A 72,089-nucleotide genomic window follows, 5' to 3' on the forward strand; every position below is an offset into this window, starting at 1 on the left:
AACTGAGCCCCCGTTTGCTCTCTCAGGTAATAAAAGATCCCTTGGTACTATTTCAAAGACGAGCTGGGGAGTTCTCCTTGATGTCCTGGCCAATACTTACCCACAAACAAAATCATTAAAACAAATGATCTGGTCATTTTTTTCATTGCCTTTTGTGAGACCTTGTTATCTAACAGTGTACGTATGTTACAATCATGACTAACTTTAAATGTACTGCAATGGCTGTAAAATTCTTTCTAACATTCTGAAGTCATGAAAGGCACTATGTAATTGCAAATTCCTTCCTTAACTGATCAGTTTTAGCCTACACACATTGACCTATCAGGATAATAAATTCTTCCTTTTGCAAAAGATACCAGAATGTGGTAGGTATTTCAGGTGATCTCTGGAGAAAACTAGGCACTTTAACCCACACACACCACACATTAAGGTGCATGATTTGGTGCAAAGAAGACTCAGTCTGTTTATGAAGACCCTTTTTTTCCACCATGACCACAACTCAAAAGTAATACGAAAGAGCCCTAACTGTAAAGATAATCCAAGAAATACTTGCTGGAGACAATGAACTTAAGTTGTTAATAATAACAGGGTTACTGCAGAGAAATTTATTTTTCATTAAAAAAATGCCTTGGTCTGTAGTCATTGTAGCTTTAACGAGATCAACTTCTCTTCATCCAAGTTCCCCTTCTTCACATTTACTGTTGGTAGTGTGACGGAAACTACACCTGCCAAATGGAAACATATTAATTTCGTCATATGGGACACTACTGAAACTTTTTTTTACTGGACATTGTACATAACTTGTTTAAAAAAGACCACATGGTTGCACATTTGCATTCTGAGAGACAGTTGAATAGACACAATGGGAGTGCTCACTGATTCAATTAACAAGATTGGTCTGGGCAATCATGATAATCAACATTCTTTGTCTGTGTAAAAGCCAAAACTCCACATCCCACCAAATGTGACTGGAGAGCTTTGAGAATCAACAACCCTCCCAGAAGATGCTGTCTCAAAGAGATGGTCACATGACTTACCTGCTGGCCAGACTGAGGACTGTTTGAATTGTGCCTCACAGAAAGCTTTTTGGAGATGGCAACTGAACTCAAAGGAGAAAGCACCTCTCTTTCTGTCTCTCTCTCCAGCAAAGTCCCAGGAAAGCCACGAAGGCAGTGCGAGCCTCAACACAGAGCACCTCTTCAGCCTTCTGGTATCAGAGAAGCAAGTTTGAAAGTGTGCAGTGGGCCCCAGCAAGAACTCGAAGACCTCAACTTCAACCAAGGACTTTACAGCAAAAACATAAGACAGTTTATTGCCAATCCTACTTCAATCCCCCGCAATTCTTTCTCCCCCTCTGTATCTATTTGTGTGTATCTCGTATGCGTCACGTATTTTAGTAATTTTAACTGAGTTAGAGTGATAAGGCTAATAAATTTACATCCTTCTTGTTTAAACCTAAGAAGACCTGTTTGATTCATTTTCAATTAGCAGCAAGCAGGGGCTCATTGAGGTGGTAAGCTAAAAAAACACCATGTTTTAAAAGATAAACCCTGTTACAGCCAAACCAGGAAAGGTGCAAGAGGAGAGCCTAAGACCCCTTCCTCACCCAGTCATAACAGTAGAAAAACAGTTGGGTAGATGCTCACTACAGCTCTGTTCAAACAAAATTATGACTATAGCCTGATTTCTTCCTGAGGCACCAATGCAGTCTCAACAGTAACATCATTCTGCAATTAAATCATAGACTAACCTCAACATTTTCAGATCTATACTAACTCCACAGACTTATTGCAGTTTTAGTGTCCATTATTTCACTAATTGGACTGGTTACAAGTTTTCCTTTGAACATTGCAGGCATTTCCCTCAAACAGTCCAGTTCTACCCAGTACATTCTTTAGCGACAAACAGATTTATTTCTGGCACAAATCAGACAAAAGAAAATTGCTCCCAGGTTGCAGTGCACAAGGAGCCAGGTTCAGTGTCAGCCAGTGCACTAGACACAGCTGTGTGCTGGGCCTGCATTCTACAGGCTGTTTAATAACAGGCCTCACCACATGCCAAAATCAGCTGTTTGGAATGCCAGGAGTCTAAATAGATCATTCTAACTGCTTTCCCAGTGACCAAAAAAGGCTGCTATAAGCATCCTTGAAGAGGAAAACAATGAATACAAAAAGAATAACTTCATCTGATGTGCTGATATTTTATCACTGCAATGTTCAATCTTTTAACAGCTCTAACAATTGAATCCATTAGGTTTAGTGAGTCTCCCCTGCCACCCAGTGGAGATAGGTGATTCTGCCAGTCAATGGAACAAAACTAATTTTATTATGGAAAATTTCATTGACTTTATTTCCATTTTCCACCTTTCTCACCTTCACATGGTCCATCTCCAATTCCTTTCTTCCCTTCCTCAACTTCCCTGTCTCCATTTCTGAGGATAGGCTATCTACAAATATTTACTGTACGCCCATGGACTCACAGAGCTACCTGGACTACATTTCCTCACATCCCACTTCCTGTAAGGACTCAATACCATTCTCCCAGTTGCTCTGTATGCTTCATATCTGTTCAGACAATATAACCTTCCATACAAGCGCTTCCAATATGTCTTCCTTTTTCCTCAACTGAGGATAACCCCCCACCATGGTTGACAGGGCCCTCAACTGTGTCCGATCTATTTCTCGCACTTCTGCTCTCACAACTTCCCCTCCCTCCCAGAACCACTATAGGATTCCCTTTGTCCTCACTTTCCACCTACCAGCCTCCGTATTCAACAGATCATCCTCCACCACTACCGCCCACCTCTATCTGCCACCACCAAACACATCTTCCCCTCCCCTCCCCTTTTAGCATTCCGAAGGGACCGTTCCCTCCGCAACACCCTGGTCCAGTCCTCAATCACCCCAACACCTCCCTCCTTTCCTGTGGCACCTTTCCTTGCAAGCGCAGGAGATGCAATATCTGCCCTTTTACCTCCTCCCTTCTCACCATCCAGGACCCCAAACACTCTGTCCAAGTGAAACAGCATTTACGTGTACTTCTTTCAAATTAGCATACCGTATTCACTGCTCACAATGTGGTCTCCTCTGTACTGGGTGACTAAACACAGACTGTGTGACCGCTTTGCGGAACACCTCCATTCAGTTCGCAAGCGCGACCCCAAGCTTCCTGTCACTTGTCATTTCAATTCTCCACCTTGCTCCCACTCTGACTTTTCTGTCGTTGGCCTGCTAGTGTTCCAATGATGTTCAACATTAGCTTGAGGAACTGGCACTTTACAGCCTTCCAGGCTCAACAGTAAGTTCAATAGTTTTAAGTGATAACCTCGGCCCCCCTTTTTAGTTTTTTTATGCTGGTTCTTTTCTTCCCCACCCCTTGTTTCTTTCTTAATCCCTTTACTTTGTGTTGGACAGCTGCTATTCTGTCATTTACACCTCATCACGACACATTCTTTGTTTCTTCACTTGTGTCATTACTACCCACTTTGGCTTTGTACCAAGAAACCTTTTGTCATTTAATCTCTCCGGCCCTCCACCCTATCACAGACTTTCACTTTTATACTTCTTCCCCCCTCCCCCCTTTAACTTGCTCAAAACGTATTCATCCTAGGGTCGTAAAAGGGGTGGCTAATGAAGTAGTAGATGCGTTGGTGTTAATTTTTCAACACTCACTAGATTCTGGAAAGGTTCCATCAGACTGGAAAGTATCAAATATGACCCATCTATTCAAGAAGTGGGGGAGACAGAAAACAGGTAACTACAGGCCAGTTTGCTTGACGTCTGCCGTGGGGAAGGTGTTAGAATTGATCATTAAGGAGGCTATAGCTGGGCATTTCGAAAAACTCAAGGTAATTTTGAATAGTCAGCATAGTTTTGTGAAAGGGAAATCATGTTTAAGCAATTTATTGGAGTTCTTTGAAGGAGTAACATGCGCTGTGAATAAAGGGGAGCTCGTTGACGCACTGTACTTGGATTTCCAGAAGGCATTTGACAAGGTGCCACATAAAAAGTTATTGTGCCAAGTAGGGGCTCATGGTGGAGGGGGTAACATATTAGCATGGATAGAAGATTGGCTGGCTGGCAGAAAACACAAATGGGTCCTTTTCTGATTGGCAGGATGTGACGAGTGTAGTCCCACAGGGGTCTGTGCTGAGGCCTCAACTTTTTACAATTTATATCAATGACTTAGATGAGGGAGCGATGGCACGGTAGCTAAATTTGCAGATGACTCAAAGATAGGTAGGAAAGTATATTGTGATGAGAACATAAGGAGTTTGCAGACCGATATAGATAGGTTGAGTGAGTGGGCAAAAATCTGGCAGATGGAGTATAATGTGGGAAAATGTCAAGTTGATCACTTTGGCAGGAAGATAGAAAAGCAGAGTATTACTTAAACAGAGAATGACTGCAGAATTCCGAGGTGCAGAGGGATCTAGGTGTTCTAGTGCATGAGTCATAAAAAGTTAGTATGCAGGTACAGCAGGTCATAAAGAAAGCTAATGGAATGCAATCCTTTATCCGGAGAGGAATTGAAAAAAGAAGTAAGGATGTTATGGTTCAGTTATACAGGGCACTGGTGAGACCATGTCTCGAATAGTGTGTGCAGTTTTGGTCTCCATATTTAAGGAAGGATGTAAATGCGCTGGAAGCGGTTCTAAGGAGATCTACGAGATTGATACCTGGAATGAGCGGGTTGTCTTATGAGGGAAGGTTGGACAAACTGGGCTTATTTTCACTGGAGTTTAGAAGAGTGAGGGGAGACTTGATTGAAGTATATAAGATCTTGAACGGTCTTGACAAGGTGGATGTGAAAAGGATGTTTTTCCTCTTGTGGGTGAGTCCAGAACTAGGGGGGCACTGTTTTAAAATTAGGGATCACCCTGTTAGGACAGAGATGAGGAGAATTTTTTTCTCTGAGGGTTGTGCGGCTTGGAACTCTCTGCCTCAGGTGGTAGAGGCGGGGTCATTGAAAATTTTTAAGGCGGAAGTATATAGATTCTTGTTAGGCAAGGGAATCAAAGGGGTAGATGGGAGTGTGGAATTCGAGACACAAACAGATCAGCCATGAACTTACTGAATGACGGAACAGGCTCAAGGGGCCAAATGGCCTACTTCTGCTCCTAATTCGTAAGTTTGTATTACATTTCTAACATTAACTCTGTTTTTCTCTCCATAGATGCTGCCTGACCTGCTGAGTATTCCAGAATTTTCTGTTTTTGTTTCAGTATTTTGCTTTTGTAATTTTATTAAGATTGTCTTACTTGACAAGAGTACATTAGTGGAGAAAATCTCTCCTGAAAGCATTGCCTGTTGCTGGGGTAAGTTTCATGAACATCTCGGCTCTCAAAAGCCTGAACTAAGCGACTAATGTGTGAGCCCAAACAGTATCAGCAGGCTATTTTCCCACATTAGGCATGAGAGACAAATCCATTCCTGTCCCTGCCTGACATCTACAAATGCACATTTTCTAGCACAAGCAACCAAATGGCAATGATAAATGATTTGTTTTTCTCTCTTTACCTAAGGATGTTGAGGTCAGTTACAATACAATCTTCTGGTTTGTGTGGCTTTGTGCTACACCAGGCAGTGCCTAAGCCAGTAGGCAATTCAATTCTAAATACTAATAGACTACAGCACAACTTTGGGAACTTTTATCAATAAATTATTCCCTTTTCTGAACTTACATTTATTATAGTTATTACATTGTATTAATACGTAAATGTGAATGCTATACAGATACACTTCACCAGGGTCTCTCAGCACCCCTTCCTGGTTTTGCTTTTTAAAATGCCTGTACCATTGCATGTTACCACCCTATTGTGGCTGTGAGCCTGTTCCCACCTGGGTACAGCAATTTTGTATGGCTTAATCTACTGCTCGATTTTGTGGTTGCACTAAAACTCAATGTTTTCACTTAATCACTGTTCATATTGTGATTCAGTTTGTGTATCAACTTAAAAGTAAACAAAGCCTGTCATGGTGGCAGCACCTGAATGTTTTACACCAGTCATCAAAGGAAACTGGTGAGTTTACGTGGCACATACACAGATATTGACCTCTACTTGATCCACAGTATTACAGTACATAAACAACAGAAACTATGGCAGCCACACATCAGCCACCAAAGCAGTGGTGCTTAGGGAAGTTCGAGACAGTCAATTCATTTGATCATTGGCGTCAGAACCTAAACTACAGTTTGACACTTGATTATACTTTGCCCCCTTCCTCGTTGACAGTTTCACCTGGGAGAAGAGAACCAACACTAAGCCTTTTCATGGACTTATAGAGACACAGAAAGTGATGGGACTTCTCCAGGACTCACCATTCAACAAAAGGTGAATTTATTGGACCTGATGCTAAAGTATATAGTGAATTACTGCCCTGCTATATCACGCAACTCTCTAGTTAAAGCATCAACATCACTTAACGTCAATATGGCAGACCATCCCCCTACATTATGGCCATGGGTGCCCACCTCTTAGACCTGGCTGATTTTAGAATGCAGTCAAATGAAAGAAATGAGGATCTGTATCAACGTCTGAGGCTTTCTTTGAGGATAACCTCTTGCTGAAAGGTGGGCTCAGTCATCACAGTCTACCTTTTGATGACGAGGAAGAAATATCACCCTCACCGGAGAACATTGGCTACAATCATTCATCCTAGCCTACCACGTCTGGTAATGCAGAATTATGGCACTGAGCTCAGGTCACACAACCTGGTATCCATCAAGCCAGGGATTTCCCAAGCCTTGGAATTGCTGTTGGATCAAATTCACACATCTGCTGATGCCAAGGCTCTTTGCGCTACCATTTCTTTTTTCTGGAAGCACCAGTTTTGCGTAACAAGACCAGAACCCGTAACTCCCTTCCTTCGCGCAAACAGGTGTCATGCCCATTATGTAAGCAAGCAGAATGACCAGATAAACATTTCCTCAGCAAGTGTAATTTTCTGCTAGATCAAGACTGCCTATATATGGCTAAAGGTTAAGATAGCTGCCATCCTGGATGATGATGATGTCATTGCAGACGCTCGTTTAGATGAGGAGAATGTAGAACCTACTGATGTTTTGTTGGAATCAGCTGCACTCCGTGTACAGATTTGTCAGTCATCCTATTTACACACATTCTTCGAGCACCACGCTATTCAAGTGACCATTGACAGGGAAGCCACTGGCAACATGATCCACGCTTCCACAGCTATACGACTCTGTGGCCCTGTCAAGAGTTCATACTAATCTGCTCACCAGGCTGATGATTCATCGCCTTTACATGTTGTTGGTGAAACATACTTCTCTCTGTTCAAAGACCATCACAACCTTTCCTTCGAAGGCCTGGTCGTGGAGAACCATGATGCTGAGGTACTTGCAGGCACTCTGTTCTTGAAACCAATGATGTGTCAATTTGACCAGCCAAACACCTTGTGCTAGTTTGTGACTCCACTACCTATGTGAATGGATCTCAACCCCATGCTTCCTCCAACCCATGCAGAGTGAGACAAGCCCATGTAATTCATGCACCCTCAAGGTCAATGCCAATCTAGCCAGGGGATTTCATCAAGATGATCCTTCTGGATGATCTTGCAGAACATAGAACATAGAACATAGAAAATACAGCACAGAACAGGCCCTTCGGCCCACGATGTTGTGCCGATCCTTTGTCCTCTGTCAAGGACAATTTAATCTATACCCCATCATTCTCCTTTATCCATATACCTATCTAAAAGCCGTTTGAAAGTCCCTAAAGTTTCTGACTCAACAACTTCCCCAGGCAAGGCATTCCATGCCCCGACCACTCTCTGGGTAAAGAACCTTCCCCTGACATCCCCCTTATATCTCCCACCCTTCACCTTAAATTTATGACCCCTTGTAACGCTTTGCTCCACCCGGGGAAAAAGTTTCTGACTGTCTACCCTATCTATTCCCCTGATCATCTTATAAACCTCTATCATGTCACCCCTCATCCTTCTCCGTTCTAATGAGAAGAGGCCTAGAATGTTCAGCCTTTCCTCGTAAGACTTATTCTCCATTCCAGGCAACATCCTGGTAAATCTCCTCTGCACCCTCTCCAAGGCTTCCACATCCTTCCTAAAATGAGGCGACCAGAACTGCACACAGTACTCCAAATGAGGCCTTACCAAGGTCCTGTACAGCTGCATCATCACCTCACGGCTCTTAAATTCAATCCCTCTGCTAATGAACGCTAACACCCCATATGCCTTCTTCACAGCCCTATCCACTTGAGTTGCAACTTTCAACGATCTATGCACATAGACCCCAAGGTCTCTCTGCTCCTCCACATGCCCAAGAACCCTACCGTTAACCCAGTATTTTGCATTCGTGTTAGTCCTTCCAAAATGGACGACCTCACACTTTTCAGGGTTAAACTCCATCTGCCACTTTTCAGCCCAGCACTGCAACCTATCCAAGTCCCTTTGCAGACGACAATAGCCCTCCTCGGTATCCACAACTCCACCAACCTTTGTATCATCTGCAAATTTACTGACCCACCCTTCGACTTCCTCATCCAAGTCGTTAATAAAAATCACAAACAGGAGAGGACCCAGAACTGATCCCTGTGGCACGCCACTGGTAACTGGGCTCCAGGCTGAGTATTTACCATCTAAGACCACTCTCTGCCTTCTATCAGTTAGCCAATTCTTAATCCAACTGGCCACATTCCCCACTATCCCATGCCTCCTGACTTTCTCCATAAGTCTACCATGGGGGACCTTATCAAATGCCTTACTAAAATCCATGTACACCACATCCACTGGTTTACCCTCATCCACTTGCTTGGTCACCTGCTCAAAGAATTCAATCAGGCTTGTGAGGCAAGACCTACCCCTCACAAAACCGTGCTGACTGTCCCGAATCAAGCAGTGTCTTTCCAGATGCTCAGAAATCCTATCCCTCAGCACCTTTTCCATCAACTTGCCTACCACCGAAGTAAGACTAACTGGCCTGTAATTCCCAGGGTTGTTCCTATTCCCTTTCTTGAACAGGGGCACAACATTTGCCACCCTCCAATCACCTGGTACCACCCCCGTCAACAGAGAAGATGAAAAGATCATTGCCAGCGGCTCTGCAATTTCATCCCTTGCTTCCCATAACATCCTTGGATATACCCCGTCAGGCCCGGGAGACTTGTCTATCTTCAAGTTATTCAAAAACCCCAACATATCTTCCCTCCTAACGAGCACTTCCTCGAGCTTACCAGTCTGTTTCACACCGTCCTCTTCAGTAATACACCCCTTCTCATTCGTAAATACCGAAGAGAAGTACTCATTCAAAACCTCACTTATCTCTTCCGGCTCAACACACAGTCTCCCGCTATTGTCCTTGACCGGACCTACGGTCCCCCTAGTCATCCTCATATTTCTGACATACGCGTAAAAGGCCTTGGGGTTTTCTTTTATCCTACCCGCCAAGCATTTTTCATGCCCTCTCTTAGCTCTCCTAATCCCTTTCTTCAGATCCTTCCTGGCCATCTTGTATCCCTCCAGAGCTATGCCTGTGCCCTTTTTCCTCAACCTTATATACGCATCCTTCTTCTTCCTAACAAGACTCTCAACCTCTCTTGTCAACCACGGTTCCCTCACATGACCATCCCTTCCCTGTCTGACAGGGACATGCTTATCAATGGCCCCTACTATCTGCTCCTTGAAAAAGTTCCACATTTCGACCGTGCCCTTCCCTGCCAGCATATGCTCCCAACTTATGCTCCTCAGTTCCTGCCTGACAGCATCATATCTACCCTTCCCCCAATTGTAAACCTTGCCCTGTTGCACATACCTATCCCTCTCCATTACCACAGTGAATGCTACAGAATTGTGATCACTATCTCCAAAGTGCTCGCCCACCAACAGCTCTATCACTTGCCCTGGTTCATTACCTAGTACCAAATCCAATATTGCCTCCCCTCTGGTCGGGCAGTCTACATACTGAGTCAGAAAAGCTTCCTGGACATACTGCACAAACACTACCCCATCCAAACTATTCGATCTAAAGAGTTGCCAATCAATATTTGGGAAGTTGAAATCCCCCATAATTACTACCCTGTGACTTCTGCTCCTTTCCAAAATCTGTTTCCCAATCTGCTCTTCCACCTCCCTGCTGCTATTGGGGGGCCGATAGAAAACTCCCATCAAGGTGACTGCTCCTTTCCTGTTCCTGACCTCAACCCACAGTGCCTCAGTCGGCAGATCCTCCTCGAAAATTCTTTCAGCAGTTGTTACACTATTTCTAACTAACAATGCCACCCCCCCACCTCTTTTACCACCATTCCTAATCTTATGAAAACATCTATAACCAGGTACCTCCAAGAACCATTCCTCCCCCTCACCTATCCACGTTTCAGTGATGGCCACAACATCGTAGTCCCAAGTGCCCATCCACGCCTTCAATTCACTCACCTTATTCCTGATGCTTCTTGCGTTGAAGTATACGCACTTTAACCCTTCTCCGTGCCCATCTGTCCTCTGCGACAGTGCTACCTTCCCCAATACCTCACTACACTCTTTGTCTTTCTGAGTGGACCCACTGGTCCCTGGACTACAAGTCCGGTTCCCATCCCCCTCCCAAACTAGTTTAAACCCTCCCGAACAGTACTAGCAAACCTCCCTCCCAGGATATTGGTGCCCCTCTGGTTCAGATGCAGCCCGTCCTGTTTGAACAGGTCCCATCTTCCCCAGAATGCAGTCCAATTATCCAAGAACTGGAAGCCCTCCCTCCTACACCATTCCTGCAGCCACGTGTTCAGCTGTGCTCTCTCCCTATTCCTAGCCTCACTATCACGTGGCGCCGGCAACAAACCAGAGATAACAACTCTGTCCGTCCGAGCTTTCAGCTTCCAGCCTATCTCCCTAAACTCACTTCTAACATCTGTGCCACCCTTCCTTCCTACGTCGTTGGTGCCAATGTGCACCACGACCTCTGGCTGCTCCCCCTCCCCTTTAAGGATCCTGAAGACGCGATCACAAACATCACGGACCCTGGCACCAGGGAGGCAACAAACCATCCGTGCGTCTCGCTTGCGCCCACAGAACCGCCTGTCGGTACTCCTCACCATCGAGTCCCCGATGACTAGTGCTCTCCCGTTCTCCCTCCTTCCCTTCTGAGCCACAGTGCAGGACCCCGTGCCAGAGGCCCGTTCACTGCAGCCTGCCCCCGATAGGCCGTCCCCCCCAACAGTATCTAAAACTGTATACTTGTTGCTGAGGGGAACGACCACAGGAGATCCCTGCACTGACCTCTTCCCACCTCTAACTGTTACCCAGCTGCCTTTGTTTTGTGGAGTAACGACATCCCTGTAGCTTCTATCTATCACCCCCTCAGCTTCCCGAATGATCCTCAGTTCATCCAGCTCCAGCTCCAGTTCCCTAACACGGTCTGATAGGAGCTGGAGACGGATGCACTTCCAGCAGGTGAAGTCGGCAGGGTCACCGGAGGTTCCCCTCACCTCGAACATACTGCAGGAGGAGCACTGCACTCCCCTGGCTGCCATTTCTTTTACTCAATTACCCCTTAATTAAGTACAAATATAGATATTAACAAAAACAGTGAAATAGCTTACCTGTTCAGTCCTTTTTGGTTAGAGGAGGAGGGTAAAAAGGGTCTTATTATTAGGTTACAGGAGGAGGATGGGTGGGAGACACTACATGTGTAGTGTCTCGGGTTAACTCTGCTCCGCACCTTTAAAGAAAATACCTACCCAGGAGTCCTTGCTGCCGTCCAGCTTCCGGTTCCTCCCGCGCCAAAAGTAACTTGAACACAAGGAAAACAGTAAGTACAACTTTCAAAACACAGCTCCTGGTGCCTTCACTTACCCACCGAAGAGTCGCTACCTTCTCCTGCTGCTCCGCCGGGAAATGAGGCCGAGTCCACGGAGCTCCGCACCTTTAAAGAAAATACCTACCCAGGAGTCCTTGCTGCCATCCAGCTTCCGGTTCCTCATAATATTCGTGGTTGAACCATCCTATCTTCCTTCAGGACCAAAGTGTACCAAGATTCCCAACACTTGGCTTCCACCACATATTTTGACTAGTGTTGCTGACAAGATTCACATCACGAACCTCTCCCATGAACCATAAGTCCTGTGTCACAATGAGCATTTTGCTTCGATACGACCTGTCTTCACCCCCAGCAACCGAGATTCTCAGCTTTCTCAGGATGACATGACACAGCCGCTTACCAAGCTCACAGATGGAACAGCGATGAAATATGAAATTAACTAGAGAAATTATGAAATAAAAGTAAACTGTTGAATTAAGCTACAAGAAAATGGACACTTTGCTACCCGAAGAGGTCATGTGCTCCTCTCCTGTAGTGCCAATCAACATGTTTGTCTGTTGAAGACGGGACCATTATTAATGTCTGGAATTGCCTTGAGGAGGCACATTGATATGTACAACAGCCCATTTCATGCTAACGGCTACTATAATCAAAAATTGGGCTAGCAAAGGCTTTTGCAGACAGGCTGACTCTGAAGCCAAGGCCAAATAATAGGTGTGAAATAACACCTATTTATCAAAATGGACTACATTCAGACGCCATTATAGAACGGTCCCCACATCCTGGGACATTGAATGAACATCCCAGGGGACAGCCTCTTGAGCCACCTGACTAAAACCAAATCATAATAAGTTTTTACCTTAAAAGAAGTCACTGCTCCAAAAGAGTCAGAAAACCATTCCAGCCAGAGAAGCTGTGAGTTTGATCCAGCTAAGCAATAAGCCCTGCCAGCACCAGCTTTAATCAAAAGGCAGAGACCACAAAGGTAACTTGAAAATCTACCTATCTGCAAAATTGAACCAGGACTTCTATCGCCAACTCCGGACTGAGTTTTAACTAAAGGAGTCTGCGATGCTTCATCAATTCATTAAGGGCGGCACAGTGGCGCAGTGGTTAGCACCGCAGCCTCACAGCTCCAGGGACCCGGGTTCGCTTCCGGGTACTGCCTGTGTGGAGTTTGCAAGTTCTCCCTGTGTCTGCGTGGGTTTTCTCCGGGTGCTCCGGTTTCCTCCCACAAGCCAAAAGACTTGCAGGTTGATAGGTAAATTGGCCATTATAAATTGTCACCAGTATAGGTAGGTGGTAGGGTAATATAGGGACAGGTGGGGATGTTTGTTGGGAATATGGGATTAGTGTAAGATTAGTATAAATGGGTGGTTGATGTTCGGCACAGACTCGGTGGGCCGAAGGGCCTGTTTCAGTGCTGTATCTCTAATCCTAATCCAATCTAATCCAATTGCAAGGCAAGGAACACCAGGCCTGCAACAACATTATAGAATTTCCTCCTGGAAAAACTCTGCGGGTTTTAAACAACAAACACTTTTACAGCAATTGCACTCTAATTGCATGCTAGCCTCTACTTGCTATCTTTTGTGTATGTATGTGTGTGAATGCGTGAGTGGGTGAGGTTGCGAACATATTCGGGCATTGTTTTGTCACGCACACCAGAAGTGAAATAATACAACAATCATGGACTAATTCTGAAGAGTTATGAAAAACAGACTTTGCCTTTTAAAAAAAGAACCTTTATTTTTAAAAAGTGAACAATGGTCCAAAATGCTACCAAAGAAAGGAAGAATTGGCTTTTTGTGTACTCAAACTGTCTGACAAAGACAAAGGACAAATCTTCAAAGCTAAAAGGTGTTAATGGAACCCATCCTACATCTATCGTAAAAAAATTCCAGAACTGAATGTCTTCTTCTGAAACATAGGAGGTGTGAAGTAGCCACATCCTGGATTATTGTGTGATCAACATGGGGAAGAAACCAAAGTGTCGCCTAATAAGAGGTTAGAGATAACAGCTTTTTCCTAAAAAAAAAGACAGCCAGAGAGAGACAGCGAGAGACTCACCCAGAAGAGAATCAACATCTAACAGCTGGCATTCCAGCAAGCCAGAAAGCACATGACCTGCTGAAAAAAAACCAACATCTACATTATACAGCAGTGAGAGCTCAGAAGTAACCCACCGTCTTCAACAGAACCTTCAATCAAGAGAGAAATCTGCAATAATTTCAGGCCTGCAGCCATCTAGAACTTTATTTCCAAGAAAATTCAATAGGTTTACGCAATCTTTCCACCCAATAAAAGCCACCTTCCTTTCTCCCTTCTCTACCTGTCTTTTCTTGTGTGTGTGTGTGTGTGCATACGTGCGTGAATGCAGTTGTGACAATTTTCGGGATAAGGCGTATTGATCAATAAATAATTGACTTTCTGTTTTTAAAACCTTCAAGAAAACCTGTCGTGTCTGTTTATTTGAACAATAAAACGCCAAGGGGCTAAAGTCTAATATAAATACACTAGTTGTGGTCAGGCGGGGAGTTGAAAAGTGGGAACCACCCATGTCACACTATGTGGTCATAACAGTTTAAATAGTTATTTTTCTTTTTAAACTTACGAGAAAACCTGTCATTTGTCTTGTTTGTTTGGCCCTTAAACATTCAGGGACTAAAACAAAAGTTTTTTTAAAAAATACTATCTGCAGTCAGTTGAGATTAAAAAGTGGAAACCACCCACACTATTTCCCACCTGACTGTAACACGACCGTAACACAACCATAAGCACCATTAGCTGTTTTCAGAGTCTGTCCTTGTGGATCCGGATCACACCCTGTCTCAGCACACACATACTCAGTTCCACACACTCCTTCAGGAATATGATGACGTCTTCGATCCAACAATCCCAGATTACAATGTCAAAGCCGGATCTTCAAGGCTAATGTCAACATGGGACCTGTACAACCTCCACAACGCAAAGGTCGCTTTTCCCACTATGCCATGGATAAACTTGTTGAGTTGCAACAAAAAATTGATGACCTTGAAGGTTTAGGAGTCTTTGCTCGACCTGAAGACGCGGGGAATCACTGTGGAGTACCCATCATTTCTCATGAATAAGTCAAATGGGGGTTTTCGACTTGTCACAGCATTTGCCGAATTTGAGTGCTGCAGTAAGCAGATGTTGAGTCAACCTTACGCAAGATTGCCCAGTGGAAACACATCATTGCAACAGGTCTGACTAACGCCTTTTACCAAATTCCATTTGCGCGATCTTCAATTAAATACTGTGGAGTGGTCACCCCCTACAAAGGTGTTCGTGTATACACTTGATCTGCCATGGGCATGCCGGGATCTGAAACTGCCCTTGAAGAAATGACATGTCGTGTCCTAGGTGAACTTCTAGAGGAGGGCATAGTCATCAAGCTTGCAGCCGACCTCTACTGTGGTGGTAAAAGTCCTAAAGAACCTCTTCATAACTGGCAACAGGTACTACATGCTCTGTCACAATGTGATTTGTGTCTATCTGCCTCTAAGACGGTCATCTGCTCTAAGACTACAACTATTCTGGGATGCATTTGGTCTCAGGGCACCTTACAAGTTAGCCCACACCTTGTGGCCAACCTCTCTACCTGCTCTCCGCCAAAGATGGTTTCTGACATGAGATCTTTCATCAAAGCTTACAAGACGCTTTCGACAGTCCTTCCTCAGTGTGCCTCATACACAACATCCTTGGACACTGTTCGCAGACAACACAAAAATTGGTGGTGTCATAAATAGTGAGGAGGAAAGCCTTAGACTACAGGACGATATAGATGGGCTGGTAAGATGGGCAGAGCAATGGCAAATGGAGTTTAACCCTGAGAAGTGTGCGGTGATGCACTTTGGGAGGACTAACAAGGCAAGGAAATAGATGGTAAGACCCTAGGGAGTACAGAGGGTCAGAGGGACCTTGGGGTGCTTGTCCATAGATCACTGAAGGCAGCAGCACAGGTAGATAAGGTGGTTAGGAAGACATACGGGATACTTGCCTCTATTAGCCGAGGCATAGAATATAACTGCAGGGAGGTTATGATGGAGCTGTATAAACCGCTGGTTAGGCCACAGCTGGAGTACTGTGTACAGTTCTGGTCACCACACTATAGGAAGGATGTGATTGCAATGGAGAGGGTGAAGAGGAGATTCACCAGATGTTGCCTGGCTGGAGCATTTCAGTTATGAAGACTGGATAGGCTGGGGTTGTTTTCCTTGGAGCGGGGAAGGCTGAGGGGGGATCTGATTAAGGTATACAAAATTATGAGGGGCATTGATAGGAAGAAACTTTTTCCCTTAGCAGACAGGTCAATAACTAGGGGGCATAGATTTAAGGTAAGGGGCAGAAGGTTTAGAGGGGAGTTGAGGAAATTTTTTTTCACCCAGAGGGTGATTGATGGGTGGTTGATGGTCGGCACAGACTCGGTGGGCCGAAGGGCCTGATTCAGTGCTGTATCTCTAAACTAAACTAAAAAAGGGTGTTTGGAATCTGGAACACACTGCCTGAAGAGGTGGTAGAGGCAGAAACACTCACAACATTCAAGAAGTATTTAGATGAACACCTGAAACGCCATAAAATACAAGGCTACGGGCCAAGTGCGGGGAAATGGGATTAGTTAGGACGGGTGATTGATGGTCGGCGCAGGCGTGTTGGGCCGAAGGGCCTGTTTCTGTGCTGTAAAACTCCATGACTGTTACTGCCGGACGTCAGTAAAATGAAAGGATAGAGTGGACAGATGATCGACGTACAAGCTTCCAAATGGCACAAACTGCTCTTTCAACCACTTAAACCATTACCCTTCCCTATCCAGCCAATCAACTCTGGGTTGTCACAATGGTGGTGGTAAGAAACATGGCATCGCATCCCCCCTGTATGTGACTCGCGGCAACAAACACAAACTTACTGTTTTTTCAGTGTCAAACTGCGTGGCCATCAAATCACCTGGTTGCGTCGTGAAATTGAAGCTCTGTCCATCACAGCATCTATCAAGCACTTCAGCCCACATATTGTGCGTCCAAACACTGTCCTTGTATCCTTAAAAACAGCAAACCTTGTGTGCAGGCTCTGAGAAACTGTACAGGAAAGAATTTTCTGCCTGTCCACATTCTACCTTGTTCTACCTTCCTTTCTATGGTCAGTCGCGACCATGCCTCTGTCAGACATCGAGCTGCATCTGTGAATATACTATCGGATTTTGCAAGCCGCAATGCACTTGACTGTGAGGACTCCATGTGCCAAGTCTGTCCTTCAGACACCAGACCTCAGATTCCACTGTTCACTGGGTATCCATTGATGACATTGTGTCAGACTCAACAAAACTCCTTTTCACCAGCAGGCCAGCATGGCTAGCTATCCAGTCTGAATGTTCCCTCCTTCGTTGCATGCATGCTCACCTGTTGCAAGGCACCTGCCCTTCAAGGAAGCTTAGCAACATTTGCAATGTCAAAGGGCTACCTCTGGGTTGCTATCATTGTGCAGGATGGTTTACTCGTTGTTCAGCGCAATGAGCCCCTTGCCCCCTCCAGAGAATGCCACGTAATGTCCTGGAAGGACTTAACACTACTCTCCACCTACATCTTGGTCACCAATCATGTCGTCAACTCAAATCGGTCATCCATCTATATTTCTATGTGCTTGACATGGATGCCTCCATTGAATGGGTCAGTTAGCTACCATACTTGCGCTGCTCTCCATAGCATCCCGCATACTGTCGTTCCCCAGTCTTCAAGTGACCCTCCAGAGCTGGGTGGCATCTCATTTGCTGCTGAAGTTATCAAGCATAAATGACAACTCGTTTTAGTTATTTCATTTCTTATACAGCTACTTACACCATTGCCAATGAATGCCATGACACCTTAAGAGATGCTCTCCTCTACTTGTGCATTGGATTTTGTCCACTAGATGGTCCCCAGGCTGTCATACAGGCTGATTCTGCCCCTGGGTTTTCTGCCCTGTCAGGAGACAAGCTGCATCAGGAACACCACACAGCCATTAAGCTCAGTTGATCAAAGAATCCCAACAAGAACCCAACAGCAGAAAAAGCAGTATGGGAACTGGAGGGCGAGCTTCTACGCCAATCATCTTATTAAGGCCATATCACACCTTTGGCCCTATTGCCACTGCCTGACTCAACACCCGCCTTTGCTCCCAAGGCCTTTCTGTGAGAAAATTATGGACACAGACAGACCAGGTCACCAATGTGCAGATTCTCTCTTTGGCCTCCTTGTCTCGAGAGACAATGGGTAAGTGCCTGGAGGTGGTCAGTGGTTTGTGGAGCAGCGCCTGTAGTGGCTATAAAGGCCAATTCTAGAGTGACAGACTCTTCCACAGGTGCTGCAGATGAAATTGGTTGTCAGGGCTGTTACACAGTTGGCTCTCTCCTTGCGCGTCTGTCTTTTTTCCTGCCAACTTCTAAGTCTCTTCGACTCGCCATGCTTTAGCCTCGCCTTTATGGTTGCCCGCCAGCTCTGGCGATCGCTGGCAACTGACTCCCACGACTTGTGATCAATGTCACAGAACTTCATGTCACGTTTGCAGATGTCTTTAAAGCGGAGCCATGGACGGCCGGTGGGTCTGGTACCAGTGATGAGCTCGCTGTACAATGTGTCCTTGGGGATCCTGCCATCTTCCATGCGGCTCACATGGCCAAGTCATCTCAGGCGCCGCTGGGTTCATAGGGTGTATATGCTGGGGATGTTGGCCGCCTCGAGGACTTCTGTGTTGGAGAACATGCAAATTCCCCTGTTTGATAAAACTCAACATTGGTTCCGCCAGGTCAATCAGCCGTACAGTCAGAAATCCAAGGTCCCCCCTAAGAGTGCAACCAACCTCAGTTTATACTGGTGATCTGGTCTACCTACTCAACAAATCACAGTTCTGCCAACGCTACTTGGTTGCCTCTGTTGATGAAGGCTGGTGCAATATTCACAAGTTCATCGGTTCCCAGCTAGGTAGCACAACTTACCAAGTCAAGAGATATGAATGCTACAAGGCCCCTTCCTTCTACACTGGCTCTGCGATCTGCTCCACTTCTGGCTTTGGTTCTACCAGCCACGGCTAACGTTCCCCACCCATCTGGCCTGTTTCTACAAACCCTAACATACTGGCTGAGCTTTCTGCAAATTCCACAGTTCCAGTGCTGTCAATTACGGGGTTAACCACCCAAATTCCACCGCCTACGTTGGGTCCCCCAGATCTGACCCAATCAATGACTTCAAGACAGATCCCCTGAGCTGCCAATGCCAGCACAGGCCCCCCATCTGATGCAGCCATCTGATCCAGTCTTGCAGCCTTCAGCTCAAGCCCTTGACCTGTAGCACCAGCCTTTAGCACATCTATCCAGTAGTTTACATGTACCACTATCTAAAGGCCTGCTCAGGTCGGGGGAAAGAACCCGACCGATCCACAGCGGACCCGACCCCGCCCGAGTCTCCCCAATTTCGCCCGAGCCCGATTCGACCCGAGCCCGACCATTTACCGTCCGACTGGGAAGCTCCACCGCGTGCGTGATGACGTCTAGTGACGTCACTCGCTCACCGTGCGTGATGACACCATAATTACGTCACTCGCTCACTGCGCAAACTTAATTTCCTTCTGGAGTGTCAGCTCAGGTGAGTTTTTTTTATTTTTACTGCTGACTGGCCGAGTCTGTGTCGGGTATCAGACCTTTACTACTATCCCTGTTCCGTCGGTTCAACTCGGCAGAGACGCCTCCCGAAACATCGAGCAGATTTTATACTTCAGGTTTAATGCTAATATTTGGGGGCAGAATAAACCCCAGCGGATGGAGGATAGTCCACCCTGTGAAATGTGTTTGTATGCCCAGTATGCATACTGTTTGTTGTCATTCCTCTGCATATGTTTAGATTGCCTTTCACAAAGACATTTTTATTTCTTATGTTTATGATGCTGCATTCTTTGAAAACCTACATTCACTTGAGATTTCATTTTGATGTGAAGAAGCTGATTGCATATATTCAGCTTGGTTAGTTTTTATTTTTTGCCATTGTTAATGAATGCAAGAAGGAAATTTGATGTGAAGAGGAAAAGAATAAAGGTCACGCCATTACATTTCATTGTCCTGCTGTGGCCGCGAGTCCATTGGGTGCAACCATTTAGTATTGCGAACTCTACTGTTCGATTTTGAGGGTGTATTAAAACTCGACGTTTTCACTTCATGATTCAGTTCATCTGTCAGCTTAAAGGTAAACACAGCCTACTGGCTCTGGGAACAGGCATTTTGGGTAATGTCTTCTTTCAATATCTAGTTAACTTACAACATAACCCAGAGATCATAACAATACACAAAGGGTTAATGCTATGATCCCCAGATCATACTGCTGTTTAATTAAATAGTGAGAAATAAAGGTGTACTGCTGCTCATGGAGAATTCAGTGTCTCCTTATAGGAGTAAAGAGTAATACTGAGCTACTTACACCCTTGAAATTAGTAACACCTGCCTTCATCTTTCTACCCTATATCATATAACTAAACAAAGGATTTCAGATAACATGTACACAGTGGAACTCATGGCCATGTCTAGTTGTCGGCCTTTTCCTGACCACGTAAACAGAATTATCAGACATGTCAGTGGGTGTCACAAAAACTTTGTGCGAGCGACCTTAATTGGGATCATACTCAGTACAGGCGGCACAGTGGCGCAGTGGTTAGCACCGCAGCCTCACCGCTCCAGGGACCCGGGTTCGATTCTGGGTACTGCCTGTGCGGAGTTTGCAAGTTCTCCCTGTGACCGCGTGGGTTTTCCCCGGGTGCTCCGGTTTCCTCCCACCGCCAAAGACTCGCAGGTTGATAGGTAAATTGGCCGTTGTAAATTGCCCATAGTGTTGGTAGGTGATAGGGAATATGGGATTCCTGTAGGGTTAGTATAAATGGGTGGTTGATGGTCGGCACAGACTCGGTGGGCCGAAGGGCCTGTTTCAGTGCTGTATCTCTTAATAAATACTTCCCAATATTTCCGTTCCAAGGTGGCATCTTGAGTCCCCACCACTTGAAGTTTTTACACACAACTTCGAGACGCTTTTTTGGAAATAAAGCAATATCATGTCACATTGCTTTCCTAAGGCCACTCACCATGTCGCTTCCTACAATAAAACAAAGTTGGACAGACAAGCCCTCTAAGAATCTATGTTGGCTGTTCACTTGATCATTATTAAACAGGTAATCAAGTTTACACCTGATAATCAATTGCATTAACTGAAGACTCGGACAACCAAAGGTTCTGGAGCTGGCACTAGCTCTAATTCTCGGGGTTTTTTTAAAAACCTCTCACCTTAAAGATTTGGCCGAACCTTGAGTGTAACAGCCTTTCTCTCCTGTGGTTAGCAGTCCAGTCTATCCTCTGGCACATTCTTCAGCAAAAGATGGCGGCTTTCCCAATGAATTAAAGGGTTGTTGGGAGACAGAGGTAATTGAACGGTCGCAATTTGGGGTTCTGTGGTTTTGATTATTATTTCAAGATTGGGGAAACGTTTAACAAGTTTTTACACAATGTATTTCTGGTTTGAGAGGTACATTTCATGGTAAGCATCACAATTGAAGTAGTTAAAAGAAATTCTGGAAATGATAGTGCGAAGAGTTTGTGCTGTTGTACATATGTTGCATCCTGTTTCTGAAGCAGACTTGCGCTTTACGCCGTGGTCATAGCAATTAGTCAAGTGGAGAGTTTTCTTCCACAGTGTTAGAATGCGGAAGTACACGGAGTGTTGGAGTAAGACTTTGATCCACTGTTAAAAGTAACTGTTAATGGCGAGCGGGGCGAGAGAAGGAAGGGCCGGCGTGAGGCCGATCGCGAGTATTTGAAAAGTAGTGTGAGAGCCAAGGGGTTTTGCAGGCGGGAGGTTGGAGAGGCCCTGACTGAGCGGGAGAATGGCTAGTGGGGCGGGGTTAGAATGAGAGGCCCTTAGGCAGTACGAGAATGGTTAGGGTATTGCGGAGGGTGAGAGGTTCTTTCTGAGCCGGAGATTGGTTAGGGTATTGAGGAGGGGGCAGAGGTACTCTTACTGAGTGGGCAAATGGTTAGGGAATTAAGTGGGGGGAAGCCTCTACTGAACAAGGGAATGGTTAGTGGGGGTTAGAGTGGCCCTTACTGAGCAGGACATCAGGTAGGGTAGTTGCAGGGGGAGGGAGGGGAGAAATCTTTACCGAATAGGAGAATGGTTAACATAGCGGGGGGGGGGGGGGGGGCGTGGTAAAGAGAGTATTAGGGGCGAGAGAGTTAGTCAGTTTTGGGGAAGACAGTAGTTTATGTATTGAATACTTAAGATGATGGTTAAATGATGATGAACAGAGAATGATATGGTTCTCTTGGGCGAGGAGTGAGGGGATTGGTCTGGATTTTAGGACATTCTGTTGAAAAATGGGGAGCTAATGGAGGTTGTTGAGGCCAGGATGATGCATAAGTAAACCTACTAAACATGGGATAGGATGGTATGTATTTGTTATTTTGGAATAGAGCCTGGAACATTGGCAAGAAGAGAGTTTAGTGATGACAAAAAAAAAATCAGATTTTGGACAGTCTTAGTGATGGACTGAATATGGGGATTGAAATCCTACTCCGTCTATAGGATGTTCAGGTTTCATGCTGAGCAAGGAGTTAGGAGGGGTGATGTAATCATAGAAACATAGAAAGTCTATGGCACAGAAAGAGGCCACCAGGTCCATCGGTTCTGCACCAGCCAAAAAATGAGCCCCCGGCCTAATCCACTTTCCAGAGTTTGGTCTGTAGCCCTGCAGGTTACGACACTTCAGGTACACATCCAAGCACCTTTGAAATGAGTGAGGGCTTCTGCCTGTAATACCCCTTCAGGCAGTGAGTTCCAGACCCCCACACCCTCTTGGTGCAAACATTTTTCCTCATCTCCCCTCTAATCCTTCTACCAATCACTTTAAATCTATGCCCCGTAGTCACTGACCTCTCTGCTAAGGTAAATAGGCTGTTCCCATCCACTCTATCCAGGCCCCTCACAATTTTGTACGTTTCACTCAAATCTCCCCTCAGCCTTCTCTGTTCTAAGGAGACCAGCCCCAGCCTATCCAATCTTTCATCATAGCTGCAACTTTCCAGTCCTGGCAACATCCTCGTAAATTTCCTATGTACCCCCTCTGGTGCAATTGCATCCTTTCTATAATGGGGTTACCAGAACTGTACACACTACTCAAGTTGTGGCCTAACTAATGATTTATACAGTTCCATCATTACCTCCCTGTTCTTATATTCTATACCTCAGCTAATAAAGGAAAGGATTCCATATGCTGCCTTAACCACCTTATCGACCTGTCCTGCTACCTTCAGGGATCTGTAGACATTCACTCCAAGGTCCCTCACTTTCTCTCAGTATTTTCCCATTAATTGTGTATTCCTTTGCCTTGTTTGACCTCCCCAAATGCATCACCTCACACTTCTCTGGGTTGAATTTCATTTGTCACTTTTCTGCCCACCTGACCAGTCCATTGATATCTTCCTGCAGTCTATATCTATCCTCCTCACTATCAACCATTCAGCCAATTTTTCTGTCATCTGAAAACTTCTTGATCATGCCCCCTACATTTACGTCCAGATCGTTAATATATAAGCAATTTTGGTCTATTGTGTGCAGTTTTGGCCTCCTTATCTGAGGAAGGATATTCTTGCTATGGAGTGAATGCAGCAAAGGTTTACCAGACTGATTCCTGGGATGGCGGGACTGACGTATGAGGAGAGATTGAGTTGGTTAGGATTATATTCGCTGGAGTTCAGAAGAGTGAGGGGGATCTCATAGAAGCCTATAAAATTCTAACAGGACTTGACAGGGTAGATGCAGGAAGGATGTTCCTGATGATGGGGCAGTCCAGAACTAGGGGTCATAGTCTAAGGATACGGGGTAAACCTTTCAGGACTGAGATGAGGAGAAATTTCTTCACCCAGAGAGTGGTGAGCCTGTGGAATTCGCTACCACAGAAAGCAGTTGAGGCCAAAACATTGTATGTTTTCAAGAAGGCGTTAGATATAGCTCTTGGGTCTAAAGGGATCAAAGGGTATGGGGCGAAAGTGGGAACCGGTTACTGAGTTGGATGATCAGCCATGATAATGAATGGCGGAGCAGGCTCGAAGGGCCAAATGGCCTGCTCCTATTTTCTATGTAAAAGCAGGAGACCCAGTACTGAGCCCTGCGGAACCCCATTGGAAACAGCCTTCCAGTCGCAAAAACACCCGTCAACAGTTACTCATAGAGTCGTACAGCATAGAAACAGGCCCTTCGGCCCACCGCGTCCATGCCGATCATAATGCCCATCTATACTAATCCCACCTGCCTGCATTAATTCCATATCCCTCTGTGCCTTGCTCATTCAAGTACCTGTCCAGATGCCTCTTAAATGTTGCTAGAGTACCTATGTCGACCTCCTCCTCAGGAGGCTCATTCCAGATACCCACTATTCTTTGTGTGAAAAATTTACCCCTTTGATCCCCTTTAAACCTCCCTCTCACCTTAAATCTATGCCCTCTAGTTTTAGTCACCCCTACCATGGGAAACAGACTCTGGCTATCTACCCTATCTATGCCTCTCATAATTTTATATACCTCTATCATGTCCCCTCTCAGCCTCCGTTGCTCCAGGGAAAACAGACCCAGCCTATCCAATCTCTCTTTATAATTCAAGCCCTCCAAACCAGGCAACATCCTTGTGAATCTTTTCTGCACCCTCTCTAGCTTAATCACATCTTTCCTGTAGTGCGGCGACCAGAACTGCACACAGTACTCCAAATGCGGCCTAACCAACGTTATGTACAACTGTAACATGACGTCCCAACTCTTGTACTCAGTGCCTCAGCCGATGAAGGCAAGCATGCTATTTGCCTTCTTCACTACCCTGTCTACCTGCGTTGCCACTTTCAGGGAACTATGGTACTTGCACCCCAAGGTGTCTCTGCTCAACAACACTCCCCAGGGCCCTGCCATTCACTGTATATGTCCTGCCCTGGTGATGCAAAATGCATCACTTTGCACTTGTCTGCATTAAATTCCATTTGCCAATCCCTTGCCCACTTTCTCAGTTGATCTATATCCTGCTGTAACCTAGACAACCTTCTTCACTGTCCACTATACCACCAATTTTGGTGTCATCTGCAAACTTACTAATCATGCCCCCTACGTTCACATCCAAGTCATTAATATATATGACAAACAACAGAGGGCCCAGCACCGATCCCTGCGGCACACCACTGGTCACTGGCCTCCAATCTGAAAAACAACCCTCCACTACCACCCTTTGCCTCCTATCACCAAGCCAATTTTGTATCCAATTGGCTAGCTCACCCTGGATCCCATGTGTTCGAACCTTCTGGACCAGCCTACCATGCGGGACCTTGTCAAAGGCCTCGCTAAAGACCATGTAGACAATGTCCATCGCCCTGCCCTCGTCAATCCTCTTGGTCACCTCCTCAAAAAAGTCAATCAAATTCGTGAGACATGATTTCCCACACACAAAGCCATGCTGACTATCTCTAATCAGACCTTGCCTTTCCAAATGCATATAAATCCTGTCTCTCAGAATCCCTTCCAATAACTTTCCCACCACTGATGTAAGGCTCACCGGCCTGTAGTTCCCTGGCTTATCCCTGCTGCCCTTCTTAGATAAAGGCACAACATTAGCTATCCTCCAATCTTCCGGTACCTCACCCGTGGCTAATGATGATACAAAAATCTCTGCCAGGGCCCCAGCAATACTGTTTGTTTTCTGCCACTAAGCCAATTTTGTATCCAGCTTGCTGCATTCCCCTGGATCCCATGGGCTTTTTTTTAAACCAGTCTGCCATGTGGGACCTTGTCAAAAGCCTTGCTAATCGGAGCTAAAATGTGGAATTTCTTCCACAACTCATTTATTAAGGTCTGCCCTCCCCTCCCCATCTATTTGCATGTGAATTTGGTTGATGCCTCCGATCCTAGTCCCTCTTCCAACCCCCCCTCTCCTCCCACCCCAATTCCTTTTTCCCATATACTATTACTAAGCTTCCCTTCTCTCCAATCATCATCTCAGGCACAAGCCCCTCTTAAATAGGCTCACAGCATCCTTCCATTCACCCTTGATATTCAGCATGCCACCTGTTTTTGTCTATGCTAAGCAGCAAACTCATACTTTATCCTGAACAGCCATCTCACCCAATGTTTTCCTTGGAGGTCAACTTCTCAAACCTCCTCCCCATCCAGCTCGCCACTTTCAGTGCTGGCCCATGACTCCATCTGCTATGCTATAATCGCTGTCCTTCATCTGCATCTGAACTGTTTGGTCCTTCAAAAACAAGATTTGCTATCCATAATTTTGTGGATGAATCAACAGATATCTTGGCATTAATAGAAACTTGTCCTATGATTAGCAACACTTTCTACAGAAGCACTACCACTTATCTATACATTTCATGATTTGCCCCAACCAAACTGCCACGCTAGCAATATGGCCCATAATCGCAAGTTTCACCTTAGTCTCTCTATTCTTAAAGTACCTTCTTATTCAAGCACCTCACTCTGTTCTCTCACATTCCTAATTCAAAAATAAAAGCAAAATACTGTGCATGCTGGAAATCTAAAATAAAAAGAAAATGCGGAAGTACTTGGGTCTAGCAGCATCTGTGGAGACAGAAACAGAGTTAATGTTTTAGAAGCATAGAAAAAGTACAGCATAGAAGGAGGCCATTCAACCCATCATGCCCGCGTGGGCCGAATAAACTAGCCGCCCAAACTAATCCCACCTTCCAGCACCTGGTCCATAGCCCTGCAGGTTACAGCAGGTACATGTCCAGGTACCTTTTAAAAGAATTGAGAGTCTCTGCCTCCACCACCATTCCTGGCAGCGAATTCCAGATACCCACCATCCTCTGGGTGAAAAAGTTTCCCCTCATGTCCCCTCTAATTCTTCCACCAATCACCTTAAATCTGTGTCCCCTGGTACCTGACCTCTCCGCAAGGGGCAACAGGTCCTTCCTGTCCACTCTGTCTAGGCCCCTTATAATCAAGTAACCCCTCAGCCTCCTCAGTTCCAGGAAAAAGAACCGTAGCCTATCCAATCTTTCCTCATAGCTGCAACTTTCAAACTCTGGCAACATTCTTGGAAATTTTCTCTGTACTCTCTCCAGAGCAATTATGTCCTTTCTGTAATATGGTGACCAGAACTGTATGGAGTACTCCAGCTGTGGCCTCACCAGTGTTCTATACAGTTCCAGCATCACGTCCCTCCTTTTGTACTTTATACCTCGGCCAATAAACGAAAGCAATCCATATGCCTTCTTCACCACTCTATCTACCTGTTCTGCCACCTTCAGGGACCTGGACATGCATTTCAAGGTGTCTCACTTCTTCTACTCCTCTCAATATCCTCCCGTTTATTGTGTATTCCCTCGCTTTATTTGCCCTCCCAAATGCAGTACCTCACGCTTCTCTGGATTGAATTCCATTTGCCACTTTTCCATCCACTCAACCAAACCATTGATATCATTTTGGAGTCCACGGCTTTCCTCCTCACTATTAACTACACGGCCAATTTTTGTGTCATCAGCAAATTTCCCAATCATGCCTCCCACATTTAAGTCCAAATCATTGATATATACCACAAACAGCAAGGGACCCAACATTGTGACTTGTGGAACGCCACTGGAAACCGCTTTCCATTCGCAAAAACATCTGTCGACTACTACCCTTTGTTTCCTGTCACTGAGCCAATTCTGGATCCAACCTGCCACATTCCCCTGTATCCCATGGGCTTACATTTTACTAGCCAGTCTGCCATGCGGGACCTTGTCAAATACCTTACTAAAATCCATGTAAACCACATCCACTGCACTACCCTCATCAATCCTCTTTGTTACTTCCTCAAAAAACTCAATTAAGTTAGTAAGACATGACCTTCCCCTAACAAATCCATGCTGACTATCCCTGATTAATCCATGCCTTTCTAAGTGACAGAATCCATTCTGCGGGATAGGATAAACTAACAATTTTCCCACCACCGAGGTCAGACTGACTGGCCTATAATTACCTGACTTATCCCTCACACCCTTTTTAAACAATGGTACAATGTTTGCAGACCTCCAATCATCTGGTACCTTGCCTGTATCTAGTGAGGATTTGAAGATGGTCCTCAGCGCATCTGCTATTCCCTCCCTGGCTTCCTTTAACAACCTGGGATGCAGTCTGGTGATTTATCCACTTTCAGGGATGTCAGACCCTCAAGCACTTGCTCTCTCATTATACTTATCGTATCTAATATTTCACACTCCTCCTCAGTAACTACAATGTCTGCAATAACCCTCTCCTTTGTGAAGACAGAGATAAAAAAACTTATTAAGAACCTTGCCCACATCTTCTGCATCCACGCATAAGTTCCCCTGTACATCTCTGATAGGCCCGACCCTTTCCTTAGTTATCCTCTTGCGCTTAATGTACTGATAAAACATCTTTGGGTTTTCCTTTTTTACTTCACCCCTGCACTTTCCAAAATTTAAGCTTTCTAAAGTATTAAGATATTTGTGATCGTCATAAGCTTTATTTTTTTTGCTTTAACTTATCCTGTAAGCTTTTAGATAACTAGGGGGCTCTAGATTTGGCAGTACCACCCTTAATCTTTGTGGGGTCATGCCTACACTGTGCCCATAGTATCTCACTCTTGATTGCCTCCCGCTGGTATGCCACTGTTTTCCTTCAAGTAGCTGTATCCAGTCCACTTTCACAAGGTCACCTCTTGGTTTTGTAAAATTTGCCTTCCCCCAATTTAGAACCTTTGCTTATGTTTTATCTTTGTCCTTTTCCCTGATTATGCTAAAACTAACTATTATGGTCACTATCTCCAAAATGGTCACCCAATGTTACTTCATCCACTTGCCCAGCTTCATTACCGAAGACTAAATCTAGAATTGCACCCCCTCTCATTGGGCTTGTTATGTGCTGGCTAAAAATGTTCTCTTGAACACAGTTCAAGAATTTTGTCTCCTCTGTGCCCTTCACACTGTTGGTATCCCAGTTGATATTGGGGTAGTTGAAATCCCCAACTATTATTGCCCCATAGTTTTTGCACCCAGAAATCTGCCTACATATTTATTCTATCTCCCTCTCACTATTTGGGGGTCTATAGTACACTCCCAGTAATGTGGCTGCCCCCTTTTTATTTCTGAGCTCCACACAAACGTTATCTCTGTTTCTCTGTATATAGATGCTGTCAGACCTGCTGAGTACTGCCAGCACATTCAGTTTTTATTCCTAATTCAAAATTCTTGCTAATTTAAAATCCTTGCTAATTACCTTATTATCAAATTCTGGTCACTGCATTACAGGAAGATGTAATCAGATAAAGATTGCACAGAAGAAATTTACAGTGATGTTTTCGAGGAATATAGGGGTCTATTCGGAAGTGCCATCTCCGCATTAAATTCACTACAGATTTCTGACATAAATGATTTCACGTTCTGGGTTGGCAGGGAAACAGCCAGAGGGCTGAAATTCACAGCCTGGGGAACAGGATATCCCCTAACAGCAATTGAACTTCAGGGAGAAGGAATAATGAATGGACTGGAGCTGCTGTCAAAGGCTGTTACTAAGGCAATCAACTCACAGGCAAAGGGAAGGGCATGTGATATATTGGCTCGGGACTTGATAGATGAAGTTAGATCAGACATTGAAGATATAAGATTCAGGACTGCACCTAGACAAATGTATCATACAGTTAAGAAATTGGATCTCAGCAGCCTTAATGAGGAAAGGCAAGAACTTGTGGTTACTAGACCCACTACGGATGGAGGAAGGAAAATAATAAAGTTTCTGATGACTGTGCCCCAGGAACATGCAGATGGGACTTATCAAGGTGGATGTAAATTCGAATCAATGGGAATAGAAAAGAATGGGCGGGTGTACCAGGTGGGATCCCGGGGATACTTGGTGGTCATTAAGAATACCACCTTATTGATGACAACACGGGAATGTTGTACAGAGTCACAGCATTTCATTGTCTGCTGGTGTTGCACATCAGTAATAGCTCTGCCATCGTGGTGTTAGTGAATCCTGTGGAAAAGGGGAAAAGGTTTTCAAGGCAGTCCAAACCTCCCTCACGCAATGGTGTTTCCTGACAGATAGAACACGATTCTTTTACAGAAGTTTAGAGTGCGGCAATGTGGAAAATTGCCCAGGTATGTCCTGTACACACAAAGCAGGACAAGTCTAACCCAGCCAATTACTGCCCCATCAGCCTACTCTCAATCATCAGTAAAGTGATGGAAGGTGTCATCAACAGTGCCATCAAGCGGCACTTGCTTAGCAATAGCCAGCTCAGTGACGCTCAGTTTGGGTTCCGCCAGGGCCACTCAGCTCCTGACCTCATTACAGCCTTGGTTCAAACATGGACAAAAGAGCTTAACTCAAAAGGTGAGGTGAGAGTGACTGACCTTAACATCAAGGCAGCATTTGATCGAGTATGGCATCAAGGAGCCCTAGCAAAACTGAGGTCAATGGGAATCAGGGGGAAAACCGTCCGCTGGTTGGAGTCATACCCAGCGCAAAGGAAGATGGTTGTGGTTGTTGGAGGTCAATCATCTGAGCTCCAGGACATCACTGCAGGAGTTCCTCAGGGTAGTGTCCGAGGCCCAACCATCTTCAGCGGCTTCCTTCATTTATAGGGTCAGAAGTGGGGATGTTCGCTGATGATTGCACAACGTTCAGCACCATTCGTGACTCCTCAGATACTGAAGCAGTCCGTGTCGAAATGCAGCAAGACTTGGACAATATCCAGGCTTGGGCTGATAAGTGGCAAGTAACATTTGTGCCACACAAGTGCCAGACAATGAACATCTTCAACAGGAGAGAATCTAACCATCTCCCCTTGACATTCAATGGCATTACCATCGCTGAATCCCCCAATATCAACATCCTAGGGGCTACCATTGACCAGAAACTGAACTGGAGTAGCCATATAAATACCGTGGCTACAAGAGCAGGTCAGAGGCTAGGAATCCTGAGGCGAGTAACTCACCTCCTGACTCCCCAAAGCCTGTTCACCATCTACAAGGCACAATTCAGGAGTGTGATGGAATACTCTCCACTTGGCTGGGTGAGTGCAGCTCCAACAACACTCAAGAAGTTTGACACCATCCAGGACAAAGCAGCCCGCTTGATTGGCACCCCATCTACAAACATTCACTCCCCCCACCACCGACGCACAGTGGCAGCAGTGTGTGCCATCTACAAGATGCACTGCAGCAATGCACCAAGGCTCCTTAGACAGCACCTTCCAAACCCGCGACCTCTACCAACTAGAAGGACAAGGGCAGCAAATGCATGGGAACACCACCACCTGCAAGCCGCATACCATCCTGACTGCAGCGGTTCAAGAAGGCAGCGCACCAGCACCTTCTCAAGGGCAATTAGGGATGGGCAATAAATGCTGACCTGGCCAGCGATGCCCACATCCCATGAATGAATTTTTTTTTAAATTAGCAAGAAGAATGCTAAAAAAAAATACAAACACTGCTAGGTAGGCTACTGAACTAGAAAACTGCTAACCCTGCAAATAATATATAACCTCAACTGTGAAGATATCATTTCAAATGTGAAGATATAATTCAAGGGAGACATGACTGGGGGAAGGGACAAGAACAGAGAAGGGAACAGAGCAGTCAGACTACAAAATGATGGCCTTGGAACAGCTCGATAATTAAAACAAAGGAAGGCAAATGTTGCTGGCCAAGTAAATATGTGAAAAGATAGCTGACGCAGAGAATATCACGCAAAGTTAATATATAAGTATGTGGATTGAACAAAGGAGTTTTGAGTCGCCTCTTGGATGAGAGACGTACTGCCCTGTATGCATACTTGTATCTCTGAATAAATTATGCTTGCTTCACCTACAGCCATCTCATGTGAAGAGTTTTCAATAGTACTCTACAACACCAGGAATGGAGAATTTTAGCTATGAGAAAAGATTGGATAGGCTGGGGTTGTTTTCTTTGGAACAGAGGAGGCTGAGGAGAGGTTTAATTGAAGTATATAAAATTGAGGGGCCTAGATAGAGTGAATAAGAAGAACCTCTTTCTGCTGGCAGAGAGGTCACTAACCAGGGAGCATAGATTTAAAGAAATTGGTAGAAGGATTGGAGGAGAGTTGAGTAGTTTTTTTCACTTAGAGAGTAATGGGTGTTTGGAACTGGAACTCACTGCCTGAAAGGGTGGTAGAGGCAGAAACCCTCATAGCATTTAAAAAACACTTGGATATACACTTGAGGCGCTGTAACCTGTAGAGCTCCAGACCAAGAGCTGGAAGGTGGGATAAGACTGGATAGCTCTTTTTCAGCTGGCATGGACACAAAGTGCTTAATGGCCTCCTGTGCTGTAAATCTTTCTGTATTTCTGTTTTTATTTCATTATGTTTCATATGAAACTTGTGACGGCAGCGGTTTAGTTTGCAGACCCTCTGGAAAGTTTGTACAGACCCTCTGAGATCTGTGGACCCCAGTTTGAAAACAACTACACTAGTGCTTCTTCACACCTTCTGGTCAGGCTGTCCATTCATCAGGTTGCTAGGAGGGAGGCTGAGCTACAAGTTGCAGTTGATGCCTTGCTGGTAAGATCAGCCAGACCTCTGCATTCTCAGCCTTGCCAAGTTCTTGAGCCATTTTCAGCCTCTCGTTTTTTCCCACACCTGCCCACCCCCCCCCAACCTCCAAAACAAACTGAGGCCGTGTGCTGGACAAGTGAGCTGCTCAGTGACTCAAACCACAGTGGTCCTTAGCAACACTGCGGCACCATAAAGCAAGAGACTACCTTGCAGGAGGGTGGGGAAGCAAGTAAACTACCTCAATAGGAGAGCGGTTGTGGGACACTTCATAGTCAGAATAGATGGCGTTTTGCAATTTTGACTGAGCCTGCCAAATGGTATGTTGCCTTCCTACTACCAGGGTGGAGGACATCATAGAACAGGTAGAAAATCTTGTAGGAAGAGTATGAGAGCATCCAAAATTTTGGCCCAAGTTGGAACCAATGAAGTAAATCGAAATATATTTGAAGTCTTACACAGAGGTGCTTTAATGAATTAGGCTGTAGATTGGAAAGCAAGACCTCAAGGATGGTACAGTCCAATTACTTTGGGTGCATAATGCTGGACAGGTTAAGAAAGTGGTTAGAAAGGGCTTTTGGATAGCATGGAGCATTGGAATGAGTTCTGGAACAAGGGAAGGCTGTAACAAAATGGCAGCCTTGACTTGCACTGAAGCGGCAATGCAAAAGACGAGGCTGAAGCATTTGCAACCATCTTCAGCCAGAAGTGCCGTGCGGATGATCCATCTCTGCCTCCCCTTGAGGACCCCACCATCATAGCAGCCTGTCTTTCGACAGTTCGTTTCACTCCACGATATCAAAAAACGGCTGAAGACATTGGATACTGCAAAGATCAGGGACCCTGACAACCGCCCAGCTGTATTACTGAAATCTTATGCTCCATTGAAACATAGAAAATAGGAGCAGGAGTAGGCCATTCGGCCTTTCGAGCCTGCTCCGCCACTCAATATGATCACGGCTGATCATCCAACTCAGTAGCCTGTTTCTGCTTTCGCCCCATACCCTTTGATCCCTTTAGACCCAAGAGCTATGTCTAACTCCTTCTTGAAAACATACAATGTTTTGACCTCAACTGCTTTCTGTTATAGCGAATTCCACAGGCTCACCACTCTCTGGGTGAAGAAATTTCTCCTCATCTCAGTTCTGAAAGGTATACCCCATATCCTTAGACTATGACCCCTGGTTCTGGACTCCCCCACCATCGGGAACATCCTTCCTGCATCTACCCTGTCAAGTCCTGTTAGAATTTTATAGATTTCTATGAGATCCCCCTCACTCTTCTGAACTCCAGCGAATATAATCCTAACCGACTCAATCTCTCCTCATATATCAGTCCCACCATCCCAGGAATCAGTTTGGTAAACCTTCGCTGCACTCCCTCTATAGCAATAACATCCTGCCTCACATAAGGAGACCAAAACTGCACACAGTATTCCAGATGTGGCTTCTCCAAGACCCTGTATAATTGCAGCAAGACATCCCTGCTCCTGTACTCGAATCCTCTCGCTATTAAGGCCAACATACCATTTGCCTTTTTTACCGCCTGTTGCACCTGCATGCTTACTGGTGTACGAGAACACCCAGGTCTCGTTGCATATTCCCCTCTCTCAGTTTATAGCTGTTCAGATAACAATCTGCTGCAGAACTAGCTGTGCTTTAGCCAAGCTGTTCCACTACAGCTGCAACACTAGCATGAACCCGACAAAGTGGAAAATTGTCCAAGTATGTCTTGTGCACAAAAAGCAGGACAAATCCAATCCGGCCAATTGCCGGGCCATCAGTCTACTCTCTGTCATCGGTAAAGTGATTAAAAGTGTCATCGACAGTGCTATCGAGCGGCACTTAGCAACTGCTTGATCACCAATGCTCAGTTTGGGTTCCGTCAGGGCCACTCGACTCCAGATTTCATTGCAGCCTTGGTCCAAACATGGATAAAGGAGCTGAATTCCAGAGCTGAGGTAAGAGACAGAGCCCTCAACATCAAGGAAGCATTTGACTGAGCGTGACATTACAGAGCCCAAGCAAAATTGAAATAAATGGGAATCGGGAAGAAAATGCTGCTGGCTAAAGTCATACCTAGCACAAAGGAAGATGGTTGTGGTTGTTGGAGACCAGTCATCTCAGCCCAGGATGTTGCTGCAGGAGTTCCTCAGGGTAGTGTTCTAGGCCCAGCCATCTTCAGCTGCTTCATCAATGACCTTCCCTCCATCATAAGGTCAAAAGTGGGGATGTTTGCTGATTTATTGCAGTGTTGAGTACAATTCGCAATTCCTCAGATACTGAAGCAGTCACTGACTGAATGCTGCAACATTCAGGCTGAGGGTGGCAAGTAGCATTCGTGACACACAAGTGCCAAGCAATAACCATCTCCAGCAGGAGAGAAGCTAGCCATCTCCTCTTGACATACAATGGTATTGCCATCGCTGAATCCCCTGCCATCTACATCTGGGGATTAACTGGACCAGTCATACAAATACTATAGTGACAAGAGCAGGTCAGAGGCTGGGAACTCTGTGGCAAGTAACTCCTGACTCCCCAAAGCCTCTCCACCATCTGCAAGACACAAGTCGGGAGTGTGATGGAATACTCCCCACTTGCCTGTATGAGTCCAGCTCCAACACTCAAAGCTCAACACCATCCAAGACAAAGCAGCCTAGCAGCCTGCTTGTTCGGCACCCCATCCACCATCTTAAACATTCCCTCCCTCCACCACCAGCACACAGTGACATCAGTGTGTACCATCTACAAGATGCACTGCAGTAACTCACCAAGACTCCTTCAACGTCACCTTCCAAATTCATGACCTCTACCACATAAAAGAATAAGGGCAGCAGATGCATGGGAATTCCACCGCCAGCACGTTTCCCTGCATGTTACACCATCCCTTCACTGTCGCTTGGGCAAAATGCTGGAACTTCCTGCCTAACAGCACTGTGGGTATACGTACGCCATATGGACTGCAGCAGTTCAAGAAGGTGGTTCACCACCACCTGCTACGGGCAATTGGAGAGAGGCAATAAATGTTGACCTTCCCAGCGATATTCACATCCCAAGAACGAATAAAAACAAACTCCAAAGGACACAGTTGTTGCTGTTCATGTGGGCCCTGGCCTGCGGGAATAGAGGAATAAACTACAGGCTGAACGGCTTTTTCCATTTCATCCTACCCTTTGATTTTTGTGATTGCTGTTAACCAGATTGAAGAGCTCTCTATGAAACTGCATAGCAATTTTTATTTGTTTATAATTCTTCTATCAGTTTGCATTTAAATTATACTGGTTGGCTATGTATTTTTTGTAAACTGATGTTTTGTTTAGTTTAGTTTAGAGATACAGCACTGAAACAGGCCCTTCGGCCCACCGAGTCTGTGCCGACCTTCAACCACCCATTTATACTAATCCTACATTAATTCCATATTCCTACCACATCCCCACCTGTCCCGATATTTCCCTACCACCTACCTATACTAGGGGCAATTTATAATGGCCAATTAACCTATCAACCTGCAAGTCTTTGGCATGTGGGAGGAAACCGGAGCACCCGGAGGAAACCCATGCAGACACAGGGAGAACTTGCAAACTCCACACAAGCAGTACCCAGAATTGAACCCGGGTCGCTGGAGCTGTGAGGCTGCAGTGCTAACCACTGCGCCACTGTGCCGCCCTTAATGTGCTAATAAGATTGTGCCATCCAATGTAAGATCAACTGCCTACACCAAACTAAGTGTTTTGGCTGTAATACATTCTTGGTACAGTCCACCCAAAGTTTTTGTGCTCTTCCTCTCAGTTTCATTTGTTCTGTTTATGAAGTCTTCACCAATATGTTGTCAGTCATTCTGCTTGCATGTCCAGTCTCTAAGTTGTATTTTGGTGATTTTATCCCATACTACATTGTTCTGTTCAAGTTTCTTCTGTATTGCATCATTTCTTAAGTAGATCATTCTGCCATTAATGGTCTTTGTTTTGCTACAAGATGTCAATGCATAGTATTCATTTGTTTGCAGTGCTATATCTATGCTGCATAACTTCAATTTGTGCATAAATTTATCTGTTCCCTTTTTTCCATTTTATAGCAATCTGAATTTTTCTGGAAATGTTCGTGCTTTAAGCCAAGTTGTTTGCTTGCCTAATGAATTTTGTTTGGATTTTGCTGTAGAGAATAAATACTTTTCCTAAATATAATTGTTTAAAGTGTAAAAAATTGCTAGGATTTGAATACTGCAAGCAAGCTATTTCTCCATAAATTTCTGCAAAATGATATGTATTTAAAACCGTATGTTACTACTGTGTTACATTGTGTGCATAACCTGGTTTCAATGAAATGAAATTGCTGCTCTGTTCATGGAAGGTGAAATGAAGGAATAGTTTCTGAGCAGCTCTCTGTTTTATCTCCAGAATGGCAGCCAATCCAAGAACGCTTGCAGATGCACAGAGAACTGTTCTCTCTAGTCATAAAGAGTCCACAGCTGAAGACAAAGTGTCCTTTTATGATAGCTGGTCTGAACTCTATGAACAGGTAATGTAACAAAAGAACAATGTGGCTTTTCAAGAAAGGGAAACATAAGAAACAGGGCAGGAGTTGGCCATTCAGCTGTGTGAGCCTGCTTCACCATTCAGTAAGATCTAACTCAGCTACATCTTCCCCCACTAACCCCATATCTCTTGATTTCCTTGGTATCCAAAAATCTGTCAATCTCTGTGTCATGCAGGCCCCCCACCTGCCAAGAATGAGGCACATTAATTCTGCCACATGGACATTAAATGTCAAATTGTTGCTGGCAAGAAGAGAAGGCCTGTGACCAGAATTGCCAGGCCCCTGGCTGGAAAGACATTTTTTGCATATCAACAGGCAGTGTTTGGACAAAGGAGCTATTCTCTGCTCTAATTCAATCCACAAACAGATGTGGGCAGAACCAATTAAGTCACATGACTAACTGGCTGTTGCAGAGTTTGAACGGAGTTTTAAATTGGAGAGACCATGTTTGAACTGTTTGCTCTGGGTTTGAAAAGACATCTCCCGGCTGGCTCGCTAGAGCCTCTCCTCTCTGCTCCCATCTCTTTCTCACAGAACTCCAAAACTCATTGAAGACACATGAACCCCAAGAGAGCAAAGTCCCCTACAGTGAACAAGGTTTAAGAATACTGGACCCCAACAAAAAGCAAGATCTACCTACAAGCAAGGACTCCAGAGTGAGCTCGAAGACCCTTAATAAAAACTCTTCAGATATTGCCTCAAACTTTTCCACTTTATTTCTTCTCTTTTCTGTCCCTATCTGCATGTGTGTATTGCAGATGCATGCTAGCCTGAACGCATCGTGTATCCGTAGACGTTAACCAAATTAGAGTTTAAGTTCAATAAAATTTCACTTTTCTTCTTTAAACCTAAGAAAACCTGTTTGTGCTGGTTTCTTCACCTTATAATTGGAAAGCGGTGAACAAGAATTCACCAAGGGAGAGCTAAAAACACAGTGTGTTTAAAGATTAAACCCTGTTACAATAAGACCGAGTGAAGACTGAGAGGGACGCCTAGACCTCTTTCTCACCTGGCGTAACACTGTCTTCAATATACGCAGTGACTCAGCATTCAAAGCTCTCTGCAGTAAAGAATTCCAAAGATTCTCATCTCAGTCCTAAATGGCAAACCCCTTACTCTGAGACTGTGACCCCTATTCTAAATGCTCCAGTCAGGGGACACATCCTTCCAGTGTCTACCCTGTCAAGCCCCTTAAGAATGGCACATGTCTCAGTACGATCACCTCTCATTCTTCTAAACTCTAGGGTAGATAGACTTAGTCTCTCTCCTCATAGGGTAATCCCCTAACCCCAGGATTCAGTCTATTGGAACCTTTATTGCACTCCCTCTAAGGCAAGTATATCCTTCCTTGGGTAAGGAGACCAGAACTGTACACCGTACTCTCGGTGTGGTCTCACCCTGTGTCAGGAAGAATAGTTATGGAGCCCTCTGAGCCATATGTTGCATAGCAGGATAGAGAAAGTAAAACTGAAACACAGAAAGCCTAGATGTAGTGTTGTAAAAGTCAAATTTTTGGTGCAACAGGATATAGTTACTGAATGGAATTTGCAGAAATCATTTGCTAGGAAAGATGGTAATGAACAGGACTTTTACTCATTCAAGAAATGGGTAGCAGCTGTAAAGTGTAGATGGTGAAGGCTCAGAATACATAAACTGAATCGCTGCCTTCGTCTGGATCTATCCTCCATATTGAAATTGTGAATGGCTTTTTCAATTGCTTCTTCTGCAGGATGTGATAATTCTGGATTATCGGGCTCCTCTTTTGGCTGCAGATAGTCTAGCAGAAGTAATGCTTGAAGGTCGTGACCAAGCACTGGTCCTGGACGTAGCCTGTGGGACAGGACTAGTCGCTGTACAGGTTGTTATATTGTCATTAATAGGGAGCAGTTCTATTGCTCTTAAAATTTTTTTTTTTAAAGCTGCTTTATGTATTACCTGGTTGCTTCTGACTTGCAGTTAAAGGTTAAACCTGTAATGTAGATTATAGGTTTTCAAATTGGGGCATTGAACAATAGGAAGAGTCCCAGAAGGCATCGGGTTCCTGAAATTGTACTATTTGTTTACTAGCATATTGTATCTGTGTAACACGCCCGTATCCGAACCCGCAACAAGCCCCATTCGCCATCGTCCCTTTGCTCACTGACACATATTGGCACACATCCATCAACACATTGATTTCTGAATTCCTGTTCTCGTGTTCAAATCTTTCCGTTGCTTCTCCCTTCCCCAGTCCTACAATCCTAAGAGCTCTGCATTCTTCCAACTCTGGCCTCTTGTGCATTTCCCATTCCCTTTAGCCCAGCAATAGTGGCTATGCCTTGAGCATTATAGGCCCTAAACTGTCATTCCATCCCTAAACCTCTCCACCTCACTTTCCTCATTTAAGTCATCCATCTTAATATTGCCTTAATTAGCTGAGCCAATTCATGTCTGATGACGCTCCTTTGAAACGCACTAGGACATTTTCCTATGGGGTAACGGCAAATAGGCTAATAATTCTGCAATGATAGCACTATTTTTGAGTGTCTCGCACTGGGCAGAATCTTGTGGTCTTAGAATATGAGCGTGAGTCAGCGCCATTTCTGGTTTCCAACCCTGCACTGGCTGTTAGTATGCCCGCCTGGGAAATCTTCCCAGAGGTGGTCAATTAAGAGGCTGCCTCTGGGTCACAGCGGGCGGATTCCCGAGGCTACAGGCCCAATCAGAGGGCTGCGCCCTTAGAAGGACAGTAGCCCCACCACCAGATGTGAGCACTGCTGGCTGCAGGAGGGGGAACATGAGGGCGCCTCCATCTTCAAGCACACTGTGAAGATGTATTCTGTTTAATAAAATAAATAGCAGCCACAGCTGTGGCCCACTGATGGCTGCAGCAGTGGGGTAAGTGTAGGAGGTCTTGCGGTCCCCACCAGCAAGCCACCTCCAGGCACCTGCTGGGCTTGGCCCTCAGTGGATGGCTTCTCCACCGCTGGGAAGATCCTGACGGAATCCCCACGGCGTTTCCCAATCATCCCACAAATTGAGGTTGTTTCTATAGATTGGACACCTGCCAGTGCTGATGAGATGGCCTCTGTCGGTGATGACCAGCCTCCAGGAAGATCGGCCAGAGGCAGGAACCAACCCCCACCAAGTTTTGTGAAATCCCTCCTAATCCCACCTTCGAGCCCGCCCCCGTGGGACCGGGAACATACAAACATACGAATTAAGATTCCACCCACTGTTTTGGTTACTATTTTAAGCAAGGCCCCCACACAAAAGCTTGAAAACCACTTGTGTAAATGACCTGGGATTCTGGGCATCAAAGAATGATAGAATCATAGAAATGTACTGCACAGAAGGAGGCCATTCAGCATGTTGTGTCTGTGCGGTCCAATAAAGAACTACCCACCCTGATTCCACTTTCCGGCTCTTGGTCTATAGCCTTGTAGGTTACAGCACTTCAAGTGCTTATCCAAATTCTTCTTAATTGATGGTTTCGGCAATCACTACCCTTTTAGGTAGTGTGTTTCACACCTCTATCACCACCATCTTCAATTCCCCTCTCATCCTTCTACCAGTTACTTTAAATCTAGGCCCCCTGGTGATTGACCTCTCTGCTAAGGGAAATGGGTCCTTCCTAACCACTCAGTTTAGGCCCCTCATAATTTTATGCATCTCAATTAAATTTCCCCTCAGCCTCCTGTATTCCAAGGAAAGAACCCCAGCCTATCAATCTTCCATCATCACTAAAATCTTTTGGCTGTCAACATCCTCATAAATCTCCTCTGTACCCTCCAGCATTAGCACTTCCCTCCTATGTTGGTGAGCAGAACTGTACATAGTACTCTAGCTGTGGCCTAACTAATATTCTATATAGTTCTAGCATAATCTCCTTGCTCTTATATTCTGTGCTTGAGTTAATAAAGGAAAGTATCCCTGTATGCCTTTTTAACCACCTTAGCTACCTGTCCTACTACCTACCTTCATGGATCTGTGGACATGCTGCCCACATGCTCCTCTGCCCTTTTCAGTATCCTACCATTTATTGTGTATTTCCTTGCCTTGTTTGCCCTCCCCAAAATACATTACCTCACACTTCCCTGGTTGAATTCCATTTGGTACTTTCTGCCCACCTGACCAGTCCATTGCTATCTTGCTGCAGTCCACAGCTTTCTTCCTCACTATCAACCACACAACCAACTTTTGTGTCATCTTTCAATCATACCATCTACATTTACGTCTAAATAGTTGATAGAGACCACAAAAAGCAAGAGCCCTAGTACTGAGCCTCGCGGAACCCCGCTGGAAACAGCCTTCCTGTCACAAAATCATCCACTGACCTGCCACTGAGTCAGTTTTGTATCCGACTTGCCACTTTCTCTTGCATCCCATGAACTTTTACTTTTCGATCAGTCTGCTATGTACAACCTTGTCAAAAGCCTTGCTAAAATTCATTACACTGCATCAACTGTGCTACCCTCATTAACTCTCCTCAAAAAACTCAGTCACAATAGTCAGACTCAACCTTCCTTTAACAAATCCATGCTGACTGTCCTTGATTAATTCATGCCTTTCTAAGTGATGATTAATATTCTCTTTCAATTTTTTCAATCATTTGCCCAACTGAGTTTAGGCTGACTGGCCTGTAATTACTCGGTCTGTCCCTTTCTCCCTTTTTTTAAACAACGGTTCTAAGTTAGCAGTTTTTCAGTCCTCTGGTACTGTACCTTTAGCCAGAAAGGATTGGAAAATCATGATCGGAGCTTCCACTATTTCCTCCTTTGCTTCTCTCAACCGCCTGGGATACATTTTATCCGGACATGGCGATTTATCCATTTTTAACTTCTTAATGTTTCCTCTCTCACTATCTTTATCCCATCCAATATTTCACACTCCGCCTCACCTCCAATGTCTGCATCATCCCCGTCTTTTGTGAAGACAGTTGCAAAATATTCTGCCTCCACACACAGGTTACCTTTTTGGTCTGTAATAGACTGTACTCTTTACTCAGTTATCCTCTTGCTTTTTATGTATTTATAAAACATCTTTGAGTTTTCCTTGATTTTACTTGCCAATATATTTTTAATGCTGTCTGTTTGCTTTCCTAATTTCCTTTTTAATTTAACCCTTTCACTTTCTATACCCCTCTAGGCTGTCTGCACTATTGTGCTCTCGGTAACTGCCATAGGCTTCCCTTTTTTCCCTTATCCTACCCAGTATGCTCAACATCCAGGGGACTTTAGATTTGAGAGACTCATCCTTTTTCTTTGTGACAACACATTTGTTTTGAACTCTCACTATCTCCTCCTTGGATACCTCCCACTGCTCTCGGATATTAAAACCCTCCTCAGGAGGTGGCTTGCTGAGTGTTCTGATATGCTGAATCGCCAAATAGAGGCCAACAGTGTTCAAAGTTTATGAATAAGAACTGCACTGAAGATTCTTGTACTTGGTTTGTGTTTTATTTTTTTTTTGACCAAGCAATCAAGCTCCTTGATGTACAGGGTTTGTGTTTACAGATTTCTAGAATTTTGTTTTCTAAATGTGAGTGATTTTTATTCCCCAGATGTCCACTGTATCTTGTTACACCTGGAAAATATGTTTTTCACAGGATTAGACGCAGTGTGATACTTGAATATTCCATGCAGGGTATTGTGTGTAAATTAAGCTCCATTGAAGAAGTTTGATCTGAACTATTAATTAAGTTGAATTACAATAAGCAGTTAAGCAAAATATCCCTGACCTGTGTGTCCACTTTACTGTTTTGGAGACTGTCTATTGGGTACTAGCGGGCATGCAAAGATAGTAACTCAAATCATTTCATTTCCACACACTGATTTAAAGAAAAAATCAAAACTGATAATTCACTTTTGAAAATCAGTGTACATAGCCATTGTACCAATATGAGAGCTGAGCTCTTGCAGGAAATTTGTGCACTTTACTTCTAAGCTTTCTGCCATTTTAAGCTCTTCCACTTCAGACCAAATTGTCGTGAGATTTCTCAATTCTTCCATTAGAGACTGTGCATGAAGCAAATTAATTAATTATTTGCAGTTCTGATCTGTTAACTGCAATTTTAGATTTAGATTAGATTAGAGATACAGCACTGAAACAGGCCCTTCGGCCCACTGAGTCTGTGCCAACCATCAACCACCCATTTATACTAATCCTACACTAATCCCATATTCCTACCAAATATCCCCACCTGTCCCTATATTTCCCTACCACCTACCTATACTAGTGACAATTTATAATGGCCAATTTACCTATCAACCTGCAAGTCTTTTGGCTTGTGGGAGGAAACCGGAGCACCCGGAGAAAACCCACGCAGACACAGGGAGTACCCAGAATCGAACCCGGGTCCCTGGAGCTGTGAGGCTGCAGTGCTAACCACTGCGCCACTGTGCCGCCCTATGTTAGCTATTTGTTAACTGGCAGCTGCTTTCTACAATTGTGTACAAGCATGTGTAAAATCTTGTTTAGAATGGGACTGGTTATGAATATTCTGATGTGATGCAGTGTGTGGAAGCACCAATACACACTGCCACTGAATGAAAGGAACAAATTTAGCATTCCCTGTTCTGATTAATGCCATTTGGGACTTTGCTGTGTGCAAATAGGTTGCTGCATTTCCTAAAGACCGCAATTGTTGACAACGCGATCGGTAGGTGGCGCTGTTTTGGCACATGCGCAAATACAGCATGTGCCACGAAAACGTCACAGCTTGCGACTGTCGCAGCTGCCAGGACTAAAGATGGCGCTGCTCAAAGAATCACAGAGATGAAACCTGACAAACACGTGGCAGAATTCAATGGCCGGAGTGAGAGAGTGGAGCGGGCCGGGGAAAGCAGCGCGGGGGGGTGGGGGGGAGATCAGCGCGGGGGCCGGGGAGATCAGCGCGGGGGCCGGGGAAAGCAGCGCGGGGGCCGGGGAGATCAGCGCGGGGGCCGGGGAGATCAGCACACGGGCCGGGGAGAGCAGCGCGGGGGCCGGGGAGAGCAGCGCGGGGGCCGGGGAGATCAGCGCGGGGGCCGGGGACAGCAGCGCGGGGGCCGGGGTTGAGCAGCGCGGGGGCCGGGGAGAGCAGCGGTAGCGGTGCCGGGGGGCGAGGGGGGGGGGAAGGGAGAGGGAGGAGAAAGAGGGAGGGGGGAGAAAGAGGGAGGGGAGAGAAAGAGGGAGAGGGGGAGAAAGAGGGGTAAGGAAGGGGGAGAAAGAGGGAGAGGGAGGGGTAAGGAAGTGGGGAGGGAGAGAGAAAGAGGGAGAGGGAGGGGTAAGGAAGGGGGGAGGGAGAGAGCTGGGGGAGAGGGAGGAAGGGGAGAGAGTGGGGGGGGGGAGCAGCGGAACGGAAGAGGAGCGCCTTTTTCTGTGCATGCGCCGTAAACACAACAGCAAAAGACTTACTGGCCAGTCCCTGGACCCGGTGACACCAAGGTCTTCGCACGCTCGCTCCCCGCGGCTCTCTACGGCCTCTCGCTTCCGGCCCTCTCCATTCAGTCGTTCCCTCCAGCTGCGGATTCCCAATCCAGTTGCTTTCTCCCCTACCCAGTTGCTTTCTCTACTTCTCCACAGTACTTCAGGCATTGCAACAGTTTGGTCCCTGCATTTTGCATGCTCCCTCTCCCCACCCCTCCCCGCTCTCCCCACCCCTCCCCCTCTTCACCCACCCCTCCCTCTACCCCCCCACCATAGTTGAATATCTGAAGTGCAGTTGCAAAGTCGGGGAAATAGCATGCAAAACAAAACCTCAACAATTCTGGGTTTAATTATTGAAAAGTTTTATTAAGTTCATTAAGTATCCGAGGAACTGCTGTGCATGGATACATGAGTGTTGTGTCCAGCATTCCCGTTAGACAGACAGGCCGAGTCTCTGCTATGCACAGCTAAAGAGATTGTTCCTGGAGAGCCTTGTGGTGAATAAACGCTTGGCTCTCTATTCCACTACTGTATTGTCCATGTGAAGAAGGCAAAGTCACAAGAGTCTGAGCTCAGTCTATTCTTGGTGAATGTTCCCCAAGCGCATCCCAATGTGCATTCCCAATTCATCCAAAAATGCAATGTTCCTTTCCACATCGTGATGAGCTCCGCAGCATGATCTAGTTGCCTTCGTTGCTTGAATGCTGACCTTAAGTCTCAAGGATTGTTTTCTCGACGGCATGTTTTACATGAAAAGAAATAAAGCAAATCAGAGTCAGAGCTTGCCTCCCTCCATCCACTGAAATTACTGTTGTGCGCACCTTTTTAAGTTCTGCAGTGAAGGCACCAATTGATAACGTCGCCAATGAAGCACTTATTATCCACCTCAGATGCAGGAATCAGCACATCCTTGCGTCCTCTCCCGCACTGCCTCCTTTGCTTGAATGCCGTCCTTAAGTCTCAAGGATTGTTTTCTCAAGGGCACGTTTTACATGAAAGAAAATAAGGAAAGAACATCAGTGTCAGAGCTTCCCTCCCTCCAATGAAATTACTGTTGAGCATGCTTTGTGTTCTGCGGTAAAGGCATGTCCTGATAACACCGCCAATGAATCACTTAGTACCCACCTCAGCTGCAGGAGGCAGGATGATGTTACTGCCCCTATCTCGTGATGGTTCAATGCTGCTCTCAGGGAAAACATGAATGATGTGAGGGTGCTGGAAAAGAAACACATTTCTTTTGGGCTATGAACATAAAGCTGGCAATTTAGCCCAGCAGTTCCCTGCCAGTGGTTATGTTACTCGTGCGTCTTTCCATCCATTCCCATTTAATCCTGCCTACTACTATCACCAGTTGTGTTCACAGCAAGAGCATTCACATTTCTGCTACCACTGGACACGGCATGCTTGTTTCTTTTAGTGCTCAGTCTCTTCTTGCTGAATGTTCCCCAAGTGCTTGACCCCTTTGGACGCCCTCTCTGCTTGACAGGCAGCAACTGGCAATTGCGGAGTCTCACAAGGCTCTGCATGGTTGTTTCAACGTCGGATGGGGAAACAGGTGGCTGTGTGTCCATGAGCACTGCCCTGATGGGTGTAGGAGCAGGTAACTGTGTGCCCATGAGCACTGCCCTGATGGGTGTAGGAGCAGGTGACTGTGTAACTGAGCAGCAAGAAGAGGGTACCGCAGGTAGGGGAAGTGGAGATTTGAACAGGCAGGCATATGTATGGTCCATCAGATCATTAGGCCAGGGGGTGAGACGCTCAGGATCCAGGGTTTGTGACATGTGACTGATGTCCAGCACGTGGCCACCTCCATCCGAAGGTGCTTCCGGGCAATTGTTGGGCATAGTAAATGGCTCCATCTCATCAGCCAGTCCTTGCTGCCAGCAGAGAGTCTGTTGCCGCAGCCAGTCCAATCTCCTCATGAATGCTGCCGTTCCACTCTGCAGAACGGCCTGTTGTAGCTGGTACAATTGATCTGAAAGCAAGCGGTATTTTTCATTGTGGCTGAGGGGCCTTGGCTGTTCCTCTGTAATCACAATGGCAGCAGCCATGCCTGTCGTCGTTGGTGTCTGAGATGCACGCCAGCGACAATTGGGGGCGAGCCTGTCCAGAGGCAGACCCAGATGCCTCTGCACAACAACAGCATGTTTGCAGTGCAACAAAGGCTGAATGGAGAAGATGCAGCTGCAGGTAGCCTGGCCATCATGTATCTGCAGTGTGTACTGTTTGGCGCCAGAAATCACAGTCACTGTGCCTTCATCCTGCTACATGCGGTGGCTCAGACAATGGAAATGTTTTCAGAGCAACTCACAACAGGGACTGGAGAACATGCAGTGGCCCAGACAATGGAAATGTTTTCAGAGCAACTCACAACAGGGGCTGGAGAACATGCGGTGGCCCAGACAATGGAAATGTTTTCAGAGCAACTCACAACAGGGGCTGGAGAACATGCGGTGGCCCAGACAATGGAAATGTTTTCAGAACAACTCACAACAGGGACTGGAGAACAGGCGGTGGCCCAGACAATGGAAATGTTTTCAGAGCAACTCACAAAGGCAGAGCAACTTACCTTGGAACAATCTCCTGTGTCAAATAAAAATGAAGCAAGTCTCCAAAACGAATAAATAATTCAGATAAAATGCGAGAAAATGCCCGACGAAACCTCCCCTCCTTCCACTTTCAAAAAGTCGCGCCGAAGCTTTGACGCATGCGCACAGGCCAAACTGGCGCATCGGCGAGGAAGACGAGATCACGCGATGACGTCATCTGCGCATGCGCACAACGATCCTCGCAGGTCGGACCGCATCGCATGCGCAGAGATGAGGAGACTGTGTGCGCATGCGCGTACAGCGTCATCTGCGCATGCGCTATGCGGATCAGGTCATTCGGACCGCAGCGCATGCGCAGGGGGCATGAGACAGTCTGCGCATGTGCGCACCGCGGCGCATCCTGATGACGTGTCCGATGAAGTAGCGTTGTCATGAATTACTTTGTTTCCTAAATTGCAGCAGTGACTGCACTTCAAAAGTACTTAATTGACTGTAGATCTCTTTGGGACATGAGGTCATGAAAGGTGCTATTTAAATGCAACTTCTTTCTTTCTGCCAGGACAGCATGATATGCATGTTGTGTTGAAATGTCTGCATTGATATAGTACTTCAGCTCTGCATAAATCAAAGAATTGCAGTATAGTACAGGTCATTCATGTCAGAAAAATCTGCTAGGTTGCAAACTGTGTTGTAAGTCACATTCCTATTGGGTTTAATGCTGGTTATTTATCCATTTGCTAATGTTTCCTGCATACATCTCTGTGTTGCATCTTTGTTCTTGTCTAGTTGCAGAAACTTGGATTTCGTAACTTTCATGGAATGGATGGCTGTGAAAGAATGTTGGAATTAGCACGGTCTAAATCAGTGTATCAAACACTCCAGAAATGTATGCTGGATACTGAGCCGCTTCAGATGTCCTCGGGTAACAACAGCTGAAGCCACATATAACTGCCATCTGCAATTAATTTGACCTTTCACTGTGTTTTTAAGAAGAAATCTGATATTGTTTTCTAATTGAATCATTGCCTAGATTAAATACATTGTCATTTTGCGGTATCTTAGGAGCAAGTTTGTCTCCATCACTTGCACAAGGCATTAAGCAGAATAGAATGATCGGAGATCAACACTCATCCAGTTCAGAAGTTTCCAGATTGATTCCCAGTTGGAATGCTTCAGTTAATCTCAGTATTAAGCTATGGAGTAGAAATATCAATCAGTGGCCCAGTCATGCTGGACAATGTGTCTATGACATCGTCAAATTATGTTAGATTTGGCTTCTTATGTTGCCTTCCATGGTCAAATAACCTACTCAAACTCACTGACTAAGCTCACACATGAAGATCAGTCACAAAGGTACAGGTCAAGTCTGAGTCCAGACCACTTTTAGGCGCATTTGGTGGCTGGTATAACATGTGTGGAAGCAGCATGTGATAGATAGAGCTAAGCGATTCCACAACCAATGGATCAGATCAAAGCTCTGTAGTCCTGCCACATCCAGTCATGAATGGTGGTAGACAATTAACTAACTTGAGGAGGAGGCTCCACAAATATCCCCATCCTCAATGATGGGGGAGCCCAGCACATCAGTGCAAAAGACAAGGTTGAAGCATTTGCAGTCATCTTTAGCCAGAGGTGCCGAGTGAGTGATCCATCTCTGCCTGCTGCTGTGGTCCCCAACATCACAGATGCTAGTCATGAACCAATTCGATTCACTCCACATGATATCGAGAAATGGCTGAAGGCACTGGATACGGCAAAAGGCTATGGGCTCTGACAACGTCCCAGTTGTAGTACTGAAGACGTGCTCCAGAACTAGCAGCACCCCTAGCCAAGCTGTTCCAGTACAGCTACAACATTAGCTTCTACCCGACAATGTGGAAAATTGCTCATCTATGTCCAGTCCACAAAAAGCAGGACAAATCCAATCTGGCCAATTACTGTCCCATCAGTCTACTCTTAATCATCAGCAAAGCGATGAAAGTTGGAGTCCACAGTGCTATCAAGCGGCACTTACTCACCAATAACCTGCTTTGGATTTGGGTTCCATGAGGTACTCTCTGCTCCAGACCGTATTACAGTCTTGGTCCAAACATGGACAAAAAAGCTGAATTTCAGAGCTGAGGTGAGAGTGATTGCCTTTGACATCAAGGCAGCATTTGACCGAGTGTGGTATCCAGGAGCCCTAGCAAAGTAGACGTCAATGGCAATCGGGGAAAATTCTCCACTGGTTGGAGTCATACCTAGCACAAAGCAAGATGCAAAAGCAAAATACTATGGATGCTGGAAACCTGAAACAAAAACAGAAAATGCTGGAAATATGCAGCATCTGTAGAGAGAAAAACATAAAGTTGTAACAGGTTTTAAGCAAGTACAGAGGCAGGAAAAGGTTGGGTGGCAGGGAGGGAAGAACAAAAGATGAATCCGGAGCAGGTGTAAATGGGAACAGCAGAATCATTAGCAGCAGCAAAAGAAGATGGTTGTGGTTGTTGGACGCCAATCATCTCAGCCTCAGGACATTGCTGCAGAAGTTCCTTGAGGTTGTGTCCTAGGCCCAACCATCTTCAGCTGCTTTATCAATGAACTTTTCTCCATCATAAGGCCAGAAGTGGGGATATTCACTGATTGCAGTGTTCAGTACCATTCGCAGCTCCTCAGATACTGAAGCAATCTGTTCCCTCAAGGAGCAAGATCTGGACAACATTTAGGCTTGGGCTGATAGAGTGGCAAGTAACATTCATGTCACACAAGTGCCAGGTAATGACCATCTCCAAAGAGAGAGAATTTAACCACCACCTCCCCTCGACATTTAACAGCATTACTGCTGAATCCACCAACATCAACATCCTGGGGATTACCATTGACTAGAAATGTGGACCAGCCATATAAATGCTGTAGTTACAAGAGCAGGTCAGAGACTGGGAATTCTGTAGACAGTAACTCATCTCCTGGTTCCTCAAAGTCTGTCCACTATCTCCAAGGCACAAGTCAGGAGTGTGATGGAATACTCTCCACTTGCCTGGATGAGTGCAGCTCCAACAACACTCAAGAAGCTCGACGCCATCCAGGACAAAGCGACCTGCTTGATCAGTCCCCCACCCACTACCTTAAACATTCACTCCCTCCACCCAGTGGCAGCAGTGTGTACCATCTACAGGATGCACTGCAGCAACTCCCAAGTCTCCTTCAACAGCATCTTCCAAAAAGGTGATCTCTACCACCTAGAAGGACAAGGGCAGCAGATGAATGGGAGCACCACTATCTATAAGGTTCCTTTCAAGCCACACACCATCCTGACTTGGAACTATATTGCCATTCCTTCACTGTCGCTGGGTCAAAAACCTAGAACTCCTTAACGGTACTGTGGGTGTACCTGCCACATGAACTGCAGCAGTTCAAGAAGGTGGCTCATTACCACCTTATCAAGGGTAATTCGGGATGGGCAACAAATGCTGGCCTTTCCAGCAATGCTCACATCCTGTGAATGAATAAAAAAGGTGCCATTAAAAGTTTTTAAAATTATTTCAGGCAACAGCAATTCAGTTAAAAATGACAACCTCACTCATTATTAAGAAGTTTTGTCTGCAGGAGTTAAGAAAATGAAAAACTTGAATTGGATTTGTGATGCCACTCAACAGTTTAGTCCAACATATATCTCATTGAAATATTGAACTTAAAACATATTGCTTCTTTTAATAATTCATTCACAAGGGAGTGTGAAAAAACCGATGTACAATAAGAAGTACCTACTGCACCAGCACTCCTGCTTTAATTTCTAATGCTAAACGAGTCTTCTCACACACCAGGGAAGAGATTATTTGCTCACTAGTGCAAGGTCATATTTTACAGATAGTAATCTGGCTTTATCTTACTTTATAAAAAAATTCTGTTTCAGACAGTTATGATGTTGTTATGATTGTTGGTGCACTAAGCGAAGGGCAGGTGCCATATACCATCCTTCCTGAACTCCTTCGAGTTACCAAGCCAGGTAAGAAAATGTCCGTATTTCGCTAAACTCAAACAGTCTAATAGTAGATATATGTATTAACTGAGTTGGGGTTGGCCAAGAGAAGTGGCAAGACATAACACCATCTTTCCTTTATTTTCTGGGCTGCTTAGTATCTGTAAGTTAAACTGCCATAAACCAGATACTCACCCAAGTTACGTGCTGGTAAAATTCTGACACTGTCAACATAAAGCTGATCTGGGCCCGACTGTGCTTTGAGCATATTCATGTTCAACATTCAGCGGATACTCCATTTATCTCCGACTGTGAGTTACCGATAGTGGTCAATTGCGAACAGACCACTGAGCAGACGGTAGGTATTGGTAGATTGGCCACCACTTCCAATCATGAGCGATGCACCAATGTGAGCAAGGCTACCAGGGAAAGTGCTGAGCAGACGTGAACCCTCTTTTGACTGTGAGCAAAAGCACAGTGCTTGTATTTAGATGTTATCTGCAAAATATAATGCTCAACAGGAGAAATGGATATGGTATCTTGTGACTTAGTGTGGTGCTAATTAAGGAGTGTTACTAATGTTGGCTAGCCACTGGGCACAATGCTGAGGTCCAAATTGATGTGAGAGTGAATAAGTTTGGTTCAGCTTCTGGCAATCGTATCAGCCTAAAGACAAAGGCTAGAAAGATATTTGGGATAACATTTGTTATCTTTTTAACCCAGAAGCCCAATCTCTGCCACACATGACTCTGTTTGAGAGTACTTAAAATCAGTCCCTGACTACAGTGCTCCTGATCCAGTCAGCTGATCATTGAGCAGGAATGATAAATGAATATAGGTAGATTTAAACTACCTTCAGACCTTGATAGAATATACAAAATAAGGAAAGCCGGTTGGGAGCACAAACAAAGGGGAAATTAATTACATATTTAGGAAATATTTTCAAGGATGGGTGTGTGTCTCTACTGGCAGTGCAAGGATATGCAGAGATCGGAAGGAGAAGTCAGGTTCTCCTCTCTGTGTCTCTCACTGTCTGTCTCTCTCTCTGTCCCTCTCTCTCTCTCTCCCTCTCTCTCTCTGTCTCTCTCTCTCTGTCTCTCCCTCTCTCTCTCTCTGTCTGTCCCTGTCCCTCTCTCTCCCTCTCTCTCCCCCTCTGTCCCTCTCTGTCCCTCTCTGTCCCCTCTCTCTCTCTCTGTCCCTCTCTCCTCTCTTTCACTGTCTGCCTCTTTCGCCCTCTGCCCCTCTCTGTTAATGGCCATGACATCGGTCATGCCCATGCAACCCCATTTCTGTTTGTGTATGTACTTTGACTGCCACTTCAAATCTAACCTCAGTGCTTCCATCTTCCCTTTTTTTGCTCTGCACTCCTCTCCTCCCCTTCATGTTACTCTCGAGTAATTTTTCCCCCCTCAGTCCCTACCCAACCCACCATTACTCCTCCTTTTCTACTCTCTGTTGTCCCAGGCTTGAATGCCCCTTGTGTAAGCTTTACCCTTGCATTTCACTGAAGGGCCCATTAAGGAATCCATTAATAATCCTTTCAAGTAAGATCCCCCAACTGCCTTAATCTATATAATTGACCTTCCTGCTCAGCATGACTACTGGGAGCTAACATCACCAACTTCCTTCCCACACCTCTCACCTCAGCTACCACAGCCCCTTTGGACTCTGCCAAATAATAGTCACCATACCATCCCAGTTTGCATTTTCCTTCAAAATATGGGTTCACTCACAAATAAAACCATTGTTATTCACCACCTTATTATAGCTGTCTTTATGGCCAACCTGACTTTGACTGAAACTTGAACTTGTGGTGTCACCTTGCCTTCCTATATAGGCATGCTTTCCACCACCTGCTCCTCCAAAATCACGAAGCAAACGGGAAGCATGTGGTTTCAGAAGTTTTTTTTTAAACAATCTGTACATTTCTGTTCTTAATGTTTCCATTTTCATGTGTGTGCATACTTTATATAATGCTAATTAATGGTTTGCAGAAAAATCTGGAAAAAAATTCAGGACTGTATGAGACTACTAAGTTACTTGGCCAGGAATATTACAGAGCATAATGACAATTTGAGAGTATAACTTTGTTCTGTCCTTTAGGGGGGTTTGTGTGCATGACTACCCGAATCAACAAGTCAAACCAACACTACAAAAAACAGCTACAGGCTGTAATAGAGGAAATGGAGCAGAAAGGGTTATGGGAAAAAGTTAAAGTACAAGAAGTAGAACATTGGGAAAAAGCAACATCTCTACATGAAGCTGAACAAGGTTCTAAGTACATCTCCGGGATAATCTATATGTACCAAAAATCAAGGAGTCAAGTTTAAAATGACAACTGAGAATTATGAAAGCAAATCTTCAACAAGATTCAGTTTCTTCTACACACAGTACTATCACGTCAGCAGATGAGTATCTGGTTCATATGAAGCTTTATTCAGACTGACCAATCATTTTTCTGTGTAAAATAAAGATTGTTGGTCGCTGTTATAATCCTGTAGTTTTTTTTCCGGGAAGAATGCCGCATGCCTTTAAGGCCGGAAAAGGAGCCGTACTGCTTTGAGAACCAGCAGGCCTCAGGAGTTAGAGAAAGTGCATTTTGGTTGCTGTTGGATACAACCATACGGAGAGGGAACCAACCAGCTTCAAAGAATGCATCCTGGTTACCCGGCAACAGCCATTCAGAGACCAAGGACCGGATATACAATGTTGCAATTATCTTTTGAACTGGCTTTTTAGTTGAGACAGACTGTTCTCACAGAGGACACAGACAGACTGATTTCTCCACTGTTGGATCCCATTAGTTACACAAAGACAGACGAAGTCTGACTGTAACTTTAAGAAACGTTATTGCAGTATGAAATGGTTACATCATCAGCAAAGCGAGCATACACACACCTCTACCTCCATCTTCCTGCCTGAGCAGGGAAATCAAGCCTGCCTTATAGTTCTTCGTACAAATCAGTGACACCCCCTTTATGTTCCCAATTGGTTTACAAACTTTGCAGTTTCTTGGTGTCATGGCCTGATTGGGGTACTGCCTTGTCACCTTCTCCTCTAGCAGTTTCTCATCCCCCTATCTCCTTGGACCGTTAGGCTGATTGCTATACAATAGGCTACTATTAAACAGTCTGCAGCTGTCCCGTTAGTTTTTGCGTGTTAGTCTACTTCTACTGATAAGCTGTCTCTGCAACCCTGAAGTTATGAAGTCAATTCTGATAAGCTGTCTCTGCAGCTCCAAGGTTAGTTTGTTAGTAGTACATGATTGATTAATTATTTCACCTTAAATGTCCCCATATTATTCTGTCCCCACAGTCCCCCCTTTGATTCTTCAAACACTTTTAAGAATCATTCCCTTGATCCCACCTAGGTGCCTTTAATGGTCTCTACTTGTCTAGAAACAGCCTTCAACACCCGGAGGGGTCACACTCAATACGTTTCCTGCTTGTGCCACAAAAGGGGCTCGCGGGAGCTCTGTAAAGGCATAAGTTTTGCAGGGGCTTCAGTTACTTGTTTACAACAACACTTAATAAGCAAAAACATCAAATACAGAATTACAATCATCACTAAAAAGACCAAACCCTGTACCACAGAGGTCCCTATCGAGCCCAACCAACTGTCGCCCAACTCCATAAGGTGGAAGTTGGGGGTTGTTTTAGCTTTTCCACTTCCTTTCGGATGTGTTCTGCCAGATCAGAAATTTCTTTGGAGCTATCTGGAATGTAAGTACAACACTCGGGTCCTATCAGGGCACATGTACCCCCCTTTTCTGCTCAGACAAAATCTAAGGCCATTCGGTTCTGGAGTGCTACGGTGCGGATAGCTACCATTTCTGCATTTATTTTAACGAGGGCTTCGGCGGTGTCATTGGCCACTTTTTCTAGGACCGAAGCCATATTGATGGATTCCCTAGCTACTTTAGCTGTCCCATACCACGGGAATATGATCGAGAAAAACCTCTCCGTCTCAGTGATAGCTCGTCTCGTCCTTTGTCCCTGAGACGGCTTAGGCAAGGAGGTCAAATGATGGATGTAAGGTGTAACATAGCCTAAGTAACACAATCCTGTCCAAAATTTCGGTAACCAGGGATAGGCTTTTTTGCCGCAAATAAAGTAAGTACCATTATAGGCAATGGGGTTTCTAGCTGTTTTGGGGTCCACCCGCCAGGTGGCGTCCCGCCCTTTTAGTTCCTCAAGGTCCCGCAGGATAATAGCTTTAGCGCCTGGAGTTACATTGAAATAGTGGGAGCAGTTACTTCGTCCCACTTCTTGCCCACCCTTTTGGTCTCTGACCAGGCATATGAATCCCAGTGGTCTTCCCACGCCTGAGGTATTAGTAAGGACCAAGAATGGGGGCTCTTGGGTCCGATCATAATGGGGCCGGTACCATCCCATGAAGGCCCTTATGTTCCAGGGCCCTTTTACGCTCCATGCCGCAGTCTCCGACGCATTAAAGGGGACGGGGCGTAAGGGGATGCTCCCCCTGAGTGGAAGGGCACGTGTGCACATACCCAGCAACGGGAGAGGTTAGCTTCTTTGGCATATGTATAGGTCATATAAAGGAAAGAGTGAACATGTAATTCCCTGGACACTCGATTAGTTTTCCCATGTGCATAGGCTTGGTTAGTCAAAGGTGAGCGACTACTTAAAATACATGCAAAGAAGATAATACAAATTCTAAACATATCAGCAATTAATAATTAGCAGCAATTAATAATTCAGCATTCAATCACGGGTCGCTCGTTTTACGTGAGAGGCGTGTATACAGGCTTTCTTTCCTTCGACTTTAACTGCTGACTGGGTGGTCAGTAGTACTTGGAAAGGTCCCTCCCACTTGGTGCCCAAAGGTTCTTTGTGTATTTTCTTCACGTAGACCCGGACTTCTGTTGGGTCACCCCAAGCTGCCGATACCTGCGAGGAAGCAGAACTGACAGCATTTGTTAAGTTCTGGCAATATTCTAGTAAAGCGTCACTCATCAAGTGACAATCGGCTTTATTTCAATTGTTTCCGGTAAAGACATGGGTCTCCCTGTTATTACTTCAAACGGGCTCAAGCCTGTAGTTCTATTCGGGGTCGCTCTGATACGACACAGAACTATCGGCAATGCCTGAGGCCATGTATTCCTTCCTGGTGATACTTGGATAGTCGCTGCTTTAGCGTCTGATTCATTCGTTCCACTTGGCCTGATGACCGGGGATGATGAGGACAGTGTAAATCCCACGTAATGTTCAGTAGTCGACTGACTTCCTGACAGACCGCGCCTGTGAAATGAGTTCCTTGGTCAGAGGCAATGCTGACCGGTACTCCCCATCTGGGGATGTAATCCTTACACAGGACCTTAGCGGTGTGATTGGCCGTGGCTTTTCTAGCTGGGATGGCCTCTACCCATCTAGAAGATTTATCGACGATGACTAAAATGCTGGTGTACCCCTGGCAAGGTGGGAGAGAGATATAGACAACTTGTAAGCACTGGAATGGGCCGGCTGGAGCAGGGGCTCTTAGTTGAGGCATTATCGTGGTGGGTCCTGGATTGTTTTTCTGACAGACCACACAGCGGTCAGCCACCAGCTGTGCGTGTTTTTTGAACCCTCGACCCCACCAGCTTTTCTGGAACCGTGCTGTCATCTGCTGCGGGGCCAGGTGTCCCCAGGAGTGAATTTGTTGGGCTAAAAAGGGCATCAGTACCTGTGGTGCGACGGGTTCCTCGGTGTCCCTTTGTCTCCAGATGCTGTCGTCACATACCTTCATCCCTGCTTCTATCCAGGTCCATTTTTCATCTTTGGAACATTCACTCTGCATCACTTGTAGGTTTTGTGTCAGATGGGATACATTCAGTTTACATATTTGCATCCAGGGGATCACCCTACGAGGTGGCTTCCTTGGCTGCCTTGTCGGCCATGGCATTCCCCTTTGCCTCTATGGTGTTGTCTTTCGTATGGGCTTTACATTTCAAAATGGATACCTTTTGTGGCAATTGCATGGCCTCCAGTAAGTCTCGGGTCTCTTTCCCATTTCGAATAGGTGTACCAGCAACAGTGAGAAATCCTCTTTTGCTGCACAGCTGACCAAAGTCGTGAGCGACTCCAAAAGCATACCGTGAGTCGGTGTAAATATTAGCTGTCCTCCCCTTTGCTATTCGACATGCTTCCGACAGGGCTCGCAGTTCAGCTTGTTGGGCCGATGTCCCTGAAGGCAGGCATCCCACTTCCACAACTACATGTAGGGTTGTAACTGCCCATCCTGCTTTCCGTGTACTGTTGTCAACAAAGGAGGATCTATCTGTGAATAGGATTAAATCTGGCTTGAGCAATGCTTCCTCTGCCGCTAGGGTTACCTCCTCTGCTTCTTCCATAATCTCCACGCAATCATGTTCTTCTTCCTTCATCTCTTCAGGCCACGGGAGCATAGTCGCCGGATTTATTAGGCTGGCCCGGACGATGTGGAGATTGGGAGCCTCTAGGACTGTTGTCCATCGGGTCCATCTGGCTGCTGTCACTTGGGATACTCTGTTCATGGATAGCAAAGTGTGGACTGTGTGCGGACACCTAATGGTTAACTTTTGTTCTAATACCAGACCTGCAGTAGCCATTACTGCTTGACGTAGCTTCCATAGCTCTTAAACAACTGCCCCATCCTAGTGCGACGGTATCCAGTCTTTTCGAATAGTATCCAATAGGTCTCTGTTTGTCCCCGTGCTCCTGTGTCAGTATGGCAGTCATATATCCCTCTTTTTTGTGTATAAACAGGGTAAACGGTTTCCCGTTGTCGGGGATTCCCAGGGCTGGCGCTGAGCACAAAGCCCTCTTTAAGTTTTCGAAAGCTTCTTGTTGTTCTTTGGTGAGGGTAACTGATTCTTTAGAGGCCCGCTTTCCCTTCAAGAGATCGGTTAATGGTTGAGCCAGCTGTGTGTAAGAGTCGATCCAGTTTCTGTTGAAGTTACACAAACCCAAAAAGGACCTAAACTCCTGGATAGTGGTGGGCAGTTTGGCAGCTCGAATGGCGGCGGTCCTGTCCTGGGTGAGTTCTCTCTTTTCTTTCGAAATCTTTTGTCCCAGGTACACGAACTCTCCTTCTGCTATCTGTGCTTTGTCAATACTGGCTTTGTATCCTCTCTGATGAAGGTGGTCCAGCAAGGTACGCAGATCTTGTTTGTGCTGTTCTTCTGTCTCAGAGGCTAACAGAATGTCGTCCACGTACTGGATGACCGTGGAGTACATGGAAGGTAACTCCCTCAAATGGTTTTGTAGGGGCATATGAAATACCGTAGGGCTGTTGTGGAAACCCTGCGGTAACCGTGTCCAGGTGTACTGTTGTTGTTGTACAGTAAAGGCGAACCACGGTTGGACTTCGGGTGTCAGTGGCACCGACCAAAATCCATTAGCCATATCGATAACAGAGAACCATTCGTGTTCCGGCTTCAGGGCATTAAATACCATAGAGGGGTCAGCTACCAGAGGGGCCTTGTGATTAATACACTGGTTAGCCTTTCTATAGTCGACAGTAAGCCGCCAGGTCCCGTTTGGTTTCCGTACTGGACATACATGGCTGTTTGAGGTATTGTGTGTTTTAACCAGCACGTCTCGCTCCTCTAGCTGTCTAATTACGGGTAGGATTCCCACGATAGATGTTTGACTGATGGGGTATTGCTTAGTACAGGGCGGAGCGGATCCCGTAAACGTTGCCGGTTCCATCTGAAGTAGCCCACAATTGTTCTTATCCTGGTCCCATATTGGGTGCTCCCTCAGCTCCTCCTTCTTCAAACTTCTGATAGACCAAGTTACCTGGCCGCCTTCGAAATGCAATGAGGAGTTCGGCTGAGTGAGAACATCCATACCGAGAAGGGCTTGGTCCACCGGACCTACCCAGACCGGTGTTATCAATTTGTGCGGACCAAGACCGATGCGTACGGGCTGGGTCCTCTTAATTACCAACCCATGGCCCCCAGCTGCGTGAGCTCTTTTAGTCTTACCGTCCATCGGTAGGGAGTTTCCATATTGTTGAGGTAGACACGTTAATTCGGCTCCGGTATCCAATAAGAAGTCAACGTCTTGGTCACCCACCCTCGCAGTTACATACAATCCATCTTTTCTATTTTCTACTAGCGCTAGAAGAGGCGCCAAAAAGGCGAGGGAGGGCTCCTCTAGTTTTTTGTCGCATCGAGTAAGGAGGACATCTTCTGTTGCTGGGGCGTCAACTGTTTGAACTTCTCAAAGAGGTCGTTGGCATCAGTGGAGGGAGCTGGTTTGGGTGCCGGGTTGTGTCCTTGGCGTCCTCTGCCTCGTACTCTCGCTCTACACGCCTTAGCCCAATGGCCTTCCTTCCCGCAGTAATAACAGGGGCCGGGTCGCCTATCTTGCTCTTTGTCAGGCTCTTTCGGTACTGGATCCGTCTGCATGGCTCGAAGCTTGACTCCCATATCCCTGTCCAGCTGAGCGCATCTGTCAATTAACTCTGAGTATTTTACTCTTATTGCGTCCCAATCCGGTAGGGTGGCCTTCAGTATTTCGGACAGTTCTGGCTTTCGTCCATCAACAAAAGTGGTTTTTAAGGGTCCAAAACTGGTGTCGTCCAGCTCCTCTGGAGCAGGGTCTACTATCCCTGAGTATTCCACCCAGGTGGACCTAAACCTCTCTTCGTACTCCCGCACTTTCTCGGAGTTCTTCTGCTGACAGGCTGCAACTTTGCCCCAGTCCGTGTTTGCAGGACAAAACTCTCGCAGCCACTTGTTAATCGCAGTCCATCCGGCATCTAGTAGTTGACCATCTTCACCCAAAGCAATTTGGTCCTCTCTCCTTAGCTTTCGGCTCGCTCGTCCGGGCACCATTACGGTCAGAATCTGTACCCCATCCCATGGATGGAGATTGTAAATTCCCTTCAATCGTTCCAGCTGCTCCCACGTTTCCAGACCCCCTTTCTTCAGGTCGGGCAATCTTGTGGACCACTTGTCGATTTTCTCAGAGGAAGCCGGGACGTGTGTCCAGTACGTGTTGTGCTCGGCCATGGTGACCTCTTTACCGTCCACAGTCTTTTTTTCCGTCTTGACCTTAACGCGTTTCTGTTTAAGGGGAGCTAGTCGCAGAAACGGTAACCCATCATCATTGTCACTTTCTTCACTGGAAGACTCGGCTAGACCTGCTTCATGCAGTGCATCTTCCGTTGTTCCGTTTGTAACGACTTCAAACTCGGATACAAGTTGGTTGGAGGTGGTCGGTGGGGTTCACAGAGCTGTCCCGGTTCCTTCAGTTGGGTCGTCTGCTGGTCTTGTATTTGTTTTTAAAGCTCTTTAATTTCAATCTGTAGTCTTTCCTTTTCAGATTGTTTTTCAGCCTCTAGCTTTTCCTTTGCAAGCTTTTCAATTTTCAGTTGTTCGCAGACCGCCTTCAATTGATCCTTTGCACTCGTTAGGTCGCGATCACATTGGGCTTGTCGCATAATCTCATTGCGCTGCCGAATCTGGCCCATTACGGCTAGGGACCATTGGGTCTGTTCTTTATTCTTTAAACGGGTTGTTTTTCCCCAGACTCTCTCTATATCTTCTAGGGAGCACTGTCCCATGGAGGTGCCATATTTTTGCCCAATTTCGGTGTACGCTTTAGCCAGATTAAACTGTTGCTCTACATATTCTTTCAACTGCCAAAGTATTTCATCTTCGGGAACGTCAGGTGGGGCCCGCCCACCTTTGACGGTAGTTGGTAACTTTCGGTTGCCTTCGTCTGTCATTTTATCCATTCAGGTAGGGAAGTAGGTCTCGAGCAGTCAGGCTTTTCCACCTAGTAGGTATTTCGTCAAATACCGCCAAGTTAGACGTCTAGAAAGGGGGTCTCGAGCCGCACAAGAAAAGGTTTTTCCGTCAAATACTGCCAAGTTCGGGATCGCGTGGCAGGGAACCGAAATTTAGACAACGACCAAGGACTTTTAACATAAAGAGGAGTTCTTACCTCCGGGGTGCCGATATTGGTCCGATGTATGTGGCTTCGGTCTTAGTCCTCCGGAGATCCTGCCGACTACACCAAGTTGTTGGATCCCATTAGTTACACAAAGAGAGACGAAGTCCGACTGTAGCTTTAAGAAACTTTATTGCAGTACGAAATAGTTACATCATCAGCAAAGCGAGCATACACACACCTCTACCTCCACCTTCCTGCCTGAGCAGGGAAATCAAGCCTGCCTTATAGTTCTTCGTACAAATCAGTGACACCCCCTTTATGTTCTCAATTGGTTTACAAACTTTGCAGTTTCTTGGTGTCATGGCCTGATTGGGGTACTGCCTTGTCACCTTCTCCTCTAGCAGTTTCTCATCCCCCTATCTCCTTGGACCGTTAGGCTGATTGCTATACAATAGGCTACTATTAAACAGTCTGCAGCTGTCCCGTTAGTTTCTGCTTGTTAGTCTACTTCTACTGATAAGCTGTCTCTGCAACCCTGAAGTTATGAAGTCAATTCTGATAAGCTGTCTCTGCAGCTCTGAGGTTAGTTTGTTAGTAGTACATGATTGATTAATTATTTCACCTTAAATGTCCCCATATTATTCTGTCCCCACATCCACAAACCACAGACAGTGTGTTAGCACCTGAAAGGAGAGCTCTAAGAGAATTTAGTCTGTTTATTTATTATTCTTTCTCAAAATTCTAAAAGGTCAAGCCAAAACAGAGGCCTCTGATAATTTAAACTGAAGGAAGGGAAGTTAGACTGTGACCAGTCTAAAGCCAAATTGATTCATTAAAATGTGTTTGCACGTTGTTAATTGTAGAATTTCATCGCTGGAGAAGGAAAGCAATAATTTCTACTTCTGGATTAGACTATGGACTGTTCTACTGTTGAAGAACCTTTTTATTCCCCCATTGGACGGCTGTGAGGACTTCAAACAACCTTGGGCTGTTCCACATCCGGCAGGAGCATAAATCTGCAAGGACTCTAATTTTTTCTATTTTAAATGTTGTTTATATCTTTGTGTTTAAGAATTTGGTTTTTCTAATTAAACAGTTAATTTGTGATTTTAAATCACCTGGTTAGCCTCATTTGGGGGTTAATAGATGGAACAATTCGGCTGGGTCTTTCTTTAATTTGGAAAGTTTAAAATGATATGTTAGACGATCTATGGAGGGACAGGATTGAATTAACAGTGCATTTCTCCCACCACAATCAGAATCTGATTGAAAGATTGAGTTGCTTCTATTCCCTCTCTGACTTGCTTTGACGTTCGAAGTTACATTACTTGAGGGCCTTGTGCTTTCTTTAATTAGAGTTCCACGATTTTATTAACACTTCCTTATCAAGAGTTATTCTACCTAATTGTTTCACCTTTTTGTCTTTCATTTCCCCTTGCATTACCACTAGCTACACTAAAGTAAACCAAGGCAAAGTACTCATTTAGTATCATCACCATTCCCTCATCCTTCATAAATTTCCATTTCATTTCTACTTAGATACTAACCTTTCTATTATTACTTTACTGTTCTATGTTTACTATTTCCTGTTGATTTCTTGCTAGTCTTTTTTCTTATCCACTTAGCCTTTCTCTGATTTATTTTTAACTTTCCCTCTACTTCAGCCTCATTTTCTTTTGTATTATTAACACTAGATTTGTCATGTGCATCTTTTCTAAATCTCATTTTAATTTGAATTTCTCTACACATCCAAGGAACTGCAGACTTTGCTGCTTACGGAACGTGATGAAAGGTCACAGACCTGAAACATTAACTCTGCTTCTCTCTCCAAAGTTGCTGCCTGACCTGCTGAGTAGTTCCAGCATTTTGTTTTTATTTCAGATTCCCAGCATCTGCAGTATATTGCTTTTATTATATTAGTGTGTAACTTGAGTGTTGTTGGAGCTACAATCATCCAAGCAAATGAGACTATTCCATCCGAGATGGTGGAAAATCTTTGAGGAGTCAGGAGGTGAGTTACTTGCCACAGAATTCTCAGCCTCTGGCCTCTTTCAGCGACAGTATTTATGGCTAGTATCTGGTGGAATTTAGAAGAGTAAGAGGCGACTTATTTGAAACATAAGATCCTGAGGGGTCTTGACAGGATGGATGTGGAAAGGATGTTTCCCCTTGTGGGAGAATCTAGAACTCGGGGTCACTGTTTAAAAATAAGGGGTCACCCATTTAAGACAGAGATGAGGAGAAATATTTTCTCTCAAAGGGTCGTGAGTCTTTGGAATTCCCTTCCTCAAAAGGCGGTGGAAGCAGAGTCTTTGAATATTTTTAAGGCAGAGGTAGATAGATTCTTGATAAGCAAAGGGGTGGAAGGTTATCGGGGGTAGGTGGAAATGTGGAGTAATCAGTTCAGCCATGAACGTATTGAATGAAGGAGCAGGCCCGAAGCGCCGAGTGGCCTACTGCTGCTCCTAATTTGTATGTTCGTATGGCTGGTCCAGTTAAGTTTCTGGTCAGTGGTGTTCCCCAGGATGCTGGTGGTGGGGTATTCAGTGATGGTGCTGCCATTGAACATCAAGGGAGGTGGTTAGACTCTTGGAGATGGTCATTATCTGGCATTTGGGTGGTGCAAATGCAACTTGCCACTTATCAGACCAACCCTGAGTGTTACATGCAGGTACAGACTGGTCCGAAGAGCTGCCAGTGGAACTGAACACTGCAGTCATCAGCGAACAACCCCACTTCTGATCTTTAGATGCTTTGGCCTAGGACACTGCCATGAAGAACACCTGTAGTGCTGTGCTTCTATGCTTCACCAAGGTGGCAGCCTGTCAGCTCTGCTGTTTACTGAGGGAGAACTTGAGGCCTCGATTGTCAACTAGCACAGCCATCACTATTGAGATGATGTTCGCAACAGCTTTAAATTTCTATGGGAGTGCCTCATTCCAGGCATTGACGGATCAGCCAAGGGCTAGTGAAGGCCAGCATCCAGCAGGTGACAGTCACTCTGATCTGCAGGGTGAATGATTTTATTAAGTTTAATTTAACACCGTGGAGCAACGACAGGTCACTGAAGATTTATTAAATTGCTGGTTTCTCAAAGGTGCTTGGAACGATTTTATGTTGCTCACATAGCTTTGAAGTTAACCCGTGAGGGTTTGCAGAGCTACCTAAACAGGAAAGGATTTCATTCCCTTAACTTTTGGGGAGTGTGCGATGCCCTTCTGCAACTCCTACATGTGAATGCTGCACATGCTGGATCAACACACAGTGCTTTTATTGAAAGGAACTCAGACAGGCTGCATATTCTTGGAAGATTGGTTTGTTGGTTAATTGGTGATGAGACCTACCCCCTGCTGCCATAGTACATGATATCATTTCAAGCACCACACATTGAGGAGAGGTGAAATTTCATGAGGACCATGTTTCCATCAGGCAGATAGTGGCAAGATCAGGGCCCTTATGGGAGATCCCCCTGAGTGGCTGGGATCATCTTAGTGTGCTGCATCTTGCATAATTTTGCACTCAAGCAAGGTCTGGACATGAACATCCTAGGAGTGAAGTCGGTCGAGCTAAATGTCGTGCTTCCGGAACTGGACCAGAGAGGTGCTTAACCTGCACAGGCGGCAACTGCCTGATAGGGCAGGGCTGTCAGAGCTCAGCTCCTCCAGTATATTTGTGCATAATGCGCACCACAACATTCACCCCCTCCCCTCCCCATATGTAGAACAGCAGAAGACCCGGTGTTATGACCAGGTGAGAAAGGTGTCTAGGGGTCTGTATTATCTTCACCTGTTCTTATTGTAACAGGGTTTAATTTTAAACATGCTGTGTTTTGAGCTCCCCCTTTGTGAATCCTTGTTCACAACTTTCCAATTATAAGGCTTTCTTTGGTTTAAAGTAGAAAGATGAAATTTATTAAACCTTAAACTTAAACTCTAATATGGTTAATGCCTACAGATATATGATGCACCTACGCTAGCATGCATACACAATATACACATGCAGATAGGAACAGAGAAGAAGAAAAGACAAGGTGGAACAGTTTGAGGCAATATCTTGTTACAGTGCTTCGAGCTCATGGTTTAGTACTTTTGTAGATAGACTTGCTTTTCGTTGGGGCCCAGTAGTCTTCTAAAAACCTTGTTCATGTAGGAAATTTTTCTCTCTTTGAGTTTCACGTGTTTTCACAAGATTCAGTTCCGTGGGAAGGAGATGGAAGCAGGCAGGAGAGAGGTCTTGCTTCAATTCCAGGAGAGATCTTTACTTCATGAGCACATGGCTTTGTCTCAGTTCAAATCCTTTGTTGGAAGTTCAAATGCTCTGCAACAGCCAGTTATTCATGTGACTAAAACTGGTCTGACCACTTCTGTGTATTGGGGAAGCAACAACTGGGCCCCCATTGTTCCAACACTGCTAGTATTATACAAATGTCCTTCTAGTCAGGGACTTGCAATTTTAAGTTTTCATGTTCATGTGGCGAAATAATGCGTGCCTCAGCCTTGGCAGGTGGGGGGTTTGCCTGACACCCGGATATTTTAAAAATTGAGATTTATTACAATCTTGAACGGTTGACTCTTAATGTTGAATTAATAGAACTTTTGCAGTTCAAACATAGCTAATTTTTTTTCTTCACATTTGGTACAGCAAAAGTTGATTCATAATGTATTAAAATGTTAACTTTATATAATCAAGTCTGGGAAGACTTAGTCAAAAATGTTCACATGGAAAAGTACAAAAATATTACATTAAGAAAATGCAAACATAAAACTTCAACATTTGTTCAAAAAGTGTACAAATGAATCTTCAGTTATTGGAAAAGTTAAAACAAAGTCTAAATTATTCTAACAACTACTCATAAAATGTAATAGAAAAGTAGAAACAAGCAACTATTTAGACATGAAAAGCTAACAAACAATGAAATTGAGCAATGCTTTAAAAAAAACACTTGTTACCTCCTTTGGATGACAAGGAGGCGAAAGTGGTGATAGCAGATAGGGAACAAAATCCCCTAACTCTCTCAAGGCACCTTGTTTGACAGAGGAACATATCTACCCACTGCCCCATTGTGTTGTCCACCAGCCACTGTAGTTCTCTGCAGCATGGTGGAGGAATGAAATTCCAGTGAGCCATGGGCCGGAAACTCGCTGAGTGGCCATCTGCCCCGGAGCAGAGATGCTGCCTGCATCCCAGGATTGAGACCTGACCTGTGGCTAGCAGTGTGCGGTTGTCAACTTGTCTGCTGCTGTAAAACTGGAGTCCAATGGAGCATCAGCCACATGGACCCTCGGTGTCAGTGATGAACTTCTGCGGACATTGTTATGGCTGGAATGATGGCAGCTGCGATGTTACGCAAGGTCTCATTACCAGATTGTCAGCTGTCTCTTATGATGAACTCCATTCTGACTTTTGAAACCTGAACCTGCACTGAATTGGGGTCCCTGGCTTCTAATTTGTTGTCCACTTGCAAGGTTGTCTGCCGGATGGCCCAAGGCAGCAGTAAACTGGTGAGTAAATGGTTGGATAGGCTCCTGGACTATGGCTGCTGCTATGCATATATTGGGAAAGGGACTTTCAGTCCACTCCAACAGATTGCTGGTCTTGTGGCTTTGCCTGAGTCTGACAAATTCCTCACATTCCCTGACATTTTCAGGTCATTAGATTTCTTCCAGCTCGCATTTGCTATCCTCGGGATCAACATCGACCCACTCAGCTCCTCCACCACCTCCCTCCAGGTATGAATCTTCACTGTATGAAAGGGCTGGAACCCAGATGAGGCAACCAGGCACTCTCGCCATGCCTGGTGGGTATCTGGAATTTACTGCCAGGAATGATGGTGGAGGCAGAAACCTCAATTCTTTTAAAAGGTACCTGGACATGCACCTGAAGTACTGTAACCTACAAGGCTACAGACCAAGTGCTGGAAGGTGGAATTAGATTGGGCGACTGTTTTTTTTCAGCCGGCACAGACACGACAGGCTGAGTGGCCTCCTTCAGTACTGTAATTTTTCTATGGTTCTACATGCCTTTCTCCAGTCCAAAAACAACCATTCATCATTATTCTCTGTTAACTGTCGCTCCGCCAACCTCGTATTCATGTTCCCACTGTCCCTTTTTATTGCATGGCCTTCAACTTTGCTGACAAGCCTGTTATGTGGCACATTATCGAATGCCTTTTGGAAGTCCATATACACCACATCAACTGTATTACCCTCATCAACCCTTTCTATTACCTCATTGAAAAACTCAATCAAGATTTGCCCTTAACAAATCTGTGCTGGCTTTCCTTAATTAATCCACAGGTGTGAGCATAGACTGTGAGGGTTATCAAGCCATTTAACTAAGTACAGTAACAAGCAAGCAAGTAGAGTAATAAGCATGCATACATTTTCCAGCCGGGATCATTGACAGGAATTTGGGGTGAGCACTCAGGCTGTTCCATCTTTTTCCCTTTGCTTAGTTGAGAGTTCCTAAAGGAATTTGTAGCGCTCCAAATGCTGCCCTGATTTAACACAAAATATAACTCAAACCTAGGCTTGTATTGCTTAATGTTACACTGGGTGGGGAGCAGACAGAGGAGAAACCTGTGCCTACTAGGGCATAAGGCAATATGTATTCAAAATCTATGGTAGGTGTATATACTCATATGTGATTTGAATGAGTGGATTTGTTCATGCAGTTATACATAAATGTAGTTTCCTTATTTCTACTTTGGGTCTCTTAAGGTTCCCATTTGATGTTTTAAACTTTATGAAGTGTGAAATTGCCAGAAACGGCACTGTGTACCAAAAATTCCCCCAGAAATTCAAAGGATTGTTATTCTGTTGTACATAAACATAACCATAGTGACATTTTTAGTTTTGAACCACATGATATACTGCCCATTACTGTGCATGTAAAAGGCTCAATGTGCAGTGTAAATTTTCATCATGTTGTATTTTAATTTTTGTTCACAAGATGTCACTGTTGCACTGTGCTAGAAGGTAAATTATTTGAAACAAAAAATAGAAAATGCTGCAAAGCAGGCCAGTCAGCTTATGTTGAGAATCCACAGCTGAAAATTTCAGGGCACCACTTCATTCACAACTCAGTTTATTGCCATCTACAAAGCAGACTTGAAAGGATATGGTGAACAACTGGTTTAGCCACCCACTGCCAGATATGGCTGGACCATTTAATGCATTTATCGTGTCTTGCTCTCTTCTGCTAAAACTGCTCACTATTCCAGGATCATCTTGGAATACAAAGGTGACCCCCAGCTTCTTTTCTCTGCTGCAAACTGTCTACTTAAACCACTCTGCCCTGTTCCCTCAGGCCCAACAATAGGTATGAGGTGCTCATGGCCATCTTTGTCACTAAGATTGAGACCATCCAATCAGCTGCCTCTGCTGTGTCCCTCCCTTCCACTAGCCCACCTGGCCAAACTTCCTGTAATGCTCCCCTTGCTCTAACCTTTAACTCTCATCTTTCCCTAGTTCCTTTCCTATCTCCCCTCATGCCCTCTATGAACTCAGCTTGTCCATGAGACCCACCTCTTGTTCTCTCGATCCTATTCCCACTAAACTGCTGATCACCCAACTCATCCCCCGCCCCATTCCACACCGCCACCCCTCCCCCCTGTCCCCATGTTAGCCAATATTGTAAATGGTTCTCTCTCTTCAGATGTTATCCCTCCTTTAAATCTGCCATCGTCACCCCTCTCAAAAATCCAACCCCAGACCCCACTGTAGGCCTTGAAAAATTGGTCATGTATTGTTCTATACCCAGCATGCTCTAAGGCAGCTAAGATAGGCACAGAACTTGCTGAAGTAAGCTTACAGACATGTCGAAACTTGTGGTTAAGGGCACATGACTGTTAAACGGTGCTGACAAAGAGGGAACAAATACGTGACTGTTGCATGGTGCAGATAAAGGGGAGCAGATTAAGGGGAACAAACAATGGGTGTCACAAACAAGTCTGAACATCTGCTTAGATAGCTAAACCACTAACACTTGCTAATCAAAGATAAGCTAATGTTTGGAGCTTTATCTTAAAAACCATGCAAGACGCGATCATGTGAGTCATGGGTTGGGCAATGAGCCTATAAAGAATATATAAGGGTTAACGCTTGAGTATATCCTCGGCAGGAGCCTAGGAACAACTCTCGAAGGCAGGACCCTGCGTCTGGAGGCTCAGTGATCAACCGTGATGACAGACTGATTACCTCTGCGTTGACGGGTAGTATCTTGTACAAGAAGTGAGACTTGTACTTGGAGTCTAAATAAAACTATTGTACTAAACTTCTCCTTGTCCTATGTTTGTATTCTGGTGCCTGGGAGTTTGACAGAATTGGAAAAGGGGTCAATCTTCCCATCCCGAGTTAAATTGGGCACAACAGAACTGGCGTAGTCAGCAGGATCCTGATAAGAAGCTTGTCTTAAGCTCGCAGGATCCGAACTTGACACCGAGATACAAAAGGGAAAGTTAAGGATTCGGGGAATCCTCCAGTGTAAGTTAGTTCAGGATTCGGGGAATCCTCCAGTGTAAGTTAGTTCAGGATTCGGGGAATCCTCCAGTGTAAGTTAGTTCAGGATTCGGGGAATCCTCCAGTGTAAGTTAGTTCAGGATTCGGGGAATCCTCCAGTGTAAGTTAGTTCAGGATTCGGGGAATCCTCCAGTGTAAGTTAGTTCAGGATTCGGGGAATCCTCCAGTGTAAGTTAGTATTAAAATGGCTCAGTCTCGGCCCGATTGGGAATCGGAATTGAGGGGGTATTTACAGGATAAGTGGCCCTCATGGATTGAGTTTGCTGTCAAGCAGTACACGGGTCAGGGATCCTTAGGAGTGCAGCATTGGGAGGATGCTCATACTCACCAGGCTAAGAAAGCCACTAAATTAGCAAAGGCAATGAAGATTGCCTCGTGTATGAGAGAATTGGATGAAAAGGAAAGGGAAGTAAAGCAATTAAAAAAACAACTGGCAAAGAAGCAAAAAGATAGAGATGCTTGGAAGGACCAGGTCCTCCAGCTAGAAAAGGAGGATAAGAAGTCCCAGGATGAACAACAGAAACAATTAGTAATTTTGTGTCAGTTCCAAATTCAAGCTGAAAAGACTGAACACAGTCGCAGTAAGGCTGAGTGAGAAGCTGAAAGGGCTAAAGAACAGTTAACTAAAACTGAACAGAAATGTAGCGATCTCCAGATTGTTCTGAAGATCTTACAACAACAGACCACAGACAACGAACACGATCAGGGAGACCACATAAAGTGTCAGCAAGAGATCAGTAAACTGCAGTCTCAATTGTCTGCCCAAAGAGGCATAATTTGCGACCTTGGCGATAGGGAAGACCCTGACGATAACTGGCGAAACTCCAATGAAGTAGATTGGAAATAGCTTGCATGGCGAGCTAGTCAGTATAATGACGATGATGACAGAGACCATTACGGGGACCAGAGAGATTGGGATAATCCGCCAGCACTTGATGGTGCCTTAGAACCATCAGCCCCCATGGCACACGTAACCACCCGTAGAACAGACGAAGCCTGGGTGCGATAGGTGAAGGTCAGAACTTGACCTACACCACTCCATACACCATCACTCAGTTGGCCGAGATGCAGAAGGAGGTCCCTAGGTATGATGGTACGGAAGACCCGTACACCACTTTTACCACCATCACCCAGCTCTGGGCACTGCGTGGACTGGATGATTGGGAGGAAGTAAAATTATTAGGAATGTGTGTAGACCCAATTCTGTTCTCTGCACTCCCACAGCCCCAACAGTTAGGGAGTGGAACCCCCAACCAAATAAAGGCAGCCATTCTGGAAGCCTTGGGCACCAACAAAGGCGACCCCACAGCTGGCTTGCACAAGTGTAGGCAAGGAGCTAACGAACACCCCGTAGCCTTTGCCATCTGGACGGGTTACACCTGGGCAGGACCGGGACTAATGTCCGAGGGGGAGTATTTTCTAGAGTGGTTGGGGAGGGTTTAAAATAAAATGGCAGGGGAATGGGAACCTTTGCAAGGCAGCATAGTGGTTAGCACCGCAGCCTCACAGCTCCAGCGACCTGGGTTCAGTTCTGGGTACTGCCTGTGCGGAGTTTGCAAGTTCTCCCTGTGACCGTGTGGGTTTCCGCCAGGTGCTCCGGTTTCCTCCCACAGCCAAAGACTTGCAGGTTGATAGGTAAATTGACCATTGTAAATTTCCCCTAGTATAGGTAGGTGGTAGGACAGTTGAGGGAAGGTGGGGATGTGGGACAGAATATGGGATTTATGTAGGATTAGTATAAATGGGTGGTTGTTGGTCAGCACAGACTCGGTGGGCTGAAGGGCCTGTTTCAGTGCTGTATCTCTAAATAAATAAAAAAATAAACTCACCCATATGGCCAATACATAAGCCAGATGGATCTTGGTGACTGACAATTGACTATTGGGAACTAAATAAGGTAACGCCCCTTACCGTCCTCACTGTAGCAACCAGTCCAGAAACTCTTATGTCACAGCGGCCAGCTGCCAAGTACTTTACAGTATTAGATATCAGCAACTATCCCACTGGCACAAGAATGCCAATATAAATTTGCATTTACGTTCCAAGGCCAGCAGTATACTTGGACCTGCTTGCCCCAAAAGTTCCATAACAGCCCATCTATATTTCACCAGAGAATGGAAAACTGCCTTAAGATCTTCTCCCGACCGGCGTGCCTATCACAGTATGTAGATGACCTACTACTACAAACAGAAACAGAACAAGATCATTATGATCTATTGAAAGAACTCTTACAGCTTCTGCAACAGACAGGAGTGCAAGTCAATCCTAAAAAGGCCCAGATCATGAAAGAGAAAGTATCTTAACTAGGTATCGTTATTAACCAAGGAATGCACGAGATTGAGGAGAAACGTCATAGAGTGGTCTTAAACTTACCCCTACCACAGTATGTTAAAGCCCTACGATAATTTCTAGGATTGGTAGGGTACTGTAGGAATCACATAGACGGCTTTGCCCTGAAAGCCACCCCGCTGTACGATTTGTTGAAAAAGAATTCCGAGTGGGTATGGACCCCAAAGTGCACTGCGGCTGTGGCAGCACTTAAGCAGGCTCTTGCTACTGCCCCCGCACTGCAAGTGCCAGACCCATTTCTGCCTTTTGCTCTTGAGGTAGCCACAACTGGCACTACACTCTCAGCTGCGCTACTGCAGGAGAAACATGGACGGCTATGCCCTATAGCCTATGCCTTTAGGATCCTGACTTCGGTAGAAAGAACCTTTATGGTATGTGAAAAGCATTTACTGGTGGTGTTTTGGGCCATACAGAACTTTACTTATATAATTGGCCTTAGCCCTATCACTATCTTTACAGAACATACCCCTATACAGTTATTACTGGACGGCTGTCTGAAGGATGGCAGTGT

General features: G+C 45.3%; 1 protein-coding gene across 2 annotated transcripts; it reads left to right on the forward strand.

Moving 5' to 3' along the window:
* Positions 1-19,362: 19,362 nt before the first annotated feature.
* mettl27 (methyltransferase like 27) lies at positions 19,363-55,169 on the forward strand. 2 transcript variants are annotated; one of them, XM_068010227.1, is made up of 6 exons: positions 19,363-19,421; positions 36,789-36,909; positions 38,657-38,785; positions 47,652-47,787; positions 50,758-50,850; positions 52,927-55,169. In XM_068010227.1, exons 2-6 carry the CDS (start codon positions 36,790-36,792, stop codon positions 53,151-53,153), a joined length of 705 nt encoding a protein of 234 aa, XP_067866328.1. In that variant the 5' UTR covers positions 19,363-19,421; position 36,789; the 3' UTR covers positions 53,154-55,169. The 2 variants fall into 2 exon arrangements, with proteins under 2 accessions (XP_067866328.1, XP_067866329.1); XM_068010228.1 differs by lacking the exon at positions 38,657-38,785.
* The last annotated feature ends 16,920 nt before the right edge of the window (positions 55,170-72,089 follow it).

The sequence above is a fragment of the Heterodontus francisci genome, chromosome 30 (assembly GCF_036365525.1).
Source record: "Heterodontus francisci isolate sHetFra1 chromosome 30, sHetFra1.hap1, whole genome shotgun sequence".
Classification (NCBI taxonomy): Eukaryota; Metazoa; Chordata; class Chondrichthyes; order Heterodontiformes; family Heterodontidae; genus Heterodontus; species Heterodontus francisci.

What these genes read in the sequence shown, in the direction of transcription:
- mettl27 (XM_068010227.1), top strand. Translation starts at nt 36,790, where the DNA reads ATGGCAGCCAATCCAAGAACGCTTGCAGATGCACAGAGAACTGTTCTC. An exon ending in GGTCTGAACTCTATGAACAG is followed by an intron (nt 36,910 to 38,656) that starts GTAATGTAACAA and finishes CTTCTTCTGCAG; the next exon opens with GATGTGATAATTCTGGATTA. An exon ending in CCTTCGAGTTACCAAGCCAG is followed by an intron (nt 50,851 to 52,926) that starts GTAAGAAAATGT and finishes TCTGTCCTTTAG; the next exon opens with GGGGGTTTGTGTGCATGACT.